The sequence below is a fragment of the Zalophus californianus genome, chromosome 4, assembly GCF_009762305.2.
Source record: "Zalophus californianus isolate mZalCal1 chromosome 4, mZalCal1.pri.v2, whole genome shotgun sequence".
In the NCBI taxonomy this organism is placed as follows: Eukaryota; Metazoa; Chordata; class Mammalia; order Carnivora; family Otariidae; genus Zalophus; species Zalophus californianus.
In genome coordinates this window covers 23,127,542-23,196,378 of record NC_045598.1, presented here as the reverse complement: position 1 = coordinate 23,196,378, position 68,837 = coordinate 23,127,542, and the positions used below count along the sequence as shown (strand labels likewise).

The 68,837-nt window shown below is 55.6% G+C and overlaps 2 protein-coding genes across 4 annotated transcripts; both read left to right on the top strand.

Moving 5' to 3' along the window:
* Positions 1 to 14,178: 14,178 nt before the first annotated feature.
* On the top strand, positions 14,179 to 39,339 carry LAPTM5 (lysosomal protein transmembrane 5). Of its 2 annotated transcripts, none has more exons than XM_027624146.2 (8): positions 14,179 to 14,359; positions 30,192 to 30,285; positions 30,808 to 30,884; positions 32,477 to 32,608; positions 33,295 to 33,417; positions 34,612 to 34,707; positions 36,558 to 36,650; positions 37,931 to 39,339. In XM_027624146.2, exons 1-8 carry the CDS (start codon positions 14,273 to 14,275, stop codon positions 38,018 to 38,020), a joined length of 792 nt encoding a protein of 263 aa, XP_027479947.1. In that variant the 5' UTR covers positions 14,179 to 14,272; the 3' UTR covers positions 38,021 to 39,339. The 2 variants fall into 2 exon arrangements, with proteins under 2 accessions (XP_027479947.1, XP_027479953.1); XM_027624152.2 differs by lacking the exon at positions 14,179 to 14,359 and adding an exon at positions 23,592 to 23,781.
* A 4,696-nt stretch (positions 39,340 to 44,035) lies between these two features.
* MATN1 (matrilin 1) lies at positions 44,036 to 59,817 on the top strand. Of its 2 annotated transcripts, XM_027620562.2 has the most exons (9): positions 44,036 to 44,072; positions 46,187 to 46,371; positions 52,422 to 52,768; positions 55,000 to 55,222; positions 55,930 to 56,055; positions 56,525 to 56,941; positions 57,521 to 57,673; positions 58,512 to 58,592; positions 59,249 to 59,817. In XM_027620562.2, the coding sequence occupies exons 2-9, from the start codon at positions 46,347 to 46,349 to the stop codon at positions 59,296 to 59,298; spliced, it is 1,422 nt and encodes a 473-aa protein (XP_027476363.2). In that variant the 5' UTR covers positions 44,036 to 44,072; positions 46,187 to 46,346; the 3' UTR covers positions 59,299 to 59,817. The 2 variants fall into 2 exon arrangements, with proteins under 2 accessions (XP_027476363.2, XP_027476356.2); XM_027620555.2 differs by lacking the exons at positions 44,036 to 44,072; positions 46,187 to 46,371 and adding an exon at positions 49,767 to 49,872.
* The last annotated feature ends 9,020 nt before the right edge of the window (positions 59,818 to 68,837 follow it).

Sequence of the window (68,837 nt, the reverse complement as noted above, 5' to 3'; positions counted from 1 at the left end):
CATCCCCAGGGTGTGGCAGAGAAGGCTGCGGCGCGCAGTGAAGGCCTCCCCAGCCGTGGGGGCCTGCTCCCGGCGTGCCGCTGCGCTGTTCGCGGGGCTGTTGTGTCTTGCAAACACAGATGTGTGAGGAAGGCAGCTTTCTATTTTCTGAACTGACCCTAATTCCTTTTTGATGTCTTCACCCGCGGAAGTCATGAGAACATCGTCATCTAGTCACTCCTGGTCCCCTGGCCCCTGCCCGAGGGTTGCCTAAGGTCTGGGGGTTTACGTGGTGCTGGGACACTGGTGGGGAGGGACCCATTGGACCCCGACGTTGTCATCTCTCAGCTTCCCCTGTGTGTTGTCCCTGTTCTTGTCTCTTCCTTGCAGGGTGCTGCTGGGTCCTCCCTTGTTCCTGATCCCCATGTCCCGCTCTGAGCCACCGGCTCCCTGGGGCCACATCAGGGGTATGCCTGTGGCACCAAGGGCACAAGGGAGGCATGGCCCTGCACATGCCCCTCTGAGGGGAGAGCTCTCTGGGCACCTGCCATGCGGCGGGGCCCTGCCTGCTGCGTATGCTCCCGCGCAGGGCCGTGTCCCTGGCTCCGGTGCCAGGTGGCACCTCTGCTCTCGCCCCATCCTGGGTCCCTCCTTCTGTCTTGGGTCTCCAGAGCCACGTGGAGAACTCTGATTGCAGCGAGGGCTCACGGGCCCCCAGCCTCCCAGCTCCCTCCACGGCTCCTGGCCTGCTTGGAAGTCCACCCGGGCTCAAGGCTGGGGGACTTCTCTGGCTCGTTGTGTGGGCTTCCATATTTTCTGTACTACAGCAAGGTCTAGATTTCGGAAACTCAGAAGCCAGGGAGTCGGACTCCGGTGTTGTCTGCATTCTTCTGTGTTATTCCTTGGTCAGCAGCATGCCCAGCTGCCCCGTCGTTGTGGGGACTTCCGGGGGGGGGCAGGGCACGGCGGGGGTGGGGTGGGGTGGGGACCCAGGAAATTCCGGGGAGAGAGGCACTGGTGGGTATTTGGACATGTTATCCTACCACGTGCTGACAAGGAAGTAAACAGAGAGGTTAAGTGACCTGGCCCAGGTCGTCCAGCGGGTCAGAGGCCTGAGCAGCCGAACCCAAGTGCCCGACCCCCAGTTGCGTAGAAACCCACTAGCAAGAGCATCAGAGAGACTGAGCTTGTACCTTGGACCAGATGGGGGATGGAGGCCCAGAGACAGGAACAAACTTGCCTAACAGGGTGTGCAAGTCAAGGCGGACCGAAGGGCGGGCTCGGTCTCTGTCTGCTGTCGGCCCCATGGGACCTGCTGCTGCCCACAATCCCCGGGGAGGCCTCAGAAGGCCTGAGTGGGGAGAGAGAAGCGCACAAAGAAGGCAGCCGTTAGCTGCGTGGTCCCAGGCAGGGCTGTGCCCTCTCTGGGCATTTGCTGGACGTGGTTGGAACGCAGAAGGAGATGAGGGGGCAAGAGGCGGCGGCCTCTTTTGAGGCAGCTTGTTTCTCTTACTGGCCTCTTCTGGGTGTTGTGGCTGGAAACAGAGTCATGTCCCGCTCCCTCCACCCCTGCCCACGCTCTTTTTTTCTAACCATCTCGAACATATATAGGAAACTTGCAAGTACAGCACGAAAAGCTTTGTCCCCTTAACCATGGGAGGGTAAGTTGCTCCTGTGGCGACCTAGCCCCTTGAATAGCGTAGTGTCTCTTTCCTGCCCGCAGGGACATTGTCCCCACAAACAATGCTGATGAAGTCCCCCGGATCCGCTGACCGGGGTCGGCTGCACCCCCCTGCACGGTCACGTTCCTCTGTCCCCCCTTTGTAAGGAGAAAGCATTTTCGCGGGGAGGGACTTTGAGATGATGTAAATTGCCCATTCCTCATCAAACTTTTAATTCATTTGCTCATTTATTCATGTCAGTGTGGACTTAACGGTTTCCGGTTGTGTTCAGGGCACGGCAGTGTGTTACTAACATTTTTATTTTGCTGCTCCAAAGGGGCTGGGGAGGCCCTTCATGCTGCCCCCTGTGTCCCTGTCCTTCTTGAATACTTCCTCACTTCCTGGCACCAAAAGACATCCTGTTATCTCGTCCTGTCCCTGGCCCAGCTCTGGAATCAGCCATTTCTTCAAGGAAGGGTTTCAATTTTAAGTTTGCCGTGCGATTCCCACACGAGGTAGAACATACAGTGCGTGCAGGCTCCCATATTAGATGTGTGCTTAGAGAGTTTATTTATGAAACACAACATAAAAAAAAAAATCCCAGATGTTTTATAACTGTGTTTGGGCAACTCTTATTTTTTTAAAAACACACTAGAAGCTTTCAAAGCTGGGTGGGTGGGGGTCATGGGACCGTGCCCTGGGCCTCTCGTGGGCTCTGCTTCGCCTCCCGGCCTATGGGGCCCTTGTCCTCCACCTGGCCCCTCCTGCCCTGGCCAGCACAGCTGAAGCCCAGAGGGGCGCGGGCGAGGCCGGGGGTCCCGCCAGAGCAAACACAATCCCTGCACGCGGCCAAAGGAAACAGCCCTGGGTCAATAGTAGCTCGTGCGGAACAGGCCCGGGGAACGTGCCGTTTGTCCCCTGTGGTCCCCGGGCGGGAGGAGGAGAGGTGGACTCAGGTGCTCCCAGGAGCCCTTGATGTCATTGGGCCAAACTCCTTCTATGTGGCTGGGGCAGCTGAGGCCCAGAGGGGGCCGGGACTTGCCTTGGGTCACAGTGTGAGCTGCAGGACCAGCCATCAGAAGAACATTCATTTCTCCCTGCTTCTCCTTTGGGGGTTTCTGCTTCTCCTCCTGGGGCTTCCGGGAGGCGGCAGAAGGGAGGTTAGCGAGCACGGGAGTGGGAGTTAGGAATCCTGAGTTCTAGGCCATTCCACCGTGGGGCTCCGGGATGTCACGGCCGCCCTCCGGGACTCCTTCCCTTTTCCCCGACACACCCCTCCTCCCCCAGCGCACTGTCCACTCTGAGCTTCAGTGCCTCCAGCCCACGATGTCAGGTCCTCCAACTCAGGTAGCCAGGGGCCAGGTGCAGGTGAGAGCGTGGTTCGGCCTCCGCAAGGCGCAGGGCGCAGGGTGGGGTGAGGGCCGTGAGCTGGGCAGGTGTGTGCCCCGCTCCAAAGCACCCACAGCGAGAGACAGCAGAAAGCGCCGGGTTTGCTGGCCCCCCGATTTTTTTTCCTGAGTAGCTGGCTTGAGGCAGAAGGACGGACCCCTGCTTTCTCTCCCTGTCAAATGACCCCAGTGGAGACGGAGGCCTGGCCAGGGCTGTGGCATCCAGGCCCAGGGAAACCCCACCGTGGGCTCTGCAAGCCTCAGCTGACACGTGGGCCGAGAAGCAGGGAGTGGGCTGGGCCTGGGAGTGACGTGGTCCCTGTTCCAGCCTTTGTGAGGGGCCAGCTGTGGGGCTGTGCACGTGGCCCGCTCACCTCCTGCCTCATCTGTAGGCCCTCGGCCTCCTATGTCCCAGCTCCAGCCACTTCCCCCACCCACCCCCTCCTGCCCCGAAGGAGAGCCACGGACTGCCAACCACTGTCCACACCCTGGCCCAGGCTCCCTGATCCCCCCCCAGCCCTCAAAGAAGCCAAGAACAAGCTTCTCCTCATCCTAAGCCAGCATTTGAGCCCCAGCTCTCCCACGTACTGGCTGTAGGATCCTAGGCAAACTATTCAACCTCTCAAAGCCTCGGTTTTCTCATCTGTAAAATGGGAAACCAGCCTTGCTGGATCACTGGGTGGTCGTGAGGATTGGCCAAGTAAAGTAAGCCTGTGTGCTACAAAGCAGGGGCTCAGTACACACTCTCCCTCTCAAGCTTGGCTCCCAGGCTGCATCCAAGACTCAGGTCTCAGCGCCTCAGAGCCTGGCTGGAGGCCTGCCTCCTCCTGGAGGTCTTCCCTGATTGCCACAGCCCAGGCTGAACTCCAGCCTCCAGACTCAAAGAATAAATAGCTCAGCAGCGGGACAGAGATGAGGGGCAGGAAGGGAGCTTGGTGAGCATCTAAGAAAGGCTTCTCATCCTGACTCAGAGAGGAGGAGGCTGCACGGTGACCAGGAGCAGAGCTGGTTCTGGAGGGTTCCCGACTGTTCCTCCTCATGCAATCTCTCTGCTTAATGTCCTTCCACATGTAGCCACTGAATATCCATGAGGGAAGAATGTCTGATTTCATAGAATGAGGCACGGAAGAGTAAGTCAGGACACAAGGTGAGGAAAACAAAAGTGGCTTCCAGTACAGTGCTGTTCCCCGCACAACATGTGGCCTCCTGTGATCTGTACTCCTTCCCTTCCAGGCACCCAGGCAGCCTGTGGACACACATTATGGATACCCACTCTGGGCCTGGCCTCTCCCTTGCCTGGCTCAGACTCCACTCCAGACCAACACACAAACAGGAAGAAGAGACAGCATAATCAGGGCCTGAAAAATGGTACAAACCAGGACGCACAAGTAATTAAGAAAAGGAAGTGACACGAAAACAACAGCATGAAAGTACTAGAAAAAAAAAACAGGTAGGAATAATTTTATATAATCTGACATTTTAATAGATATGATAACTTAAAATATCAATACATTCAAGGATCCTTTAAAAATGGTGAAAAAACTCATTGGTAAGCCAAAAATGAACTGTGTGAAAGTCCTTGCAACTTACCTTACTGACAAAAGATTAACTTCCTTAATGTGTAAAGAGTACCTTCAAATCAATAAGAAACAGATCACCAACCAACAGAACAAAATGGGCAAAGGATCCAGACAGTTTATAGAAAAAGAAACACAAATGGCTCCTAAACACATGAAGATATTCTTAACTTATAAAATGAATTGACTGCAATGCAAGCCATTTTTTCATCTATCATACTGGTAAAGATTAAAAGTTTGATAACTCACCGTGTTGGTGAGGATGTGGGAAACGGGCACTCTTACATTGCTGGTGGGAGCATATGTTGGTACAACCTCCGTGAAGAGCAATTTGTCCATAATGGACGTTCGTACCCTTTAACTGAGTAATTCAACTTTTAGGGGCTTGTCTTACACATGTCCCCGAACATGTGAAATCGATGCATATACAATGATCTCTATTGTAGTAGGTATGTTACTATTTCTGGTAACGGTGTGCATGTGGATGTGCCTGTATACGCATAGTAATCTCTGGAAAAAAACACCAAAAACCGGGTCATAGTGTTGCCCCAGGGGAGGGTGATGGGGTAGCTGTTGGATGGGAGTGGGGTGGATCCTCATTTCTCACTTTATATTCTTCCATGTTCTTTAAATTTTATATCAAGTGCATTTGTTATCTATTCAAAATCAATGAAAAAAGTGAATGGCGGGGCACCTGGGTGGCTCAGTTGGTTGGGCATCCGACTCTTGGTTTTGGCTCAGGTCATGATCTCAGGGTCGTGAGATCGAGCCCCGCGTCAGGCTCCACACTCAGTGTGGGGAGTCTGCTTGGGGATTCTCTTCCTCTGCCCCTCCCCTGACTCACACAAACAATCTCTCTCTAAAACAAATACATTAAATCTTTAAAAAAAAGTGGGGGTGCTTGGGTGGCTGTTGGTTAAGCATCTGCCTTTGGCTCAGGTCATGATCGCGGGGTCCTGGGATCGAGCCCCGCATCGGGCTCTCTGCTCAGCGGGGAGTCTGCTTCTCCCTCTGCCTGCCACCCTCCCTGCTTGTGCGTGCTCTCTCTCTCTCTGTCAAATAGATAAATAAAATCTTTAAAAAAAATAAAGAAAAATAAAAAAGTGGGGGTGCCTGGGTGGCTCAGTCAGTTAAGTGTCTGCCTTTGGCTCAGGTCGTGATCCCGGGGTCCTGGGATCGAACCCTGCGTCGGGCTCTGTGCTCAGCTGGGAGTCTGCTTGTCCCTTTCTCTGTCCCTCTGCCCCTCCCTTTGCTCATGCTCTCTCCCTCTCAAATAAATAAATGAAATCTTAAAGAAAAAAAAAAGTGAACGGCGAGGGTGTTCTTTTACCCATAGGGAGAAGGGCTAACAGGACAACCTTGGGCATTGTTCAGTGGGAAACGAAGAGGGGGAGAAGATGAAGAAGACCTGTACCCCGCATGTATCTTAACATTTCTTTTGAGTCCTGAGCAGCATCAGGAGGTCTCGTGGTGTGGTGGAAAGTATAAAGCATTTCAAGCCCAAACCTCAATTCTGAATGTACTCCCAGTGAAACAGTTCACAACTGGAATCCTCAGTTTCTTAGTCTGTAAAATGGGGACAAGAACAGCACGTTCACAGGGTTAGATGGGACGAGGCATGTGGAAGGCCAACCCTCCCGAGGTGCTCTGCCGAGTTGCCCGCTGCCATCCCTGGGAACCCCCTCGGGGGCAGAGCTCGGCCCCCTCCCCAACCCTCCCCAGCAGGAGCATACTGCCGAGCTGCTTAGCAAAGCAGGTGAGGGGTGGGGTGGAAAATGTCAACATCAGATTAGCCCCATGGGAAATAGCACACTTGTCCAACCACAAACACCCCCACGTTTCCCTCCAGTGTGGTGGGGTTTTAGGGGAATGGGGTGGAGCCGAGTTCAGTGAAACCAGTGACATCTTCAGTCTTGTATCCTCGAGCCCTCGTGGCCGAGGTATCTTTGGTGGGGGTGGGGACTGCGTGTGCAGGGGCTCTGGGCCTCATAGCTGCCCCACTCTGTAGGATCCGGAAGACCTCAGAGGAGGTCTTGGCTTTACTGCCGTGGGCACAGACAGAGTAACAGCCCCTGATTCGTGGCTGCCAAGGATGGGTCCTGCAGGCTCTGGGGAGCCACTGAAAGTTCTTGAGCCGGAGAGGGCTTGTTCAGAATCAGCCTTTAGGAAGTATGTCTGGCAGTGGGAAAGATGACGGGTTGCAGGAGGGATAGATGCCTCATAGAGGAGGGCGGGGGGGGGGGGGCTGGGGGCGGTGGAGGAACCGAGGGGGAGGGAGAAGGACAAGCAGACTCCATGTTGAGTGTGGAGCCCAATGCAGGGCTTGATCCTACTACCTGAGATCATGACGCGAGTCAAAACCAAGAGTCGGACGCTCATCTGACCAAGCCACCCAGGTGCCCCATTATCTTAATCTTTATAATAATTTTGCAAACCTACTGTACCCATTTTACAGATGAGAAAACCGAGAGAGCTAGTGAGCCTGGCCCCCTAGGCCACACAGCTTACTAGGGGCAAAGGTGAGGAGTGAACCGGGTTTGCCGCCTTCCAGGGTTTGTGGACTTCCCCTACACCTGACACCCCTCTAACTGAGGGGGCAGCTATTTTAAGACCACAGGTGCCATTTCGATTATGTCTTTTACTAAGAAATGGTATTGTTACCCGTCCCTGGGCTGCTCTTACTAATGTTGTGACTATTCCTGGCCTTTGCCTCCCCCAGTTGGGTTTTGGCCGGAGTCATGGGGGCTGCCATCTGTGGCCTGGTCTGGCCCAGGCTTGAGGCAGCCCTGAAGGGGCAGGAGGCCCCCACTCTGACTTTTATGAGTGGGGGCTGAGATCTAGCCGGCACCCTGTTCAAATGGCGGCCCCTGCTCCATCCCCAAGGCCTAGCTCGGTGCTCGGCAGATCGTAGAGGCTCAATGCCTGCTTGTTAAAACGAGTGATGGGGTCACCTGTCAGATTTGTGCACCCGCACTCGGACACCCGAGCAGACCCAGGTTCCCTTGGCCTTCAGGCCCGTGTGGCTGCAGCGACAGGGTCTGAACAGGGGCATCTTATTAGGAGCAGCCTCACAAGCCGGTGGGGGACTTCGGGCACCCGCGCAGAGTCTGTGGGAGGGGGTGCGGCCTTCGTGGCAAGCACGTGTCCTAAGTGGTCTCCTCATTTGTCCAGTGTCTTTAACTGTTGAAGAGTATGTACGTGTTCGTCTAAGAGGGAGTATTGGTCTTGTGAATGAGTGGATGACGGGACAGTTCTAAGAGGTGGTATTGCTAATAACAGGTCCAGCCCCTCAAGCCCCTGGGCCAAAGAAACACGTTCCCTGCGCCCAGAGCCTGCTCAGCCGCGGGACTCCTTCTCTGGCCCCTGGCCTCTCTCCACAGCTGGGTCCAGGGGAGGAGGTGGTGGTTGGGCCCTGGCTGTGGGAACAGGGAAAGGCAGAAGGATCTGGGCGGTGGGAGGGACACTGTATCCGCAGGGCTTGGTGATTGGGAGGAAGGGGAGGCCGGGGTGAGGAGACAGGAATGCTGGGCAGTGGGAGGCTGGAGGGGGCCCACGCTGTGCTTGAGGTATTCCGGAGTGTAAGGTAGACGCAGGGGTGTGTTGGGGTTGGTGGTGGTGAGGTCCGGCGGCTCACCTGGGCCGGCGACTACCCGAGGCTGGGGTCACCAGAGCAGGGTCGGTGACTGCAGAGTCCGGGGGGCCGCCGCATCATGGCCTGGCTTCCCAACTGCCCAGGGCCGGGCCCGGTGCCGACAGCCAGAGGCCCTGGCCACAATCGGCCTCTTCAGCCCGCAGTTGGCCAGGGACCGAGCTTTCAGCAGTTGGTTGAGATTTATCGGTGGTCCTTAAAGGGTGGCAGTCAGGAGTCCTGGGCCGGCCAGCCGGGGCCCCCCAGCTCTTTCCTCAGCGCCAAGGAACCTGAGGCCAGCCACAGCCCAGTCAGGCTCGAGGGCATCCAGGTGCTGGGTGCAGCTGCTGGGAGGAGGTGACCTGTCTGGCCCCGGGGCCTGGCCGAGGGACGCCAGGCCTCAGAGAGTATGGCTCTGGCCCCCAGCTCGATGTTACAGACAGTGAGATGGGTTCGAGTGCGTGGGGACCAGCCCAGGCCCCACAGTAAGTCTGTTCTCCAGGTGAGGCCGGAAGCCGGGCCAGTGCAGGCCGCAAGCCGGGCCAGTGCAGGCCGCAGAGCAAAGTGAGGATTATCCCTCGCTGATGTGGCCTTGTTTCCGTGGGTCCTTGTTACTGTCCCCCCACCAGAGTCTTCACTGCCTGAGAACAGGGACCCCGTCTGTCTCGTCCACTGTTGTGTCCCGAGCACCTAACACAAGCCTCTCGGTGAATGGACATTCACGGGTATTGAATGAGAAAGACCTGGGTAGGTAGGGTTTCCTTTTCTCATATGGCAAGGCGTCCAGAGGAAGAGGGTTCAGGGCTGGTGCAGAGGCTTTGTGATGCTATCAGGGCTCAGGGCTCTGTCTCTCTCCTCCTACATCTTTCGAATATGGCTTTTGTCCTCACGCTTCCAGAATAGCTGCTGCCCCTCTAGACATTGTACCTGCATCCCTGGCAGGAATCGAGGCGTTAAGACAGAGGGTAGAAGGGCAGGTACTTGTGGAATCTGTCCCTTCTTAATCAGGATAACCATAGATTTCCCGGAAGTCCCTCTGTAAGTACATTGGCCAGAACCATAAATAGTAGTTCTCTCTTTGCCTTTCTTTCTCTTTAAACCTCTTCCAGGTCCTCGGCCCTTAGCAGGACATGTCACTTTTGTTGTTTGGTTGTTGTTGTTTTTGTTTGATTAAGTAAAAATCCCCTGTCTGGGGGAAATGCCCCAGTGAGGTCATTCATTACTGGGGTATTAATGGCAGGTGTGAGACTTGAGCACCAACTTTTTAGGGGCCTGGATGAGGTGCTTTCCAAGGGCCTGGTCAACAGCTGGGAGGAGGGAGGTGCTGGGATTCGGCGGGCTGGTGCTGGTATGGCCCTCCGTCCTGCTCACAGCCAGTGCTGTCTCTGAGTGTGGCAACACCCCCCCTCCTCCGTGGAGCCCCCTGCCAGGGGCCTTCTGCCTGCACAGCCCGTGGCCGCTCCCCAGAGCAGTATAGGGTGTGATTAGGCCTCTGGGTGCAGCCTGTGACCTCTCATCTGCTTGGCTGAGAGCAGCCTCCTTGATGGGGTCGTGGCCAGACCCTCTTAGGGGCCCTGCCTGCCCATGGGATGACCTATTTGTCATGGGAGGGCCTGCTCTCCCCGCGCCCAGGCTTGCTGGCTGTCCTTGCCAGGATGACCCTCTGAGGTCCAGGCCTGGCTCCCTTCTGCAGGACAGGGGTGTCGGGGCGGTACCTTGAGGCTACATCTGCAGGCCCCACGGTCCCTGAGGAGCAGGCAGTGTTGTGGGGCCGGAGAGGGGAGAGAGTACTGGGTGGTTTCTCGTGTTTTCCAGGGCACTGACCTTGGCCCTACAGGTCCCAGCTCCAAATCTCAAAAATAGGAGTGAGGTGGTGAGGGCAGCCAGGAAGGAATTACAGGCTGGTGGTCGGGCAGGAAGCTTGACTCTAGGCTGCAGTGATCTGCAGAGGGCACCCGGAGCCCCCGGGGGAAGAGAGCCCCAGAGCGACCCCCTGTGGCTGCACCACACCTGTGCCTCCCCAACTGTCATCCCCAGGCAGGCAGGACCCATGTCCAGGTTTTGCTGCTGGCCATCTGTGTGTCCCGGGGCAGGCCCCTGACCTCTCGGGCCTGCCAGGGGCCAATTGACACCTCTTTGCCACCTTTCTCTCCAGGCTGGGGCTGGGAGAGGCTCAGCTGAGCTACAAGCGGGGCAAGGGGTTCAGCTAATGATGGGCGTAATCCAAGCAACCATCCCATCAACATAGCTCCTGCCGTTGAGTCGTTACTGGGAGCCGGGCCCTCCCAAGCACTTCAGGTTAATGGAAAGGACAAGACTCCCCAACTCTTTGTCTGAATACGAAACCCAGCAGAGTCCTGGCGGGTTTTATTTTTACCTCCAGGGACGTGGGGGAAGAGGGAAGTCCCAGTGATGTTCTTCTGGCTTCACAAAGAAAGCTCACAAGTAGCTCTACCTTTGAGGAAAGTGAGAAGTCCGTGGAAACATTCATAGAGCATGGCAGCAGATGGGAAGCAGGACAAGCAGCCGGAAGCTACAGACGCTTTCGGGACAAAAGGTGACCTCGGAGGAGATGGGAATCCTGGCAGACGCCCTTGTCAGAAGTGACGCTCAGGAGGATGGCTCGGCTGGGAGGTGCATCCCCGCCGGGCGGCCACTGTGGGAATGCGGAGCACGCCCTTCTCCTTATCTGGACTTTTGGAAAGTCTCCAGTTTGCAAGCTTGCCACCGGTTGACGAAGAGGTTAGAAAGAGGTCTGGAGAAGCCCAAAAGGAGTCGTTTGTCACGGAAAAGGGCAAAAGAAGAGTGAGGGGCAGAGGGAGGGTTGCCATCCCCACGGGCACGTCCTCAGGTCATCCTCACAGACAATGAGATGGGTATTATCATGGTCTGATAAGTGTCAGGAGGGAAACTGAGGCTCAGAGAAGTCCACGATGTGCCCAAGGTCTGCATCGAGGGGGGCCGGGGGCTGCACGTGTGAGGATGGGGATTGTGGCTTCCTCGGGGTGTCTGGGAGACCCAGGGTCCGGGGTGGGCCAGTATGCCTTCCTCCAGTATGTCGCTGCCGTAACAAATGACCGTAAGCTCGGTGGCCTGAACAACACAACTTTATCACCTGACTTCTGGAGTACAGAAGTCCGAAATGGCTCTCACTGGGCTAAAACCAGACAGAGGCCAGCATCAGGTGTCCGCAGGGGGCATCCTTTCATACAGGGAAAATCTGCTGCCTTTTCCAGCTTCTAGAAGCTGCCTGCTTTCCTTAGCTGTCTCCATCTTCAGAGCCAGCACGTTGGCATCTTCCAATCTCTATCTGACTCTAGTATTCCTGCCTCCCCCTTTCACTTATGATTACATTTTTGATGATGATTATGATTACATTTTGATGATTCCCTTTTGATTATATCGGGCCCTGAATATTCCTGGATATTCCAAGATCAGCTTCCTATTTCAAGATTCTTTTAATCATACCTGCAAAGTCCCTTCACCATGTCAGGTCACATAGATTCTCAAGTTCCGGGGATGGGGATGTGGTTCTTTTTATTCTGCTGACCTCAGTGGCCTTGGCCAAGGGGTCCGACATTTGGGGTCCAGTGCTCAGAAGGGCTGGAGGGGATACAAATAAAGAAGAATGCGCTTCCATCCCACAGGGAGCGACTGAACCTCCCCCTCCCACCCAGGGCCCCTCATGTGCTGGAGGCCAGCTACTCAGCGTGGAACTAAGGATCAATTAGAACTCCGTTGTTTCTGGGAGGGAGATGGTGGCCAGGACCCATGATCAGATGGATCAGGATTCAATTTCAGACTGTGCCTCTTCCCAACAGCCTGAGGGTGGGGGTGGGGGTGGGGAGCAGGCTGGTCTGGGAAGGGAGGAAACAAACAGACCTCATTTCATCCTCACCAAGGTGGAGCATCTGCCTCTGTTTTGCAGTTGTGGAAACCACAGCTCAGAGAGATCAAGCACCTTGTCTGAGATCACACAGCTCCCGTGAGCTTTCCCACGGACCCGAATTCCCAAACCAGTGGTGCCCACCCTGCTCCTTGGCTGTTTGCCCCATCTGCCTGCCTCCTGGCCTGCAGCTGGCTTGATATTTTTCTTTGAACCAACTTGCTTTTTTATTTAAATGCATCTGTTTTAAAAAAGAGACTTTATATTACTCTCATAAATGGAAAAATCACAAAATTCATGGGCTAGTTATGTATATTTTTATAATGCACATTAAAATGAATTTATCACCATAAAAATGAAAAGTGTTCTTCCATATACCATGTAAAATGGCCTCACATACCAGCAGTGGGTTCCGGCACCTGCTCTGGGAATTGGCTCTACACCTGCTCCAGTTTCACCAAACATAATGTTATGCATGGCTCTAATTTATTATGGTATTAAATCTTCAAGTGGTTTCCCAGCACCATTTCATCCAGACTCTCCAGCATGGCCTCAGGGCCCTTCTGGCTCCTGCATTCCTCATTTCCTGCCACTCTGGTCCTGCTGCTCTTGGGCAAAGCAGGACTTTTGTCACTGTGTTGGCTCCCTGGCCAGCAGGTGCCAAGATTTGAACCCTGACTGTGAGCATTAGAGCCCACCACGGGTGGGGCCAGGACTCTGTACCACCTTTCTGTGATGTCTGATCTCTGCAAGGCCTGTGATACAAATAAAAAGGCTGGAGAGTGAGGTGGGGGAAGGGATGGGCAGGGTCGCCCAGGCACCCAAGCTTGCAGAGCCCCCCTTGGTCTCATAGGCAAACAGAGAAAGGTTTGATCAAGTCCGCCAGCTGAGTGTTGGGGGTCCAATAGCACAATCCCTGCCCAGGGGGAGGAGCATAGAGACCTTTTATAATCTCTCCTGGGGCAGAAATGACGAGCAGCCGTAGTGGCCAATCCTGACATCATGTGGGGGTGGAACTTCAGGTTCCACGGTGTTCTCCCCCAGAAGCGGTACCTTGCAAGTGAGCTTGGCATCTGGACAGGGCCGACTTCTTGTAGGGATTTCCCAAGTGCCTCATATTCCCTTCCTTTACTGCCGTATGGATGATTTATCACCTGAGAAGGGAGCAGAGGTCCCAGTGTAGCTTGATAATAGTCATGCTTTATTAATTCCAACTTTTCCCAAGAGTGAGGGGGGAAAATCCCTGATTGCATGTGAGTCTCAGGGGGCCTGGAGGCCCCCATAAAGAGACACTTGACTGAGGGTTTCCCAGATTGCTGTGAGGCATTAAGGAGCCAGGTGTGGGGAGAGCCTAGCCAGGGGCCTGACACATGACTGATGGATTTTCTCAGTAATTATTTTTTCTTTGTCCTGCTTCGGACAGAGCTCAGGAAGAACATGCTTCTCTCTGAGGCTGGGGGTAGAGTGAAGAGAACACCTGCTCCGAGGGGGCCACCTCTCAAACCAGTCAGCCTCCATTCAAATCCCAGTTCCTCCACAAGCTAGCTATGTGACCTTGGACAAATCACTTCCTCTCTCTGGGCCCTGGTCTGTTCATCTGGAAAACAGGGCTAATCATAGTACCTCCCTCAAAGGACTGAGGTGAGGATTACAACAGTCAATCCAGGATCATGCTAAGAACATGTAGGAAATCCTACACGAGAGCTATGTGGGCAGCCAGCCAGACCTGGGTTTGAATCCTGCCACTGGCACTAACTACAGTGTGACTTGGGGTGATTGCCTTGACTTCTCTGGACCTCCGTTTCTCTGTCTGGAAATGGGCTTGGTAACGCTGTTTCCAGGAGTGACGGGGAGCAGCTCGTAAGCAGGGTGTGTGTCTGCTCACCCACCAAACTGCTGGGTCCCGAGGTCCCGGCACCTGCCCTCCCCAGGGAAGCCCCCCCCCGGGGGGGTGGCAGAGGGCCAGCTGCAGTGCTCTCGAGGCAGGCTGTGGCCCGTCCCCGCTTCCCCGCCCCCGTGGTGATGAGCTGGCCCCTGCCTGTCTGAGGGGCAGGAAGGAAGTGAGGAGGGCAGCCAGCAGCTTCCCCTTTTCTGCCCTGCTCCGGGCGCTGGGCTCCCCACCTCAGTGCCTAGGAGCAGGGGACGGCGGCACCATGGCCCCCCACGCGCTTGCCACCCGCCAGACCTGCTGCTGCTTTAACGTCCGCATCGCCACCACTGCCCTGGCCATCTACCATGTGGTGAGTGTGCGGGCAGGCGCGGGGAGGCTGTGTGTGCCTGCGTGTGCGTGTGTGTGTAAGAGAGAGGGCCCTGACCTACGGACGCCTCCCCCCCGCCCCCGACCGTGGGAGTACCGCCACCCAGCACCTCTCTCTGGGACCCTGGACAGATCCCGTCCCCGCCCTGGGCCTCAGTCTCCCCCTCTGTCAAACGGCAGGGGGCCTTGCAGCCGCCTCCGGAGGGTAGCAGGGGTGGGAGAAGGGGCCTCGTTCCAAGCGAATGGAACTCACCGTCTCCCCGAGGCTCAGTTTCTGCCTCTGTGAAATGGGACAACATAGCAGTCGCAAGGTTCAAATGGAACGCAGCTGGGAAAGGCTGTGGAAGGCAGGAATGTGTGCAGAACTGTGGACTGGGACTGTTGCCCGGGTATGGGGTCGGACCTGCTTCTTCCTGTGGGGGGCCTGGGCCGCTGGTGGGGAGGAAGGTGGGGATCTCTCCCCTGTGCTCCTAGCAGGGAGGGAGGGGGCTGGATCCTCTGTGGATAGCTCGGCACGCCACCGCCTTCTCTCCACCAAAGAAAACTCGAGGTCTTGTGCTAATGGGTAGGATGGCTTGCCTGGCCCACGCTCTGGAGAAGGAGTGGCCCCGCGGTTCCCCTTTGGAAGCTGGTGTGCACAGCCCCGATGTGGAGCCTCTCTGTCTTCTCTGAATGCAGAGTGACTCTGGGTGAGCCACAGCCCCTTGGGGCTGGAGGCTCCCCTCTCCGTCTCGGTGGGTGAAAGTTGGGGTCTCTGTTCAGTCCTGCCCAGATCATCCCGCCACCACCCAGCTCCGAGCCACACCCAGCTCCCCCAGACCCAGGCACCTTCCTCCTAGGGTGACTCAGGGCCTGTGGTTAACAGTTCTCTCATGAGCCTAGAAGGGCTTCCTCAAAATTAGCCTAAATCTGGCATTCTGTGGTGGGCTGCTGTAAGCTGCTTAAGCCTGGCTGCATCAGCTTCCTGTTGCGGGCAGGGCTGCAGCCAGAGCCTGGACGTCCGAGGGGTGGTGCAACTCAGCCGTCAGCGCACAGCCTCTGGATCCACGCCTGTGTGCAAATCCTGGCCTCGCCGCTTCCTAGCTGTGCAGCCTCGGGCCGCTTACCTAACCTCTCTGAAGCCCAGTTCCCCCACCGAAAATAGTACCACCTCTCTGATAGGGTGGCTGAGAGGATCAAGGGAGTTCCCATCTACAAGGCGTATCAGCAGCACCGGACGCAGAGGACGTGTTGTTATCAGCGTGCCTCAGATGCAGCGCCCGCGGCCGTGTAGCCGGACTCAAGCTGTCAGACCCCAGAATGCGGGTTTGGGGCGTTGCTCCTGCCAGCGTGAGAGTGACCCTGAGAGATGTGAAGGGCACCTTGGCTGTCCCCACACCAAATCCTTAGGGCCTCTTCAAGCTCTGAGATTGTGGAATGTTCTCCGAAGGACAGTGATGGACGCGGAGGTGTCCCTTTGGGAAGTGGGCCCCTGGGCCCTGACCCCAGCTCTGCTACTAACTGCCTGTGTGACCTGGGACAATTTTCTCTTGGGCCTCAGTTTTCCCTTTAGAAAGATGTCGGGTGGGGAGGGGGACTGGTTCAGAGGGTTCAAACTCCCCCCTGTTTGCGGGCCAGAAAGGTCACGGAAGTGAGTGGGGTGGGGCAGACGGTCGGCGCTGACCTGGGGGCCCCGTCCTGGGTCTGTTCTGGAAGCTGGTCTCTGCTTCTGCTGATTGTTTCTACCAAGGAATGTGGGCCCGGGAGCTGCTCTTCTGACATCTAGGGAAGCAGGAAACACAGGCTTTTATGCCACATTTTCTGATTTATTTCCGTATCGGTGACGGATTCAAGGTGAAAAAGAAATCCCTGTGCTGGCCAGACCGGGTCCATATGCAGGCTGCGTGGGCCTGGCCACTGTCCCGCACACCCCAGACTTTGCGACTCTTGAGGTTTCTTTTTTCTTTTTTAAGATTTTATTTATTTATTTGACAGACAGAGACGTAACGAGAGAGGGAACACAAGCAGGAGGAGTGGGAGAGGGAGAAGCAGGCTTCCCGTGGAGCAGGGAGCCAGACGCGGGGCTGGATCCTAGGACCCTGAGATCATGACCTGAGCCGAAGGCAGATGCTTAACAACTGAGCCACCCAGGCGCCCCGGGGTTTCTTCTTGATCCCACGGTCTGAGGTCCTCACCTGTAGGTGGTGAAGTGATATCAGTGCCTGCCCACAGGGCTGGAGAAAGTGTGGGCAAGTGATCAGGGAAGCCTTCTTGGAGGTGGTGCCCATTGGTGGAGGTGTAGAGTTTGCTTGTGGGGAGTATGGACGGGGAGGAACAGGTGTGCAAAGGGTAGAGGCTGAGGGACGGTGGCTTGTGTCGGGGACAATACCCAGACCAACCTGGAGGCTTCAGCTTGGGGTGCGGGAGGTGGTAGGTGCTCAGAGAGACAAGCTGAAGAGAGTGGACCTTTGTTGTAGCACACAATTGATATTTGGGGCTGGAGAATTCTTTGTCGTGGGGACTGAACTTCACATTGTAGGATGGTTAGTAACATCGTTGGCCTCTATCCACAAGACGCCGGAGCACCCCCGGGTTGTGATAACCCAAAATATCTCCAGATGTTGCCGAATGTCCCCTGGGGACAAAGTCACTCCCAGTTGAGAACCACTGTCTGCAATGTGAACCATGGGGATCCATGGGGTGTTCTAGAGCAGAAGGCATGAGAATGGAGGAGAAGCCTGGAGGATGTATGCCCGGCCCAGGCACCTCTCTGGGGTCCTTGGGTGGTTGCAATGGGGGGTCATTGTCTGGAGAAGCCTCTGTTCCTTCCCACAAAGGGCAGGCGCTGGGTGGCAGGTGTGCTGGCTGGGTCTCTAGCATCTGGTTGGAAAAAGAGAAGCTGCTGTCCAGATGTGTCGATGGCCCAGATTGTCATCATCTGGAGCCAGTCATGGATGACAACTGCACACTGAGAGCTATTCCTGGACTTGGCCTCGGCCTCTCTGGGGAGGGCTAAATTGGGTCTTTGGTGTCCTAAGACAGCGTTACACTTTATTGGTCATCAGGGACCTTCTTATGGGAGGACCCTTCTGTGTCCAAGGGCTGGAGGGCCTCCCTCAAGGTCCTGCTAGGTTTGTAGAGGGTTTCCTCGGTCATGGGTGATTTCTGACTCAAACTTGCATGTGTAGGGGAGTCAGAGAACTTTCTTTCTTTCTCTCTTTTTAAAAGATTTTATTTAGTTATTTGAGAGAGAGAGCATTCGATTCGGGGAAGAGGCAGAAGGAAGGAGAAGCAGACTCCCAGCTGAGTAGGGAGCCCGACTTGGGGCTGTATCTCAGGACCCCGGGATCATGACCTGAGCTGAAGACAGACGTTTAACTGAGCCACCCAAGTGCCCCCAGAGAACTTTCTTTAAATTGGCCTCTTTGGCCCTGGCTTGTCTGGCAACCCAAAGTACATCCTAAGTCAACTGTGGGGGCGGAATCCCCAGAAGACCTTTTTGCCCAGAAATATCTCCCTCCCTGACTACTCCCCTACTGCCTAGAATTCCATTAGAAATGCATTGCCTAGATGAAAAGCTTACACCTGCTTTAGGCCAAGGAGAGAAGGAGACTGATGCTGGCTGTCTCTGGTTATAGGGTTGTGAAAGCTCTAATTTTTTCTACACTCCTGTATTCTATTTGGTACAATAAGCATGTATGTATGTATGTATGTATGTATGTATGTATGTATTTACAGTATGAGCAGGGGGGAGGGCAGAGGGAGAGGGAGAGAGAATCTCAAGCTGGCTCTGCACTGAGCAGGGAACCCTACTTGGGGGTCGTCGGCCCCAGGACCCTGAGATCATGACCTGAGCCAAAATCAAGAGCAGTCAGTCAACCGACTGAGCCACCCAGGCGCCCTGAGCATGTACTGCTTTTTAAAGTAGCCTTAATTTTAGAACGGTTTTGGATTCACAGAACTATTGTGAACACAGTACAGAGTTCCTGTACGATCCTCACCTGGTTTCCCCTGGGGTTAGCATCTTACATTAATACGGCACATTTGTCACATTGATGAGTCTACATCAATACCCTAACTCAAGCCCATGCTTTATTCAGATCTTCTCAGCTTTTCCTCCCATCTTTTTTCTGTCTCAAGATCCCATCCAGGATTCCATCCAGGATACCATGTCACATTTATTCCTCATGCTTCCTTACATTCCTCTTGGCTGGGACAGTTTCTCAGATTTTCCCTGTTTTGGGTGACCTTGACAGTTTTGAGGAGTACCGGTCATACATTTGGTCAAATATTCATCGAATGGGACTTGTCTGATGGTTTTCTCTTGGTTGGACTTGGGTAAAGTATTATTGGGAGGCAGACGGCAGAGTTGAAGGGCCATTCTCAGCACATCCTATCAAAGGTGTGGACTCCCGACATGTCTTATCACTGTTGATGGTGACCTTGAAGATCGTGTTTGTCAGGTTTCTCGCCACTGCCCCCCTCCCCCCTCCCCCGCCTCCATACTGTCCTTTCTGGAAGAAGGTCACTTAAGGAGTGGAGAGTTATTTCTTGAGGGCAGACAAGCTACCTAATATTTGAGATATTTGGAATTTCTCATGGGAGATTGGTCTGTCCTCCTTATTTGTTCTAAAACTAGACGATTTATTTATTTACATCAGTAGAAACACATGGATATTTATTTTACGCTTTGGGTTATAATCCAGTGCTACTTTATTTATTTGGTTGCTCTAATATACTACTTTTTAGATTGGCAAAACAAAAAAAGTAAAGCAACCTCTCTTATTTAAAGGAGTCTGTCCTTAATGCAGATAAATTCTCCAGCCTGCCTTCATTTTTCTGTGCTGAGCCCTGGGCCAGGGTCCGGGCCTGACACGTCCATGGCCTATGCCTCCGGGGGCTCCAGGCCCGAGGGGAGCCATGATAGTGGCTTTGCTGGACGATGCCGACACACAGATGAGGGGCCTCAGTCCAGTCCTGGAGTGGAGGCTGGGGATTCAGGAATGGCTCCTTGGAGGAGGCCTGCGTGCTAAGGATGAGCCGGCGTGTGCTTGGGGCTGCTGGGGAGGTGAGCAAAGCCTGGGGGAGGGAAAGGCCCTGTGTTGGTAGGAACACTGGGACGTTCATAGAGCTGGGGGTTAGGGAGGGATGGGCGTGAGGTGTGGTCGGGGAGGCTGGACCGAGTTTCTCATTTCTTTCAGGCTCCATAACCCAAGCGATGGATCTCTCCTTGGTCCAATGCTCTCCTTTTAGAGATGAGAAAGCAGGGGGCCAGGAAGGTTCCTGGTTTGCTCCAGATCACCTGGAGGTAGGGCTTGTCCTGGGTCGCCCCTTCCAGCACACAGGTATGGGGAATGAGCCAGTGAACAAACAAATGAATTCATTACCTGGCCCATGGGCTGGGGGTGGCCCGCCTGTCTGGGAGGCCCTTCCCTCACCCAGTCTTCATTTCTTCTTTATGGTCCAGCTCACAGGAAGCCTCCTCCTCCAGGAAGCCCTCCTGATTTGTCCTTCTTGGACTCTTTTCTCTTTCTGTTGCATTTTGGGATTGAAAATCAGCACTGTCTCCATCACTAACTTGCGATGTAACCTGGAGGAGGCAGGCACCTTTGCCTTCTGGGCCTCAGTTTCCTCATCTGCTCCCTGGGGCCAGGAGTCCCTGCCTCAAGGGTGACTGCTTTGAGGTATTGAGCTGATGTGGCCCCATTGGAGTGAGGGGCTACCGGCTGGGGCCCAGAGTGGGCTGGGGGAGCAGACCACACCTTTGAAAGCTCATCTGTTTAGGGCCTAAAAATAGGCCCCAACTGCCAGGTGGGGAAAGCCCCAGATGAAAGTCTGTTAGAGCCTCTGCCTTCATGCCTGATGCCTCCATGTGGTCTGTGCCCTTTCTGAAGGTGTGAAGAGGCCGGCGGTGGGGGTTGAGGGGGCCCAGGGGCCCTAATTGGAACTGAGTTACACTCCTCATCCCTTCTAACTTATTTATTTATTTATTTATTTATTTATTTATTTATTTATTTATTTATAAAAAAGATTTTATTTATTTATTTGACAGAGAGAGACACAGTGAGAGAGGGAACACAAGCAGGGGGAGTGGAAGAGGGAGAAGCAGGCTTCCCGCGGAGTAGGGAGCCCAACACGGGGCTCGATCCCAGGACCCTGGGATCATGACCTGAGCCAAAGGCAGACGCTTAATGACTGAGCCACCCAGGCGCCCCCACCTTCTAACTTATAAAATGTTGGAGGCCCACACAGCTACTTGAGGAGGCCGTTGGACCCACTGGACCAATTGGGGCCTGCACACAAGGTCCCCTGGGGGCAAAGTAAAACATTTCCTGTGGCACCAGGCCTGGAGGGCTGAGTGATGGAGGTCTTTGCCCTGTGAGGTGGGTGAGGATAGGTCAGACCCCAGGCTGGGCCTCACCTCTCCCCACTTCCTTGTTCTCAGGCCCAGGGGAAGGGAAGGAAAGGGCTTCTGGGAATGGGATGTGGGTGGTGGTCTCAGCCTTCAGGAATCACCTGGGTTGAGAGGACCCATTGCTGTCAGAGCGCCATGGCTAGGGGAGGCACAAGCTCAGAGGACGGGGTCCTCCCATTCAGACTGGGCCCCACCACTGGAGGGTGGAGTCTGGGGGAGCTGATGGTTCTCAGTCACCACCCTGACCCTGAGCCCCCTAGGAAGTGAGGCTTTTATTTTGAGCCCAGGGCAGTGGACCCAGAACCCAGACTTCACTCTGTGCTCCCTGTGGGGCCTGTGCTGGTTTCTTATGGGGAAAGGGGCCACAGAAGCCAGAAACCCTGACGAGGCAGGAAGCTGAGCAAGAGGCTGCGCGGGGAAGGGTGCTGGCTCCCTGCGCTTCCAGCCCGCAGCCCTGCTGTGAGCCAAGGGCGCCCTTCCCCAGCCCCCAGTCTCAATCTCCTCTCCTGGCAAATGGGGGCCAGTGACGCCAAAGTGCAGGGTCATTCTGAGACTCACAGGAAACCAGGTGGAGGCACACCCAGCACCTCATGAGTACCCCACAAATGGCAGCGAACACTGGAGCCTCCATTCGGCAGAAGAGGAAAGAGGCTTGGAGAGGCCAGTCAGCTTGGCAGCCTGTGGTGGATAAAGAACGAGAGCCTGGTGGCCTTGCTCGTGGCCCAGACCGTGGTGGGGAGGGCACGCTTCTTGGCAGTGACGGGGTAGGGGTCACCTGTAAGAACCAAGGGGCCTGGCTCGTCGAAACGTGGAGCCTACATGCAAAGACGCAGTCTCAGTTTCACTTGCAAAATGGGGAGAAAGTGGGAATAGCAGAACTTGCCTCACGAGGCTGAGGTGAGGATGAAGGGCCGCGGGCATCCCGAGGAGGCCCTGGCCTCTGCTGAGTGCCCCGTGGTTATAGCAGGAGCCCTCATGGGGGGCCTTTGCTCTGAAGGTAAAGAGGGAATTGATGGTTTATGGGAATGGTTTGGTTGCAGGGTGTTTCCCCAGATGCTCAGGGAGTGGAGGATGATGGGGGTTTGGGCCAAGCCTGGAGAATGACTCTGAGCCCCACCAAAGGGGCACCCCCCCCTCCCACCAACCATGGAATGGCAGAGGCCCCTGGGATTCACTGGGCCAGGAATTTCACGGAAAGGCCTGCCATCCTGTCTTCTTTCTTAGGGGCCGGTCTGAAAGGGCAGAGGGCAGAGGGCGGGCCTTGGTGGGCTGTCACGCGCCGGGGTGTGTGTTTGTTGCGGGGGTCGCTGAGGATGGTACACTGGCTTGCCCAGGCAGCCCGGGCCAGAGCGAGCTACTCCCCATGTGGTGCTCCTGCCATGGCACTTCTTCTTCTTCTTCTTTTTTAAGATTTTATTTATTTATTTGAGAGAGAGAGAGAGAGATTGAGCGAGAAAGAGAGAGCACAAGCTGTGGGGCAGGGGCAGAAGGAGCGGTAGAAGCAGGCTCTTAGGAACCCCGGATCATGACCCGAGCTGAAGGCAGACGTTTAAGTGACTGAACCACCCAGGTGCCGTCCACCCCTTTTTAAAGATTTCATTTACGTCATGGCACTTGGTATGCTACAGGGCGATAAACCGAGGCACACGCCATCTGAATTGTGTTCTCTGGGAGCTCCCCGCCTTTGGACAAGCTGTTCTTTCTGCCTGGAGAGCTTTCTCCTGGCTCTGCCGCTCCCGAAGCCACACCCCGGTGAAACCACCGGCTCCCCCATGTCTTCTAGATCCTTCCACCAGCCCAGCCACACAGCAGCTACCATTTCCTGGGGGCCCACTGGGTGCCTGGCACATGGATGACCCCCAAGTCACAGTCCCCAAGAGAAACTTCTTGCAGTTTCCTGAATGGGGCTCGCCCACTTTTTTTTTTTTAATAATAAAGATTTTTATTTATTCACTTGACAGACAGCGAGAGAGGGAACACAAGCAGGGGGAGTGGGGGAGGGAGAAGCAGGCTTCCCACCGATCAGGGAGCCCGACGTGGGGCTCGATCCCAGGACCCTGGGACCATGACCTGAGCCGAAGGCAGACGCTTAGCGACTGAGCCACCCAGGCGCCCCAAGGGGCTCGCCCACTTTTGCTTTCGCTCCTGCCCTTCCCTCTGCCTGACACACCCATCCCACTGCCCCTTGGGAGAAAACTTTAAGACCAACTCTTCTCAGAAGCCTTCCTGAAGCTTCTAGTCCTGGACCCCGAACTCTCAAAATTCACCCCCATCCCAGGGCAGCTCCCCACTCCCAACTCCTGGGGCCCCGTGGACCCTGCCTTCTGGCCTGGAGGCCTGGAAGCCTGATTTATCTTTGTGATCTCCTGACACGTAGTAGGTGCCTGCTAATCTCTATCTTATTTTACTTTTGCAAACCTTTTCTTGATGCGCAATTTACATATCACAAGCGTACATCTTGATGAACTGTTTACAAAGTGAACACACCCATGTAACCTCCACCCAGATTGAGAAATAGGACGAGACCAGACCCAGAGGCCCTGGGTGCCCCCTCCTCATCACCACCCTCGCCCCACTGGCCTCTTTCAACGTAGGTTCTAGAACTAGGCAGGAATGAGATTACACAGCAGGTGCTCCTTTGTGTCTGGTTTCCTTTTCTCAACACTGTATTGGTGAGCTTCCTCTGGGTTGCCGTGTGTGGCCAGCTCACCCCCCGCCCCTACCGCCCACCATTGTATTTCATTGGGCGAATATATCACCATGCATTTGCCTGTCCTTCTGCGGGAGGGTTGCTTCTAGTTTGGGGCTGTTACAAATAGAGAGGCCATGGCCGTGGGGGGCTTGTGGTTTGGTGTCCACACAGAAGCACTTCTGCTGGTCAGTGGGTCTCTCTTGAGTGGGTCCGTCTTCGGTAGCAGACACATGTCACCTCATCGGCTCCTCGAGGCAGCCTCGAGAGGGGGTGAATCCCTCTCTCCGCTCTGCAGATGAGGGAACTGAGGCACAGAGAGGTAAAGTGGCCAGGTGGAGGGCTCAGTGAATAGTGGAGGGGGCAGGGGTGGGAGGGAGGAGCAGCCTCCGTGTGGGTCGGGGTCGGGGGCGTGGGTCTGGGGCAGGGCAGCCCGGCAGGGGCTGCAGCTGAGCCTGGGCTCCTCCAGGAGGGCCCGGCAGATGATATCCGGGGTTGGCTGGGGAAATGATGCTGTGGGGGAATGGTCCCCACCCAGTTGCCTTGATAAGCCTCCACAGGAAGTATGGGGTGGCAGAGGAGGGGGTGGGGGAGGACAGCTTCCTCTTGACGCTGATGCATCTTGTTCTCTTCTCCCATCCTCCTCCCAGACAAGCCAGGGGCCCCCAGGGAAAACAGAGTGGGCGGCTGAGCTTCAGGGAGGGTGTGATGATGAGACGATGATGATGATAATGGTTTAAATGTGCAGCAGCCCTTGGGTCGCTAGGCCACCAGGGCCGGAGGACACAGGGTCAGGGTGGAGCAGTCCTGGAAAGGGGGGGGGTCAGGAAGGGGTGCGCACTTGGGACCCACTTCCCATTTTGCAAACTGAATTATCTGTTGGGAAAGGGTTGAGGACATGCCCGGGCCTGGCTCCTTGTGCAACCTCTGCCAAGTCACACCCAGGCCCCTGCTCTCCTCCGATGTAAGTGGGGGGAACGGTCTGACCTCATAGATTTGCCAGGAGCACATGAAGTGGAGGGCTAGCAGAGGGCCCTGCACTGGCTGGCACCTAGTAGGTGCTCACCACGGAGTGGGTCTCAGTAAAGGGTGCCCCCTGGCATCTCAGAGGATGGGGCTTTGCCCGCCTGCTTCTGAGAGGGTGGGTCCTGAGCCCCTGGGGCTCCGAGAGGGTGGCCCACCTTCCCGGACTGGAGAGTGGTGTTTGAGCCCCAGAATCGGGGCGTTCTTGTCTTCACCACTGTCAACCACGATTGTCGTCACCGCCATCCTATCAAGATGTCACTGTCAGCAGCAACGTCATGGCCATTTTACCACTGCAGTCGATTACCGCTTCCCAGCATGCCCACTGGGCTTTCGTTCATCACCATCCATCACCTCGCCTCAGCCACAGTCACCTCTATTACTGCTGCCCACGTCATCGTTACAGTCGCCAGCACGCCAAACCCTGCCGCATGACAGCCAGCCCCCATCTCCCAGCATGGCAGCCACTGTCAGCCCCAGCCGGCCAGCACCTTGCCCACGATGTTCAGCCAGGGCACTGCCGCCGTTCTGGCCCAGCCGTATTCACTAGCGCCCCCGTTCCTCCCACCGTCCCTGATTCTGCTGCCTCTAGTTCGGCTCAAGCTGTTGGTCGCTCCTCAGAACCACCAGGCAACCCAAAGAAATTCTCCCGGCTTTCTGGCCACTTCCCCCATTGCTGAGCTTTGGGAGGTTGTGTTTGTTACTGAGAAAGAAGGGACAGGCTGGGGATGGGAATGGGAACTGAAAGCAGGAGGAAGCAGAAGGAAGAGGTATAAAAGGGGAATGGAGAGCGGGGTGACGGCAGGGTGGGCTGAGCGTGGTCAGCACCAGTGTGGTCTTGTCGCGTCAGCCCCGGCTCCGTGTCAGGACCGAAGCTGACTCTGGTTCTGCAGCAGACTTCCTGTGTGAACTTGGGCTGGTCACTGCATCTCCCTGGGTCTCACTTGGGCCCTGGTAACATCCCCTCCCTCAGGGCGAGGCATTCCCACCCATGGGTTTCCCTGGATTTGCCCTGCCAGCCTCTGGGCCTCCGCGTACGGTGTTCCTTCTTCCCGGAATGCCTTTTTTCTCTTCTCTGTTGGGAAACTCTTACTTATCCTTCAAAACCCTGTTCAAACTTTTCCTATTTGTGAAACCCTCCCCGAGTCTTCCAGATGGTGGTGATCACTCCCTCATCAGGGACCTGTAGCCCTCTGCATGTCCCTTGTTGTGACTCTGAACACACCGGTCACTGGTGGTTTCCCCTGGGGACCGTGACACCTTCAGGCCAGGCCAGGGTCAGTGGCTTCGCTGGACAGGGCCTGGAGCCACTATGTGCTCCGAGGGTATTTACTGGGTGAACAAACAGAAGGAGTGACTGAATACCTACACAGATTAATGAACGCTGCCTACCGTGTTCGTTTATGGAGCACTTGCTGTATGCCTGGCTCTGTGCTACCGTGTCATTTGACCCAACAGCAGCCCTACGAGGCAGGTCTGGTTATGGTCCCCATTTCCCAGATGAGGAGACAGGCTCGGAGAGGTCAGTGGCTTGCTCAGGGGCACAGAGCTTTGGTTGGGCCCAGGACTACCCGAGCCACACACCCTAGCTCTACTCTGCACGACCCCACTGCTGAAGAGGGAAGGCAGTGAGAGACACTGTGCTGGTGGGGGTAGGGGGGTAGTGGCTGTTGTCTCCCGGGCTCGTGGGAGGAGAAGAGCCCTGTCCTGTCCCGGGAGGTCGTGGGTCACAGGAGAAAGCAGCTCTCTGTCCCAGTGGGTACCGGCAGGGATGGGGGTGAGGTGAGGGGCAGGTGAGGGCCAGGGACCTGGGACATCTGGAACCTAGGGGCCTCCGGGCCTCTCCCAGCATGCACTGCAGGTAAGCCAGGTACTTTCCCAGAACTACAAAGGCTCTTGGTTAGGGACGTGGGTGGACCGGTGAGGGCCTTCTGATGAGCAGGGCCCAGCTCTGGGTGGGTCACCCTGGGAGGCCTCGGTATGAGATGCCATAGTTTGCAGGAGTTCAATCATCCCCGTGGCCCTGGGTGCAAAGGGGGGTGCCTCTCCTCATTGACCAGAGCAGGTAAACTGAGGGCAGGGTGGAGCCACGAACTGGCTAGGGTTACACAGCCGAGAGGCAGGGTGGGTGGCCTCGTGCCCCAGTTGCTGGGTCCCTGAGCAGGGCGTGTCCAGAACTGCCTGGGGAGGGTGGGCAGATGGTTGGCAAGACCAGGGGCTGGGTCTACTCAGCCCTGGGTGGAGCCCCAGACCCTCGGGGCATGGGCACCCCGGTTCAGATCCCTGCCGGGCCACGTGAGTTCTCCTCTCTGAGTCTCTGTTTTCTCATCTGTAAAATGGGGGAAGTGTTGCTTCTCTTGCAGGGTTTTGGGAGACTGTGATGTAAGCCTGTGTGTGCAGGTCTGAGCACACAGTAGGTACTCAATAAATGTCAGTTCCTCTCCATCCCATCTTCTAGGGAGCTGAGACTCCTGTCTTTCTCCCGGATTGAGGCTGGTGTCTTCTGCCGAAGGTTAGGGCCCAGCAGAGGGTCTGAGGCCGATTCTAAGGTTGCCTGGCTCTGAGACTCGGGGCTGGTGCCTGCCATCTACGGGCCTCAGGGTTCTCATCTGGCAAATGGGGGCAGAGTTCTCTCCCTCCCCTTCCCGGACTGTTGAGAAGGTAGAAATGGAGGAAAGGCTGAGCCTGGTTTTAAACCCAGGTGGTTTTTACAAAAGGAGGACTACTTCTGGCACCTGCTGTTCCGGGAACAAGCTGTGGGGAGGGAAGAGATGGCACTGCTCTGAATCGGCTGGGGCAGCGGCATGGGGGTGGGGAAGGCGGGCAGGCTTCAGGCAGAGGCCGGAGCTTGGGAGGTGCAGGAAGGACAGTGGAGGGCATCCAATCTAGGGCCCATTGGCCTGGGCTTGAATCCTGGCCCTACCCATTACCGGCTGGAGGCCACAGACAAGTTACTGGACCTCTCTGAGCCTTGCTTCACTCGTGTGTGCAGCAGGGGTGGGAGTATTCAGAACAGTCCTTTCGTTGGGTTTGGGAAGATTGTTGGGATGGTGAGGGGAGTGCACCTTGGTCAGGGGGTACGAAGTCCTCTCCCTTTCTCTCCCCTGCTCAGGATCAGAGGCTATGGTGGGAGAGGGAGGGGGAGGGTAGCTGGGGTGCTAGTGGCAGGATCGTGGGCATAGCGGTGGGGCTGTGAGAGGTGTTCAGGGCCTGAACTGAGGGGCTGGGGACAGCGGTGGGTCAGCACTGGTCTCCAAAGAGGGGTGATGCCTGAGATGACTGCTGGGGCCTTAGGAGGACAGTATTATTAGCATTTCCAAATTTTTCAACTATATTCTTTATTAACTTCTGCATTTGTGTTTGTGTTATGATGTTCATGATAACCAGAACAGTAACACATACATATAATTTTGAAAGAAGGAAATATAGAGGATGTGTTCAAAAGGTTTTACTGACATAGGTGCATGATCAAAATACCTACAGCCTCTGGGGTACGGGCCAGCGGGGACTCTGAGATGTTTTGGGGAGTGGGGTGTGTGCAAAGGCGCCAGGAGACCACTGGAGGATTTGGACTCCAGTCTCCACTTTGTCCCCAACTTGCTGTATGTCCTTGCACCTAACCTCTCTGAGCTTATCAAACAAGCAGAGGCTCTTTCAAGCAACTGGAGCTTGGGGTTGTCTGATTCTGAGCTTCGTTCCAGATCTCAGACAATTCTGGATTCTTGGGACTGCTGAAGTCTTCTCTTGCCACACCTGGTAGATACTCATGTGCCCTTCTAAGCGCAGCTACGTCTTATCTGTGCTCTTCTTGCATACCCCCCCCCCCCCAGGTGGGGAGATCACCCTCTCTCAGGGTGCCCTGTCCTGTCCTGGATGAACCTGTCATCTGCCTCCCTTCCCCCTTCCCTCATTAAAGGTGAAATTGGGGAGGGCAGGGGCTGGAGCCCCCAGGCTTCAGGGGCTGAGGAAGCGGCTTTTCTCTCTTGGGGCTCTTTCCCGTGGGCGCCAGCCACAGCCCCCACAGCATCTGCCTTCCCTTCGGGGCTGCTCTCAACCTTTTTGGTGAAACAAAGCCTTTTTTGGTTCACCCTGCCACAGGAGGGGGCAGCTTGAGCGAGCTTGCTGTCCACTCCCCAGCACCTGCTCCTGGTACATTCCATCACCCCATGTAAGCTCACAGCAGCCAAAAGCAGATTATGTTTGCTGAGCACCCACTGTAGGCCCCTAGCTCAGGGCTTTGCAAATACAGTGCAGTTTATTCCTTACTAAATCCAGTGGTTGCCAGTTTCCAGATGACAAAACTCAGAGGTGAAATGACTTGCCCAAGGTCACATACTGACCTGGATTCAAATCCATCTCTGTCTGACTCTGGAGCTCAGCTCTTCATCACTCTTCTGTGCTGCCCCCTGAACAGACTGTAATGTGGCAGGAAGACAAATTGAGACCTGTGTCTGAGCTAAAAAAACCCCACACAGTCAGCAAGGGGAAAACAGATGGTAGGTATTTGGTTGCCTGTCAGCTAAGCATGAGTTACTAGTGCAGGACCACCCAGAAAGCCAATGTAAACTTCAGCCATATTAAAAGAGGTAGGGCATCCATTACAAGGGAGGAGATAGTCTTGTGATTCTCAGTGTGGGCAGATGGTTCCTGGAGAATTGTGTGCAGTGGTGGGGGAAGGGCAGAAGGCTTGCTGCAAGGACATGGACACACAGAAGACTGTAAGTTCCCCTGGCTGGAAATATTTAAACAGAGGCTGCATGGCACAGGAGTTTTGTGTTGGATGGCGGAGGGCACAGGCAAGGTGAACTCCAAGGTCCTTTCACATTTCAGTTTTGTGGCTAGACTCCAGTTGTCACCAGGGCCACAACACTCAGGCCCATCAGATTTGGATGGGGTCCATTCATTTGTCCATCCATCCATCCATCCATCCATCCATCCATCCATCCATCCATCCAGTACAGTAGCTAGAGCAGTGAACAAGAGAGACATAAGCCTTCCCTGCCTGGAACCTACAGTCCAGTGGGGATAATAGCAATCATAATAGTGAGCATAGGTACTTTAAATGAATTATTCCACGTGGCCCCACTACAGGTATTATTATCTGCATTTTGCAGATGGAGAAATTGTGGCGTCATGGGGGATAGGATTGGCAGGGCTCCCCGGGGAGTCACGGATCAGGTGCTGGCAGGCCTATGTGGATAATTCCAGGAACCTGAGGCTCTGTGATGCTCAGATGCTGTGACTGAGATCCTATAGTGCCCAAAGCCTGTTGGTGAAAAAGGGGGTGCAGAAGAGGGATCCAGTTACTGATGGGAGCCCTCAGGTCCCCCAACCTTGACCTTCAGTAGCCACAGTTGTTGTTTTATTGAGACCCAGCTCTCCTGGGATGTCCTCACTTACTCCTCATAATAACCTTCTTAGGTAGCTACAGGCACTATCATTTTACAGATGGGAAAACTGAGGCATAGAGAGGCTGAGTAACTTGCCCAAGCTCACACAGCTGGGAAAAGGGAGAAGGAGCTTGAGCCGTCTATCTGTACAGGCCACACTTTATCCAGGATGCTCCATGGACCCAGCCTTCCGGCTGTCTCCTCCAGGAGCCTCCTTACAGAGGCCCCCCACCCCCCCGGACTGCCCCGTCACCAGGGTGGGAGGGGGCAAGGGTGGAGCTGTGCAGACCCCACTGATGGATGTTCTGTGTGCCCCCAGATCATGAGTGTATTGCTGTTCATCGAGCACTCCGTGGAGGTGGTCCATGGCAAGGCGTCCTGCAAGGTGTGGCAGACGGGCTACCTCAGGCTCGGTAGGTCCTGGGGGGACTCGGGAGCGGGAGGGGCAGGTGTGGGGAGGGGCCCTGGATCTGGGCAGACTGGCTGGGGTTTGACGCCCTGCCTCTTAAGCCCTTCTGAGCCACAGGTCTTTCCTCTGCAAATGGAGACCTGTCCCCATCCAAGTCTCTAGGTGTGAGAGCAGAGAGAAAGATGCTTTGCAAACCTAACCAGCTTAGGAAGGTGACAGCAGGCTGCCCACCACCCTGGAGTAAGACAGAAACTCCCCATGGTGGGATCCCACCCCTCTGGCCTCTCTGACTCCGTCTCGAAGCACCCCCTCGCTCCCTGCTCCTCTGCATCCCGTGTTACCCGAAATGTTCTGTTTGCTCTCTTTGTAGTCCCCCAAGACTGAGAACAGCAGGAGGGCAGGGCCTGGGCTTGCTCCTCACTGTCATAGCCCCCACACCAGTGGTTCCCAAAATGTGGTCCTTGGAACCTGCGTGGGGGTCCTGGGGGCACCTCCGGGCCCTTCACTGCTCTCCCTTGCCTTTCAGCCAACCTGATCTCCAGCTTCCTGCTCATCACCATGCTCTTCGTCATCAGCTTGAGCCTGCTGATCGGAGTGGTCAAGGTGAGGGCTTGGTCGGGGTAGGGGAATGGGAGTCAGGACCTGGGAGCTGGCCAGGAGCCCCAGCTACCCTCCTGCCCCACCTCCTATTCACACCCACTGGGTGGGCAGCCTTGGCTGCCAAGAGGGTGGGAGGTGGGTAATGTGGGAGACTCCGCCCCCTGCACCCTAGAGATCTTCATGCTTGCTTACAGTTTGGAAAGGCTCGTTTCCATACCAGGCTTCTCCAGCTGGAGGCCTTGGTTCCCTACTAACGCATAGCCTCCATGGGTGGGGGTGTGCACACGGGTACTTTGGTTGTACTAGCCGGTGACCCACATGCTTGGAAGCTGCAAATGCAAGCAGGGAATGTTGATAGAGAAAAGAGGAAGGGTCATTTCGAGGCGTGGGGAGAGGGGAGAAAGCAGTGGGTTTCGTAATCAGTGAGAGGAACCAGAGCTAGGCGAGCATCTGGCTCAGTTCCACCCAGCTAGCTGGTGAGAGAGAAAGAGAGAGAGAGAGACAGGCTGTGGCTCAGCCGTCTGTGAAGAAGAACCAGTCTGTCCCTTGGCCCCGGGGGGGCAGGAAGCCAGGGCCTCACCACACAGCCCCTGGAGCAGGACCCAGCAAGAGCATCCTCCCCGGGGAGCCAGTGGCCTGGCACTCGCAGGCCAGCAGAGTGGGGCAAGGAAGGATGGGGGGCCGCTTTGGAATGTGCCCACCTTGCCTGCACTGCCCCCACCACCCCCTCCGCTAACAGCACCCTTCGGAAGCTCTGTGCCTCAGGGAGCGATTGTACCTTGTGCAGGGCGGGTCCCGGGTGCTCGTGCAGAGACGGGCATGGTCCAGCTGGAAAAGTGGACCAGGGCGTCCCAGAAGACCCTGAGATTGAGTCTCAACTATTCTGGCTGCCTCCCGAGTGATTTGAGACAGCCACGTGAGAAACCACAAAACCACCTCTTCCGTGATTTTGTCCCCAACGGCGGGTTCATGTGCACTCACACTGGTCACAGTAGTCACTTGCTTGAAGTTGAAGGAGAGGGACTTCAGCCTCGGCCTCCCAGGGCCTCTGACCATGACCGAACACCCCAAGAGTGGTCCAGACAGAGGAGGGTCCCACCTGAAGCTGTGCGAGCTTCCCCCCTCCCCCCACCCACTGGACCTTTGCTCATGCTGGCCCTTCTGTCTCCAGTACCCTGCCCATTTCCCTGGCGGCTCTTTCCAGATCTGGCCTCGGCGTCCCCACCTCTAGGAAGTCCTCTTTGATGCCTTCTCATCTGTAAAATGGACACAAAGCCCTTCCTGGTTGGGTTCTTGAAACTCTGCTTCTGGAGGCCTGGGAGCACTTATCTCTGCAGATGGGGACACTTCTCCCTGTCTCCTGGGACACCAAGATGCCTGGCACTTGGGGCCTGAGTCTTACCTTCTCCCCATCCCAGAACCTCCCTCAGGGGAAGGCATGTGGGTCCATGTGGAACGACCTTGGCCCAGCCAAGAGGGCATGATTTGGGGAAGGGCCATATTACCTAGGGAGGGAAGGGAGCTGCCGGGGAGGGGGGCGCGTGGGGGCCTCAGGCTGCGGGGGACTCCCTGACAGTGCTGGTCCTGTCTTCTAGAACCGGGAGAAGTACCTGCTGCCCTTCCTGTCCCTGCAAATCATGGACTTCCTGTTGTGTCTGCTCACCCTGCTGGGCTCCTACATCGAGCTGCCTGCCTACCTCAAGTTTGCCTCCCGTAGCAGCCGGGTTGTGAGTACCCAGCCCTGCCCCATGTCCTGCAGCCAGCCAGCCTGGGGAGGTGGCAGGGGCTCTGTCCCCTGGGCCCCTCCCTCGTTGATGAGCCCGAGCCCCATCAAATCACGCCAACTTTCTTGCTCTGTAAAATGTGCCTGCAACGGCTCACCATCCCCATGTGTTACGGTTATGAAGTAAGGACAGTGTATACAGGGTGGTCGACACGTTGTGGGCACTCGGCAAATACCAGCCACGTGTGAGTTTACACTACAGGGAAGGGCGTGTGCCCATTTCCGTGCCCAGCCCCTGCTTTGTCCCTCCTTTGTAACCAAGTAAAGAAGGAAGATAAAGTTGATTAAAGCCAAAGATGAACATCCACAGGGCAGATGCCCGTGACGGAGGTGCCAATCCCTGACTCGGCTCCCCAAAAGTTACTTTTCAGACTTTCCTTAACTGTTGTCCTAGAAGAGACTGAGTTGCTGGCCCCGGGCTGGGCATGAGGAGACCCTGGTCAGAGGCCAGGTCCTGCTACCAGCCCTCAGCGGGAATGTCTAAAAATTGGGTATCCATTTCTTTCTGGGTCCTGTGGGTTGGAAAGTCCCCAGTGTCTCTGGCTGACTGTCTCTTGAACAGCCTGGGGATCTCTGGCTTGGGGTTTCATTGCTGGTTTGTCTCCCTCCTCCTGCCTTTGCCCTCCCAAGAGCCCCTCCAAGGTCCCACTGATGACCCTGCAGCTGCTTGACTTCTGCCTGAGCATCTTGACCCTCTGCAGCTCCTACATGGAAGTACCCACTTATCTCAACTTCAAGGCCATGAACCACATGGTGAGTATGGGCCAGGCACCCGCCCCCATCACGGGCTGTGTGGCCCTGAGCGAGCTGCTTCCCCTCTCTGTGCCTCTGTGCTTAGGCTGGGTGCCCTAGAGGTGGAGGAGGATTCTTGTGTAAATGATTGATTGAGGGAGCACTCTCAGGAAGACACTTGAAAAAGAGAGGGAGGAGCATGTGAGGCAAAAGGAAGAAGCCAGACAGACGTGTGACTTTGGGGACGGCCTTGCCCGATCCCAGAGGGAGCCCTAGTCTGTGAATTGCCTTGCAGAAATAATGTCCATTTTTTTATGAATGGAGAAAGGGGCACTCAACACATCTCAGGATGGCCCCGAGGCTTCTCTGCACAATTTTAGTGCACTACACCATAAAACTAAAGAGGACTGTCTGACTTCTCCAGGTCCTCCATCTACATCCCTTGATCAATGATAAAATAGCCTGGCCTTTTGCATTGTCTTCTATATAATCCCATGTTTTGGTTTAATGTTGGATTTAGTATTTCACTCCAAAGTGTGCATAAGCACAACAGAAACTAAACACAACCCACAATCTCATTCTCAACACTAGAAATTATTGTGGCCATATAGTAAATGATTTTGTGAAGTTCATGTTTCAATTCTATATACACTCTTAAGGCATGATGAGATTCTTGAATCAATGAAAATCAGAGTTATCCCCAAACGTAGTGACTTGAAACAATACACAGTTGCTATCTCACACTGTTTCTGAGGACCAGGAATTTGGGAGTGGCTCAGCTGGGTCATTCACACTCAGCGTCTCTCATGAGGTGCCCCCAGAGATGGGGCTGGGGCTGTGGATGCCAAGGGCTTGACTTGGTCTGGAGGGCCCACTCCCAAGATGGCTTGCTGGCATGGCTGGGGTGTGCCTCCCACGTGTGTCAGGACTGGGTGTTTCTGTCAGTGAGCCTAGCCTCTAGAGAAGGGCCCACTGCAGCTGGGGGCTGGGGGCCAGGGGCTCCAGCCAGGTAAGAGCCAACTGGGTGGTTATCCGCTGCACCTGCTTCCCTTGGTTTGCTCGCATGTCACAGGGGGCTGATGGTAGGTAGTGCCGGCCTCCTAGGGCCCTGGCAGGGGTCAGCCAGGACAGTGGCTGTGTCATCCTTCCACGTGTGGAGGCTGGAAGAGTTTCTTGTGGACAGAGGCACTGATGCAGCCTCCAAATCTGTTGCAGAATTACCTCCCCAGCCAGGAGGGTGTGGCTCACAGCCAGTTCATCAAGATGATGATCATTTTCTCCATCGCCTTCATCACTGTCCTCATCCTGAAGGTGAGAGGCCCCCTAGCATGGCTCCGGGAAGGGTGGGGAGCCCACGCTAGCTAGGCCCTTCCATATCAGACTGTTAGGAGGCAGGGAAGTCTTCCACTGTCTTCTTCTGCTGCCCTCCCTGCTCTTGGCTCCTTCCTCCAGCCCTCCCACACCAGCTCCTTGGACCCCACTTGAGATCCTTGGGGACACCCCATTGAGAGGGAGGGGATCTGTGAAGACCACTTGCGTTCAGGTGTCAGGGACTTAATGTGCAACTCAGAGACACCCTGATCCAGGGAAGGAGGAGCTGTTTTGTCTCAAATCGGACCAGAAAGTCTTGGATATGAGTCCCAACTCTCCCCTTGCTAGCTTTGTGTGGTTGCCTTTCGAGTCATTTCTTTCTGGGCCTTGGGTCTCATCTGTGAAAGGGACAGAATTAATATTGCTTTGCCCCTGTCACAGCTTTATATGATTCAGGCACCAAAATGTAGATGGGTCCTGAGGTCATATTACTAGAGGTATGGTGATGTGAACGAGGGAGGGGAATGGTTTTATTCTTCTCTGAGGTGGTCAGGCCCAGAAGATAGAGTCCCATGTCAGGTCTCCACTCTTAGAGAGCTATGATAGACTGGGGAGTGTTAACCCTCTGCCATCTGAGGGAGTCAAGGAAACCAGGGCAATTCAGCTTGGAAAGAGGTGACTCAAGGGGTCTCCAAATACCCAAAGGATGCTCATGGGGATTCTAGAGGCCAGCACTGGAGCCTGTATCCCAAAGCCCCGGGGAGGCTGATGTCGACTCAGCAGAAAGAAGGGCTTTCAAGAGTGTTCTTTTCTGATTGTGAAAGTAACATAGGATCATTGTAGAAATTTGGAAACTACATATGAGCAGAAAGAAGGCAATCAGCTCACCACCCACCACCACTCGGAGACCGGTGCTCCTGATACCTGGGCCCATTTCCTTCCAGTCTTTCTGTGTGTGGGTGTAGCCGGACGTCACTGCCTCCTTTTGCTGGCGGCCCTGGGCAGCCTCATGCCATCACCTAATGTCAGCCTGCAAACGGAACTTCCCTCCTCTGAGCCTTCCCTCAAAGGAGGGGCCTAGCACAAGGGCTTCCGTGAAGTGCAGTGAGAACTTTCCTGGAGGCTTAGGGGAGCCCGTGCGGGGGGGCGGGGAGGGGTTGACGTCATACACCCTCCTGGAGAGCGACTCCCCACGGCCCACCGCGTAGCTGTCTCCCCCACCCCTCCCGTTCTTTATCCCCCTTGCGGGGAGTTCTCTCTCTGTTCCTCACTCTGCCTCATTGGCCACCCTCCTCCACCTGCCTCCTACTTCATTCTTTTATAATTCATTTTATTTATTCCTGCCACCTGCGTCCCCATCATGGGGGTTCCATAAAACAAGAGAACTGCTGGGAGACAGGACCCACTCTCCTTACTTAGGAGGCAGTTTGGGGGCAGAGAGAGACCTATTGGCTATTGTTCCTTGAACAGGTCCCTGGGGGCTTCACTCCCCACCCTGAAAACCCCCCCAGGGCTTATATCCACCGTTAAGAGAAACATCACCGGCCATCTCAGGAGGTAGTGAGCTTCCAGCCCCAAGGGGGTGGAGAAGGACGATTTGCAGGACCATTGCCAGGGAGGCTGGTGGGAGGGCAGAAGCTCCCCAGAGCCCCCTTCTGCGCAAGTTAGTGGAAAGAGCAATCCTCAGAACACCTGGGACCAGCAGGTGAGGTGCCCCTCCACCAGGACCAGCCAGATGCTGCCTTCTGGGCTGATCTGGGGCTGCCCAGGAAGTGCCCAGCATCTGTCCCAGGCCTGCTGGGGCAGTGAGAACGGTCAGCAAAGCATGGTCTGATCTGGCTGTTTCTCAGGTCTACATGTTCAAGTGCGTGTGGAGATGCTACAAATTCATGAAGTACATGAACTCAGCTGAGGAGAGGAGCTGCTCCAAGATGCTGCAGAAGGTGAGCCCCGTGGGGGGTCAAGTCCCAGCCCTGCCACTCCCTGGGTCAGCGGGAGAAGGTCTCTCTCCCTCCCTGGGTTGCGGTTTTTCCCCTTGTTGAGATGATTGGACCGGAAGAAATGTGAAGATCTCTTTCGGCTCTGATAGTCTAGGATTCTATTCCTTCATGCACTCACCATTTTCTGCCTCTTACTCTTTGTTGGCTTTGTATCCAACTCTGGGGGTGCAAAGAAAACTGAGATGCCACCCCTTCCTAGGGGAGTGTAGAGCCCACAGAGAATCCAGACACAGAGATCTGATTGCAATGAAGCATGAAGCATGGGGGAAATGGGAGCATGGAGTTGGTACCTGGCCTCATCTGGGGTATCAGGGAAGGCTTCCTGGAACGGGTGACACTTGATCAAGTCTTAGACTGCAAGTTGATACAAGTTAGCTGGGAAAGGGGAAGGGGCCTTCTAGGCAGAGAGATGAGGTGCACTTAGAAGCAGCTCATTAGACACATGATGGGAAAAGTGCAGCTGGTTTAAATTTCTGGTGTCACTTTCCTCATCTGTAAAATGGGGATTGTATTAGTCAAGACACTTTTAGTTGCAAGTGGCAGAAACCCAGCTCAATCTGACTTATGTGAAAAAAGGGAATTTATTAACTCCCAGAACCTGAAGGTCCATTGTAGGTCTGGCTCACGGAGGCTGGCTGAGTTGTGACACCTGGATGTGATCTCATCCTCTCCATCTCTTGACTCTGCTTTCCTCAGTGTGGGCTCCATTTTCAGGCCATCCTTTCCTCAGGGTGGCAAAATGGCTGCCAAAACCCCTAGATTGACATCCCACCCTCTCAGCAACCCCAGCAGAAAGGCCCAGGAGCATGTCTGAGGGACCAGCTTGGGTCACAAGCCTGTCCCCAGACCAATGATATTAGCCAGGGAGGATGAAGTTCTACTTCAAGTGGTCACACTCAGATCGCATGTCCCACTCCGGATATGAGGGGTGGGACCAATTCTTCTGAAAGCATGTGGATGGAGAATGTTTTCCCAGGGAAAATGGTGCATCATTAACACCATAAGGGGGCTTGAAACTGGACAGGCAGAGGCAAGTCTGTCCCCTAAAGCAATAGACACTGCATCTGTCTCCGGCATGCAATGTCTAGCGGAGGAAGTACCCAAGGTGTGCTGGTCATCACCATCATCCATTTTGCCAGAGATGGGGGCTGGAGCTCCTTGACTCCAGGTTGGGATCTGGTTCCTTCTGGCTGGTCCTCAGTCCCCATCTCTCTTGTTCCCAGGTGGTCCTGCCATCCTACGAGGAAGCCCTTTCTCTACCGTACAAGAGTCCAGATGGGGGCCCAGCACCACCTCCCTACTCAGAGGTGTGACACCTGCCAGGCCCCAGCCCCATGCTGGGAGGGGCGGAGCTGTCTCGCAATCCGCTTCTCTGCTTTGGTGGCCCCTGCAGCCGGGGTGAACCACCCGGCTGACCTCAGGACAACCTGCTTGTGTCCCCCTCGCTGGCCTGCTTTTCCCATGGGGCCTGGGAGATGCTCACAACTGGGTCAACTTCAGGTCAAAAGACTTCTTGAGTCTCTTGGACATTCGGTCCAACAGCCCTCGGCTTATTGTGATCAGCCCCAACATTTGTTTAAACCGTTCGTCATTCCCAATTCAGTGGGTTTGGTTAAACAACTTGCAACTTGACCTGTGTGACCATGTGGCCAGAAATGAAAAGCACACTTCTCCGTGCAGGGAACCAGTTTAGTCAGACCGCCACAGTCCGTTGCATTGGTTTTAGATGGTTGTCCCTTCCCAGGACAATGCGGCCAAGTCATCGTCCCTGGGTCCTTCCCACTAAATACATACGTCTGATTTCTTCAAATTGCTGGGTTCAGCAATTATGGACAGCCAACCACCAGTCGATTCAAAGCAGGGATAAAATTTAATAATAACAATAAAAATCAAATTAGCCCCAAACCATTCCCTTTATTTGAATCCAATACCTGGTTGCCCACTCCGGTCAATCTGGTACTTCCAAGGGGCTGAGTGATTGTTAGTTCAAACGAAAATTCGGGCAGTTGCCGAACGTCATCCAGCAGCTACTTCCAGGAAATAACAGTAGTCCCCATCATCCAACTGTACTGACAAACGCACAGTTGTTTTTGCTGAAGACAGACAATCATCAGCAACAGTCGGCCACACATGGTCAGCGTAGTTGCACAGCGGTGGGGTCCGCGACAAGGGCGGCCTCCAGCGCGGTCGTGTCCGGCAGCGAGCTGCCACCGTCCTGCAGCGGTGGCCCCATCTGTCGCCAATTCGGGCAGAGGCATCTGTGTCCTGCTCAATGCTTGTGCTTAAGCAGCAATTTAGCCCTGACATCAGGCAGGTCTGCTGGCGGGACTAAATCCACGTGTTAGTTCAATCAAAGCAGGCAAACTCTTTGTGGGCGCTCATGGCGGTGGTGGCAGAAGGGAAGGTTCGGGTCTCAACACCCCCTCTTTTGCCTGTTTCCCTGTGGGCTGGGGTTCCTGAGGGAGCTGATCCCGAGGCAGAGATAATAGGGCTATGGAGGCAGGTTCTCTGGGGTCTGAGAGGGGGGTTCAGAGGCAGAGGGCTGTGTAAGAGGCTCCCCGCCAGCACTCCCTTGTTTAATTGCTTTGTGTGTGACGGGGAAGAAGTTTCAATAAAGCAGCACCACGCTTCACTTTGGCTGATGTGGTTCTTAAAATGTGTAGGCAGGGCTGGGAGCTCTGCATCCATTTCCGGAAAAACGTGAACACACACCCACACCCACACCCACACACAGCATTGATTCAGTCCAGAAACTCATGGGGGGTGACCCAGCACTGTTTCTGATCCCAAGTCATGGACCACATAAGTACCCGGATGTTTCCCCTGAGAAGGTGTGAAGCCTACTCACCTGGAGAGTGCCTACCTGGAGCCAGGTCCTGTGCTGGATATGGGGGGTGACTGTAATGGGTCAGACTTGCCTCCAGTTACCCGCAGTCTGGAGAGGGGGAAGACAGATCCATAAGTGATTATGATAGCCCGTGGCCAACACCACGATAAGGAAAGTCCCAGAGACCCCTACAGTCAGCAAAGGCTTCTTGGAGGACCCTTCACCAAGCTGAGTTGGAAGGATGAGCGGGCAGCGGTAAGCAAAGGGGGGAAGTATGCAGAGGGCCCCTGCAGAGATGGGGAGAGGAGCTGGGGTAGGTAGGTCAGTGTGGCTGCACGTGGGGATGGGGAGCCTGGCGAGGTGGTGGGGCCTGGATCGTGGAGCACCTTTGCATTCATTACTGTCCTTTGGCCGCAAGCCCACCCTGGCTCACTTCAGCCAAGAAGGGCATTTGCAGGAAGGAGATGGTTGCAAGTAACAGAAACCTTCGTGAGCCAAATTAATTAAAAAAAAAAAAAAAGGTGGTTGTGATATTTCTTGGCTCACATAAATGACAAGTCCAGAGATTTCTGGCTTTAGGCATGGTTGGACCTAAGAATCAAATTCTTCAATAATGTCTTTCTCTCTGGGGTCTCCACCTCTGGCCTTTGTCCTCCAAGGCTGAGCTGCTAAGGACCTGCCTGAGTGAAGTCAGCAGAGAGCCCGGGCAAGTGTGAGCTGGGCTTGGTCACCAGTATTAATGGGGCCTTGAATGTTGCACCCAGGAGCAGGGACTTATCCTGAGATGGGGGAGTCCCTGAAGGGTTTGGGCAGGGGAGTACAGGGTCAGTCTCTAGAAAGGATGAGAGCAGAGGCAGGGAGCTACAGGAGGGCTGAGGAAGGAGTTACCAACCTTCTGGGGTTGTCAGTGTTTCTCGGGAGAGCAGATTTCTTTATGGCTCTTATCATTCTTTGTCAGATCCCCAAGGAACTGATCAAGTGAGGCTCTGATAGAGATGGACGGTATTGGCTGTGTGTCCTGAGGACCAGTTGAAGTGACACCCTCCCCCCACCCCATCCCTCCTGGCCGGAAGCCAAGGCACAGGCAGAGATGTATAGCGGGATTGTGCCCTGTGGCCAGGCGGCCCGGAGGGGCTGGCCCGAGAAACAGGAAATAGCTGGGTTTGGGGAAGTTGTGTGGCCTGGCCAAGCCAAGCCAGCCTGCCGTCGGCTGGGCAACCCTCACTACGGCCCTATCAATGCCTCATTTGAGGCTCACACAGGGGTCCTTTGACAGGGCTGAGTTGGGACCCACTGAGAGGGCCTGTCTGAGCTGGAGGGCCCGGAAAGGAGCCAGCTCCAGGAAGGAGCGGGCTGCATGCAGGCTGGGCAGGTGAGGGCCGCCCGTGCACGGATGTCTCTCCCAGGGCAGGAGGGTCAGCAAAATCAAATCCGGGTCCCAGAGCAGGAGCGTCGGTTTCTCAGGACTGTGATGGTAGCTGGAACATTCCCCTGTTACTGAGTAGACTTCAGTGTCATCTCTGGGACTCTCCCCCTGGGGCCCCATGTGGCAGGTGCTGTGTGATGATTAGTCCTGAGGCTCAGAGCTGGCAAATCACTTGCCCAAAGTCATGATCAATTGGAGGGCAAAGCTGAATTTGACTCCAACAGGCCTGACCGGAGTCTGAGCTTGTCCCCCTGGTCCTTTCCAGCCTACTGCATCCACCTGACGAGGGCATGATTTTAGAAGCTTGGAAAGCCCCTTGAAGAAAGGGACTGACGTATAACCATCGTTGTGCACTTGATGCTGAGCACAGGCCTGGCTCAAGAGCCCTGGTGCTGCTTGTGGTGGAGGACAGGGGTGCATGGAGGGTGCAGGACCCAGACAGAAGGCGGATGGGGGCGTGGTCCAGGGGATGTAGGCTGGGGGCATGAACTCAGGCAGTGGCCATAGGGCTGGGTAGATTCAAGAGGCATTTGGGAAGCAGGATCCAAAGGGCCTGGACATAGAAGTGAGGAAAAGGGAGGGTCAAGGCTGGTGCTTATGTTTGGAGAGCATTTGAGAAGGTGGTGCCCAGCTTTGAGCTGAGGACACAGGACAGGGAGCAAAAGGGGATGCCTTGAGTTTTGTTTGCGTTTGTGCTACTCCGGGGGACACATGAGGCAGGAGCTCAGGGGTCAGCTATGTCTATAGGTCTGGAGGTCAGGAGATAGAGGAAGCAGGGGGATTGGGATGTGAGTGTCATCTGTGGACGTGTTGGGGGGATGTCATGCGGGTGGGGTGTCACCAAGGTTCATGGAGGTGTTAACCCATCGTGGGACGTAACGCTGACCTGTGACCACCCTAGATGTACCCTCGGATGAACGCCCTTGCCTCCTTGCCCGGTTTAGCCTCTGGCTTCCCACCTGGTCTGACTGCTTGTAGGGCCCATGACCAAGGCAGCATGTGCAAGGTCTGATGGACACATGAGGGGCCTCACACGCAGTGGTGTGTCTCGAAGGCATCACGGACAGGATGGGCACGCAGCTACCCCTCAGCAGCCGGGGGCGTGGGAGATGAATATGCCCACTTTGCTGATGAAGAACCATTGCCCTGTGCTTACAGCAAGGTTCTCCACTTTGCGGGGTCCCTTCAGACTTTTGGGGAGACCGGATTCATGTTCACTTAGGCACCCTGAGAATGTCCCCAGTTTGCAATGAAAAGTGTCGAGGAAAGCGGTTCCCAGGTTAAAGAGGGGACGATCCGCCCTTGGGTCCACCTTGGGTTTTTCTGGGTGGTGCTGGAGCCTCTGCTCTGGGTAGAAGCAGCAGCTGCTGTGGGTCTCTGTCCACTACCTGCCTGGATGGGCGCTCTGGGAGCCCGTGCTCACATTCCAGTTTCCTGGCGCTCCAGGAGAAAGCCTGCCTAATTAGCCACCAAGAGCGCCCTGATAGGCAGTGGGCTCGGCAGAGAGTGGCCAGCACAGGGGAACCAGGGCCCTAAATAGAGTCCATCTGGTCAACCTCAGTGGCCCAGCTGGTCAGGCAGGACACTGGCTTGCAACTTCCTCTGTTCCACGTGCAGGGAAAACAACCCAGGCAGAGAGACAGCCTGGGCGAAGACCTGGAGATGGGACTGCATGTCAGGGGGTGACTCCAGCCCGTAGTCTCACCCGTGATGACCATTCTGAGCTTACAACACCATGAATACGGTCAGCCTTGACCTTGACCAACTTGCTGAAATTTTATAGTCGGTGGAACTGAATTCCTACTGAGGGCTTTGGGAAAAGCCAAGGTATTCTCAAGCACTTTGGGTGGGCCATCGGAAGAAAAAAGAACATGCCAGGCATCTTACTGCTCACCTTCCTGGTCCCTTTTCCCGGGGAGGTGACATCGGGTATCTCCGGGGGTGGTGGGGGAAGGAAAGGTTTAAATGTCTCTGGCATTGGACATCCTTAGGAAGACTGTAGGGGGAGCAGCTTCGACACTAAAATACTCAGTGCCTGTAGTCACTGCGCGAGCAAGAACAGGGCCAGACCTTGCTCCCCGGTCATCAAACTCCATGGGGCACTTTTCCCACCCTCCTTCATCACCGAAGGCACCATGGAGGGAAGGGCCTGGAGACCAAATTATGAGACTAACCACTAGGCTGTCGTTTGGGTAAGTTAGCACCTAGTCCTTCCCGTACTGACCCCGAAGCAACTTTCCTCAAACTGAAGAATGCCTTATTTCCCTCTCAGTCTCCTGCCCTCCTCCCTCCTTCCCGCCCTCCCTCATTCTACACCGGTCTAGACCACCTGAGCCAGGCAGAACTCTAGGATGGTGTCCAATGACCTTGTGTCTCTTTTTCCCCTTGAGTGTGGGTGGAGCCCATGAAATTGATGAGAGAGTCACTCCTGCGATTAGATTATGTTTCGGGGCACAGTAGACTTTAAGAAAGGGAGATTACCTTGGGTGAGCCTGGCCTAATCAGGTGATCCCTAAAGGGGACTGGGCTCCTCCTGAAGACAGTGCTCTGCATGGGGGAGATTTGAAGCTGGAGTGGGCCTGGGAGGAGACCACATGACAAGCTGCTGAGAGTGGACCCTGGTTAACAGCCAGCAGAGGATGGGGGTGGAGGAGGGGGTCCAGTCCGACCACTGCAAGGAACTGAATTCTGCCAACCACTGTGTGAGCTGGAAAGAAGACCCCAAGTTCCCGAAAAATGAGGCCCAGCCAACATCTTGACTTCAGCCTCGTGAAGCACTAAGCAGAGAACCCACTTTAGTGGTGCCCAGATTTCTGACCTACAGGAATTCTGAGGTCATACATTTGTGCTAACTTGTTACATAGCAATAGAAAAATGAAGGTACCACTCTTGCCCAACTTGGAGGAAGTTTATTTTTCCTTCCTTAAACTGCTAAATGGCCACAGAGCCAACAGTCTTGAAGGTCTGAGGTCACAGTCATCGTAGATCCAGAGTTTTGACGCAGAAGGATGAAACAGGTGAGCCGACCACTGGTCGCACATCTTCGATCTCCAGTGGCTCCGTTTTGAAGTCGTGGGGAAAACAGCAGGGACTTCAGGCAGCATGAAGAGAGGTGAGGTAGCCTGGAAAATGGAGGAGAATATATATTCTATTCTGTGAGCTGGAGGATTATGTTAAATTCAGAGCTCAAATCTTTAGGAGGGAGGGAGACAAATCAAAATGCCCTGGGAGCTGGCAACAGGTGGGTTAAGGAACCAAAATCCATGTGCTGTTAAAGATGGTGGTAGGAAATGAGGATGTTTTCCTCGGGGAAGAATCAACTCAGTGGGGCCCCGACCATGATCTTTCAGGTTAGCGAACTTGGGACACAAGAGATCTGCTTGCTCTCTGAGCTGGATGGAACGCCCTGGGGGATAGCAAGCTCCCGTCCAACAGGTGTCCTTCTGTAGGCTGGACAACAGCTTTCCGAGCCAGAGAGAGAGTTTAGGTTTATGTTATGAGACTGTGGTTTAGTTACATCAGGACTACCTAGAGAACTCCGAAATGCAGATTCACTGGGTCTGGGATGGACCCTGGGAATCTATTTTTCTTTGGAAAAATCTTAACTGATCTCTACCGATAGTTTGGGGGTAACTGAAGGAAGGATAAAACAGAGAAAAGCCCATAAATGCAGGTAGGTGAGGATTCTGCTCAGAGCCTGCAGATCCTGGCTGGCCTCAGGGTCCGGGACGGGCATCTGTCTTCCCTCCCCTCGCTTGCCCTGCCTGTCAGAGGCCTGTTCTCCCCCCTCCCCAGAAGGGCCCAAACACGTCCTCGTCTTGGTCTCCCACACCCGGGAAAGCTTTGCCTTAGCTTCGTTTAAAATAGTCCCCAAAGCAGCTCCTGAGACAAGAACTTGGAAGCGAGTAGTTTATTTGGGCGGTGGCCCCAGGAAGTATAATGAGAGGGGAAGCGAGACCGGGAGGGGATACAAGCCAGTGAGAGAGGCATTGATAAACGGGTTGCTTCCTGCTGGGGACCCTCCGAGGAACCACATGGAGCCCATGCCAGAATTGTCCATCGGGGAACGGGGAAGCTATGTGTCCCCGGCTCCTCTCCCTCACTGGCTGAGGGCTGCCCCGGGCATATGCACTTCCCAGGTTGTCCGCAGCAGCTGGAGGTGCACACGCAGCGGGGCTGAGGAGTGTGGGACAGGTACCAACTGGCTCTGCCATGGTTCCCAGTGCTAAACCTAAGCCTCCCCTCCAAGCGCTCATTCCTTCTGCCAGCGTGCTGGACAGTGGGAGCCATTCCCCATGGAATGCTCCACAGCTGCCCCTAGGGGTGGGGGCGGACCCTCTGGCCCCAAGAAGGCACCAACATGGGGGGGACTCTATTTTTGACAGGCGTCTCCTAGTGAGTCTGGCAGTGGCCAGGCTGGATCCACTGCTCTAGATGACCTCTGGGTTTCCTTCAGAGCCCGAGAGTCAAGGTTTTAGGTTTCCCCCATAGCAAAACGAGTTGCCATTTATTGAGCACAGACTGGGATAATGTGCTAGTGCAAAAGGCAGAGGCTCCACCTGGGAGGCCCCCATGAGCTCATGGGGCAAGAGCCATGAACACCAGTCAGTAGAACCTGAAGTGGAATTTGCTGCAGTGAAGGAAAAATTATGCTTTCCTCAGTGCCACAGAAAAGAGGGGTCAGAGTTGGGGAGACAGAGAGGGGATGGGAGGGAGACTGGAATGGCCTGGAAAAGGTGGCAAGAAACGGATTGTGAGAAGGCTTGAATGCCCAGTTGAATCTGAATTTTCATCTAGAAGTGAGGTAGGGCCAACAGAAGCTTTTTTTTTTTCCCCCCACTTGGGAAGGGTGACACTAAATACCCATGTCCAACCCCTGGGCTTCTAGGCAGAGCCAGGTGATGTGTACTCCTTATCGGAGGGCATGAAGAGGGACGCTTGCTGTCTCTGTCATGTTCATGTGGCCAGAGACAAAGGACTTGGAAATGGTGGGCTAGTCAGACGGAGGTGGCTTTGGGAAGAGCCTGCGCAGGGGGCCCCATGTCTAGCACTGGGCTGTGTCATGAGAGAGAAACATACCCTTGTGCTAAGCCACTGCCATCCAAGGGCTTACTTGTTACCGCAGCTTAGCCTGTTCTCTTCCGACCGATACAAGAAGGCAAGGCGGAAACAAGAAACGTGGATGCGGCGTTCATCCACGTCATTCTCAACCATCCTGTGATGTAGGCGCTGAGGTCCCAACTTTGCAGACCTGAAGCAGAAGAGAGAACGGTGAGGGGGTTCACCTGAAGTTACGTGCAGCTGGCGGGTGAAGCAACAGGGACTCACACCCGGGCTGTGTCTGATTCCGGAGCTTTGTGCTTCACAGGATTCCTCAAAGTCTGGCATGCATGCCACTGGCAGAACACGAGGTAATTTTCAGTGATGTGCGGATGCAGAAGTCAAATTTAATTAGTTTCGAATGTATCTGAAGGCACATAAGAATACCTTTATAAATGGTACTGCAACCCAGAGATTTCATGGCTGTTACTTCTTAGGAGGAGGAGGAGAGTGTTTTTCACCAAGTGAGTTGGTTGGTTTAGAGTTAATTAAAGAGACAGAGTAAATAAATAAGAGTAAAGGTATGTGTGGATCCAGCCAAACTGCGAGGTTGGTGGGGGAAGGAGGGAGGAGGAGTGCGCAATAACCAGGTTTGCTCTTCAGGAAAAGAGTGGAGTCCTGGGGGCACGGGAGGGGAGTCCTGTGCCCTTGCCATGGAGGCACGCCTGCCCGGGGCCCCTTGCTTTAGCGCCAAGGCGCTCTCTCGGACAAAACACTAAAGGCTTTAAGTTTCTGGAAACCCAAGGTGTGTGAAAACAAGGAGAGGGAACAGCAGGAGCCCTTCACGGCTGCCCGTCTGACTTGCAAGCCTTTTTTTTCTCTGGTTCATACCGGACACAGTGTTCCTGATTTTCATTCCTGGGGGGAAAAATGCTTCACATTTTGAAAACACAAATATTTATTTTCTTGCCTCAATGTATAGGCTGAACTTCCTCCCCCTAAAACCTTGCTCCGCTGTGGAATGTGAAAGCTGCCCCTTTTTGCGGGGGGAACCTATCTCTGCTCCTGAAAACTTACCTGTGGCCCATTTCTGCGGCCCTGCTAATGAGCGGACGGGTGACACAGAAAAGGCGCCTGTGTTCCTTGGAGGAGCCCATAGAACGGCCATTCAGACTCGGGGCTGAAAGAGCTATTTCATGGGCCCAGCTGCCGGCCCGGCCAAGAGAGCCGTGTACCCCGAGCTCCGGCCACGGCCCCGTGCATCGGGGAGAGGACTCGGGGCCAGGAGGCTGCGGATCACGTTCTCCTCGTGCAGCTCCAGCGGGCTGCGACCACCGCTGCAGACCCCAGCCTGACCCTGGTCGGTTCCCAAGGAAATGGAACCCGTTTGTCACCTGTTGCTTCTTTTAATGTATTTCTTCATTTGCTGACCAGATACCCTGTTCCCGTGTCATGCCGGGTCCTGAGGGTCAGTGGCGGCTGAGTCGGGCCAGACCGCCCCCCTTACCCCCACTCGGAGGGAGCTGATGGCCAGTGGGGGGCAGCTAACACATTTATGATCCAATTTTGGGAAGTGAGAGGCACTGCAGTCATTATGCCCTACAGTGTCTTTGGAGAAAAGAATTATACTTAAAAGTTGTAGAGGGATAAGGGCCCGGCAGCCTTGACTAGCGTTTGGAGCTGGGGACGGCTGTGAATGATATGAATAAATAAAATCTATGTGGGAAATGTCAGAGGGAAATGCTCTTTGCTTCCCCGTTCTCTAAACCGGGGGCAAAGAAGGATGAGACCTGAGTTCCAGGCTGGGCTCCGCCCCTAACTGGCTGGTGGCTTCAGGCAAGTCATGGACTTCTCTGGGCCTCAGTTGTCTCATCTGACAAATGGGCTGAAGCCCTTAGCGCTGCTGACCTCACAGGTTTGTTTGGAGAACAAGGAGACACAGTAATAGAGCGTGGTTGCCATTGTCACTAAAGATTGTGAGACTATTGGTTGGGTCACTTAAAAAAAAAGTCTGTACATTTCTTTTTGAGGCATAACTCATACAGGGTGAGGCACACAGGTCTTAAATGTTAACGATCCTGTCCCTGGAAAGATGATAATCCTTTGACCCTCATCTCCCCTTCTGTCTTCTCACTGCCTCTTCACATGGTCCCAGTGAGGCAGGCAAAGAAAGAACTACCATTCCCACTGCATGATAACAAGCTGAGGCTCAGAGAGGTTAAGTTAGCAGCTCTAGGTCACACAGCTGTTCAGCCACAGATGGAGATCTGAACCTGGGTCTCTCAGTTGGCCAAGCCCATGCTCTTTCCATATTACTGGACTTCCTTGCAGCAGCAGGGGCCATTCCTGGTGATGTTCCTTTATTTATAAGGCTTTATTTTTGCCTTCCAGTGCAGACCCTGGGCTGGGCCCAGATGCAGGGATGAATCAGTCAGACTCTTACCAGCTCCTGGGTGAGACACACAGTGATGGAAGCACGGGAAGGGGGTCCTAATCCTGGAGGAGTAGGGGAGAGGTGGGCGTGGAGAAGGCAGCTCCACCAAGCTCCACCCAAGCAAGCAGGGTGGCTGACAGCACTGACCTGGGGCCCTGTTCTGGCAACGATACTTTAAAAAAAAAAAGATTTATTTATTTATTTTAGAGAGAGAAATAGCATACGTGCACACGTGTGAGGGGGCATGGGGAGGAAGGTCAGGGTGAGAGCAACAGAGAGAATCTCAAGCAGACCCCCCACTGAGCACGGACCCCCCCCCCGCCCCCCATCTCAGGACTCGATCCCACAACCCTGAGATCATGACCTGAGCCGAAACCGAGTGTCGGACACTTAACGGACTGAGCCAACCAGGCGACCCTGGCAATGGGACTTCTTAGCAGTGTGACTTCAGACAAGTTACTTCATCTCTCTGTTTTTCAGTTCTTCTTCTGGAAAGTGGGGGTAGTAATAGTACCTGCATCACGGGGTTGTCAAGGGAATTAAATGAGAAGATTCGTAGAACCCTGCTCCTCTCATCCACCTCAGAAGGTAGGCTCAGAGAGGTGAATCGACTGGCCCATGGTCACACAGGTAGCATCTAGTAAACCCAGGTAATCTGGCTTCAAGTCTTTGCTCCGGACTGTCCTCTCTACCGCCCTGAGCCCACGGGTCATTTCCAACGATGATCTTGAAAGATTCTGTTAGGCAGAGAGTGAATGGGAGGGAAGGCACCGGGGGCGGGTGACCCGGCCTGTACAAAGGTCCGGAGGGCACCTCGGAGACCCCAGGTGAAGGTGACCGGCAGGGAGAAGGTGGAGAGGTAGGGGACAGCCGAGGTGGCGCAGGGTCAGGGTTGGATGAGGAAATGGATGCAGGTGAGCGAAGCGGTGGGGTGTGGGGCGAGGGTGCAGGACAGGACCGGGGCTTGAGGCCCCTGGGCTGGACTTTCCCTGGGCTTGGCGTGGCAGCTTTGGGTCAGAGCCCGCTCCAACCCCTGGAGGAGCCACCCTCCACCCACCTGAGATTTCCTGAGTTCCGGCTGCAGCCCAGGCTGCTTCTGCAGGCAAAGGAGCCCTTGTGGTCGGAGGGGCCTCTTGAGCCCAGGCCAGGCGGCTCCCTCCCTCTCTGGGCACACACACCTCCATTCAGCCTGGGCCACGCCCCCCCAAGGGGGCTAGGGGCCCGGGCAGCCGCCCCCACGTCAGTGGGGGCCGCCTGGCTGGGAGGCTGGGCAGCGAGGTTGATAAGCCCGGGACCCCACTGGCCCCCAGCACTGTGCCGGCTCCTGCCCGTGCTGCCGGAACCATGAGGCTCCTCTCCGGTGCCAGCCTTGTGCCATGTGGCCTATTGCTGCAGCTCCAGGCCCTGTGCACACTGGGCCTCGCCCCCCACGCCAGAGGTGAGGTGGTCCACAGGAGGTGGGGGATGGGGGGCTGGGCCCCAAGATAAGTAGAGGTAAAGTGGCATCCTGGGGTGGGCTGGGGCCGGGGGGTAGGGGAGGCAGGGGCGGCAGCAGGCTGGCACGGGGGCCGACAGCAATAGTGACGTGCATAAGGGCCAGAGCAGGGGTGGCGCTCAGTCTCTTCCATTGAGGGACAGGAGTGGGCCTGTCTCTGCAGTCTCAGAACCTTCCCTGGGGCTCCCCAGCTCCCAAGCCACCCTTGGGGACCACGCATGCTGCCAGGGCCAGTCTGGTGGGTTGCTGAGGACAGAAGCTGGAGCTGCACCAAGCCCAGGGCCGAGCCCACGCTCCGCTGAGTGCAGCTCTGGGGTGGCCAGGACTCCATCCCCCTTTCCCCAGCCCTTCCAGCATACCTGTGTGTAAGCTCCAACCTGCTGTACCACTCCCAGAGCTTCAGCCTTGGGCACTGAATCCCAGAATGGCCAGCTCATCCTGGACAGATAGGGAAACTGAGGCTGGAGAAGGGCGTTCTCTTGGTTCCCGATCCACTACTCCATGGTGTGGCTAATTCCCTCACCCTCTGTGGACCTCAGTTTACCCATTTGTAGCTTAACTAGTAGGGACCAGGGTGCGGCTGCAAGGTCATTTCTCAGGTCCCTTGAGGAACTCTGGTACCTAGGGCGCTGTGGCTCGGGGGCTGGGACGGCCTAGGACCCCTTCCCTTTCCTGAGCCTTCCTGCATTCTCATTTAGGAGCAGCTCTGCTCAGTTCTGGGACGCAGAGGGAAGGGCCTTTGTACTGAGCCCCGCCCGGCTGCAGGGCCAGGCCAGTGACAGTACCAAGCAGTGAGCTTTATTCTCCCCACAGGACAGATGAGAAATTGAGGCTCCTAAAGGTGCAGTGAGCTGCCCAGGGCCACAGCGGGGCTGAGCCGGGATTCAAACACCACTCTGCTTCATTCCAGCTCCATGTGCTTTCCAGCACAAGGTGCTGCTTGCCCGGGGTGTCTGGAAAGACATGCCTCTGTAGGGATGTGTCTTAGGAACCCACCGGGTCGGGCTGCCCCGGTGGCCGTGAGGAATCGCTGCCCCTCTCCCCTGCCCATGGACACTAACCAGCAGGCTTCCCCATGGCTGAGGGAAACTGGGTCCACTTTGGTGACTGGGGCTGTACCCTCTGCCCCCCCAGGAGAAATGTTGCCGTAGGAACTCTGGGCCAAAGCCTGAGAAATGTGTTGTAAAGGCTGCCGTCTCCTTTGCCATCCCCTGGACACCGGCTGGTGCCCAGCCCTGTCCTGGCACGCTGCACGCACTCCTGCTTGGCCCCAGTGGATCCTGTAAAGAGGGGATTGTCAGTTCCCTGTACACAGGAGGAAACTAAGCTCAGAGAGGTGCAGTGAGTTGCCTGAGGCTGAGATTTTTTTTTATTATGTTATGTTAATCACCATACATTACATCATTAGTTTTTGATGTAGTGTTCCACAATTCATTGTTTGCATGTAACACCCAGTGCTCCATGCAGAACGTGCCCTCTTTAATACCCATCACCAGGCTAACCCATCCCCCCATCCCCCTCCCCTCTAGAACCCTCAGTTCGTTTTTCAGAGTCCATCGTCTCTCATGGTTCGTCTCCCCCTCCAATTTCCCCCCCTTCATTCTTCCCCTCCTGCTATCTTCTTCTACTTCTTCTTCTTTTTAACATATATTGCATTATTTGCTTCAGAGGTACAGATCTGTGATTCAACAGTCTTGTACACTTCATAGCACTCACCATAGCACATACCCTCCCCAATGTCTATCACCCAGCCACCCCATCCCTCCCACCCCCCACCACTCCAGCAACCCTCAGTTTGTTTCCTGAGATTAAGAATTCTTCATATCAGTGAGGTCATATGATACACGTCTTTCTCTGATTGGCTTATTTCGCTCAGCATAACACCCTCCAGTTCCGTCCACGTCGTTGCAAATGCCAAGATCTCATTCCTTTTGATGGCTGCATAATATTCCATTGTGTATATATACCACATCTTCTTTATCCATTCATCCGTCGATGCACATCTTGGCTCTTTCCACAGTTTCGCTATTGCGGGCATTGCTGCTATAAACATTGGGGTGCACGTACCCCTTCGGATCCCTACATTTGTATCTTTGGGGTAAATACCCAGTAGTGCAATTGCTGGGTCACAGGGTAGCTCTATTTTCAACTTTTTGAGGAACCTCCATACTGTTTTCCAGAGTGGCTGCAGCAGCTTGCATTCCCACCAACAGTGTAGGAGGGTTCCCCTTTCTCCGCAGCCCCGCCAACATCTGTCATTTCCTGACTTGTTAATTTTAGCCGAGGCTGAGATTTGATCCTCTATCTTTCCCACGGGGCTGAGCTGTGGGGGCCTTTGGCAAGTGGGTTGCCCAGGTGTCCACATGCTGACAGAAGGACCTACCCGGCCTGGCTCAGCTTCAGTCTACACTGCCGGAGGCCTCCAGTCTCGGTCGAAGTAGCCCCTGACCTTTGCCCTTGCTCTTGGCCCTCCCCCTCCTGTCCCCTTGCAGGGCAGCTCTGCCGGACCCGGCCCACGGACCTGGTGTTTGTGGTGGACAGCTCGCGCAGCGTGCGGCCTGTGGAGTTCGAGAAGGTGAAGGTGTTCTTGTCCCAGGTCATTGAGTCGCTGGATGTGGGGCCCAATGCCACCCGAGTGGGCGTGGTCAACTATGCCAGCGCCGTGAAGCAGGAGTTCCCACTGCGGGCCCACGGCTCCAAGGCCTCGCTGCTCCGGGCCGTGCGCCGCATCCAGCCGCTGTCCACGGGGACCATGACCGGCCTGGCCATCCAGTTCGCCATCACCAAAGCCTTCAGCGACACCGAGGGGAGTCGTGCCAGGTCCCCCGACATCAGCAAGGTACGTGTCCCACCCTTCCCCGCTGGCGTCCTGCAGTGAACCACCTGCGGGATTCTCTAAACCGGCTCACAGTTGTGTCTTAGACCCAACGAAGCCAAGTGGCAGAGCTGGGAGCTGGGATGTGAACCCATCTTTATCCACCCTCTGATCGCGGGACCTCAGTCTGGTGAGAGCTCGATTATTTCAGTTTGGTGGACCTTGGCTTCCCGAGGCCAAGTGAGGCAGTCCAGACGCCCCCCACTCCCCCGACTGGCTGTGTAACCCTGAGCAGCGCGTGCAGCTCCTTGTCTCAGTCCCTTCACCCATAAAACCACAGTAACCTAACTTTCTCAAGGGGCTGTTGGGAGGACTCTGTGAGTCCATAGCATAGAGTGCTCAGAACAGTGCCTGGCACCACCAAGCCCCACGGAAGGGTTAGCTCAGATTTTATTTAATCAGCCTCTGAGGGGAGGGGTTCAGAAAAATGAGATGATGCATCACAAGCCAACGTCAGTACGGGCTCCAGGCCGGGTGCTGAGGACTTCACAGACCTGGTTGCCACAGCTGGATTTCCCAGGACTCAGCCCAGGGCCTGCGAGGCCGGTCAGGTGTTCTCTTCTGCGGTGGTCTGCCCACAGACACCCACACTTCCCCTTCATAGCCCTCAACGGCCCGAAGGAGTCACTCTTTACCTGCCCAGGGCCTTGGCCCCGGGGACATATTTTCTTACCCCCATGCAGGACATGCCTGACACATGAGTGCCGAATGAATGCAATCTTGCTCGGAGGTGGTATCCTCATTTTACAGATGAGGAAACTGAGGCACGGGAGGCTTAAGTGTCTTGCCCAGTTAGTAAGTGGTAGGGACATCTAGAGATAATAGCACATAATCCCGGCCATTACAGCCCCTCAAAGAAATGGCCTGTTAGGCAGCCTGTTGGTTGTCCTTTGTGGGGGCCCTTTACAAGTTCTGACATGAGGTCGTTGAGAGGCTGTGGTGACCTGGGGTGATCCTAATAGAGAGAAGTGGTGAAGGGGATGGTGGTGACGTCCGTAGCTGTCACACCTCCAGTTACCTGTGTCAGTCCACATCAGGCCAGTGGCTTGGGGTGGGCACATGAGGACAGAGAGTGCCAACTCCCCCAGACCTCGGGCATCCAGCCTGGAATCCACCTGTGGGAGGCCCCTTCAAGGTGGGTTCAAAGTCCCAAGGCTGGATTGAAGGGGGACAGTCGGGGCTGCAGAAGGCAGTGGGTCTTGGGGGAATGTGGCAGCCTGTGGCAGTGGACAGTCTCAGCTAGGTGAACCTCGGCCTCTGGTGGGGAAGGGATGGTGCAAAATCACTCCCCAGGGGGTCCCCAGCAGTGATATGAAAAATAATCTTTCCCCTTCCTGGCCTCGGACCATGAATCATCTCATTAGATGACTCAGGACGGTTAGCCGCATTTCCAACCACCATACTACAGGTCACTAATACAGGGGTTTGGGGACCGGGGTCCGAAGGTGGGGACCCAGGAATCAGAAGCAGACCCAGGTCAGAAGCAGAGAAGCGTGAGGACCCCGGCTTCAGGGCAGGCTCAGCTCAGGTTGGGGTGGTGAGGGATAGGCCCAGCACCAGGGTCCCCTCTGTCTCCCTTCCCAGTGCACAAACAGGGGAGCCTTGTGGGAGGGGAGCAGACAGTGTTCTCCCCTACGGGAAGGGCATGTAGCATCCTGGGGAACGGAGGGAGAAGAGGAAGCTATCTAAGTGGGAAGCCCCCCGCCCCCCGCCCCCCGAGCCTGGAGGGGAAGAATGGCCAGACTGGAGGCAGAACCGCCGTTCTTTAGCCTCGCCCGCCCTCTGCTGGCCAAAGGGCAGAACTGCATGATGTCGGGCACACTTGCTGGGACCTGTCCTCAGAGGCCCCAGTCTGAGGAGGGAGACATGGTCCTGCCCTCAGATCATCACAGAGCTGCCTGCCCGAGTGGGGTGACACCCACAGGCGCTAGTCAGGAGAGCACCTCATACATGTCTTTCAGTCAGAGGAAACCTGTCTCCTCTTCTGCTAGTCAGGTTCTGTCCCTGGGGCAAAACCCTGCGGGGAATCAGATCCACCTGCCGTGGACTGGCTGTGTGACCTGCGCAAGCCACTGTGCCTCTCGGGCCTCAGGGTCCTCTTCTGCCAGGGGCCCCGGGGGCTTACTGGAGGGCTGAGCGGCCCAGCCCAGCGCGGGAGGGAGACTTGGTCCTCACACGCGCCCCGCGTGTCTCAGGTGGCCATCGTGGTGACGGACGGGAGGCCCCAGGACAGCGTGCGGGACGTGTCTGCACAGGCCCAGGCCAGAGGCATCGAGCTGTTCGCCATCGGCGTGGGCCGCGTGGACAAGGCCACGCTGCGGCAGATCGCCAGTGAGCCGCAGGAAGAGCACGTCGACTACGTGGAGAGCTACAGCGTCATCGAGAAGCTGTCCAGGAAGTTCCAGGAGGCCTTCTGCGGTGCGCCGGGAGGGGCATGGGGTGGACAAGGCTGGGGCGCTTCGGGGGAGCGTGGGGGTTGCTGGTGTCCGCGGGGCCGCAGCGGGGGGCGTGGCTGGACGGGGCGTGGCGTGACTGAGAGCGTCTGGACGGGTCTGAGTCCGCATCGGGGGTGGGACCGGGGCGGGGCGGACAGGGATGGCTAGGGCCGAGGCTGAGCGACGGGATGGGGCCAGGGCAGGGGGCAGGGAGGGGATGGGGGCGTGGCTAGAGAGTCTATCGGGGCGGGGCTGGACAGGAGGGCTGGACAGGGTGGGACTGAGTCTGCATGGAGGGCGGACCAGGGCGGGGCCGGACGGAGATGGACAGGGTTGACTGAGCGCCCCAAGGGCAGGGAGGGGGGGTGAGGGCGTGGCTAGAGTCGATCAGGGCGGGGCTGGACAGGGCGGGACTGAGTCTGCATGGAGGGCGGGTCAGGGGGGGGCCGGACGGGGATGGACAGGCCCGGGGCTGAGTCAGCGACGGGGCGGGGCTGAATAGGGCGGGAGGCGGGGCTGAGAGAGTCAGCATGGGGCGGGCCAGTGATTCCGGCCCTGGGCTGAGGGTCTGGGGCTCAGAACTCACCCAGTTGGCGGCCTCAGTCTCCCTGAGTGTTTGAAGGGCCACCCTGGCTGAGATATCCAAGGCCCTGTGACAGTGAGATTCTGAGTGTCTTCTTGTCCCCACAGTGGTGTCAGACCTGTGTGCCACAGGAGACCATGACTGTGAGCAGGTGTGCCTCAGCTCCCCGGGCTCCTACACCTGCGCCTGTCGGGAGGGCTTCACCTTGAACAGTGATGGCAAGACCTGCAATGGTCAGTGGGCTGCACACAGGCAAGCCCTGGGGAGGGTGGGGAGGGGGGCGGCTTGGCCACTCTCTAGGAAGCCCATTCGAGCCTCTCTGCACTTTGCTTCTGGACCAATCTGCAAAGGTGATAGATGCCTCCTAGAACTTGGTGTCTGCAGAAAGTTACCTTCTGACTTCTGTCCCTCTTTATCACGGTGGGTGGTGGGTTTAGTATGGTGGAAGGAGTTACACAGTCTTGAGTTCAACTCTTGGTGCCACTCCTTCTGAGTTGTATGATCTAATGGCTTTGGAGCTTCAGTTTCCAATGCTACAGAACAAGGCCAGGAACCATGGCTTTCTAGAGGGAGTTTTGAGGACAAAATAGGCTGGGATAATCCTCAGTACAGAGCTTGGTGTGTGATGGGTTCCTGACTATAGTGGTCAGGGTGAACGACTGGTCCCTAAGCTTTACCTCCTCGCCTTGCTACCCTTCCTAGCCTGCAGCAGCAGCAGTGGCAGTTCGGCCACTGACTTGGTCTTCCTCATTGATGGATCCAAAAGTGTGCGGCCGGAGAACTTTGAGCTGGTGAAGAAGTTCATCAATCAGATCGTGGACACGCTGGACGTGTCCGACAAGCTGGCGCAGGTGGGGCTAGTGCAGTACTCGAGCTCTGTGCGCCAGGAGTTCCCGTTGGGCCGCTTCCACACGAAGAAGGACATTAAGGCGGCTGTGCGGAACATGTCATATATGGAGAAGGGCACCATGACCGGGGCTGCCCTCAAGTACCTCGTTGACAATTCCTTCACTGTGTCCAGTGGGGCTAGGCCTGGGGCCCAGAAGGTGGGCATTGTCTTCACTGATGGCCGGAGCCAAGACTACATTAACGATGCCGCCAAGAAAGCCAAGGAACTTGGTAGGTGATGCCTGGATCCTGAATGCCACTGATGGCCAGGAGTACCTAGGGAACAGCTCGACTATAGGTTGTCTGTTACTAGGGCCTAAACCCAAGTTCAATGTGAATAAGGAGGGATGGGTTTGTCCAACTCTTTCTTATCTGGGATGAGAAAACGGAGGCCCCAGAAAAGTAGGCAGCTTGTTTCAATGGTCCTTTTGTAGGTGGGGCTTGGAGATTTTCCAGTTGAATTTTCCCCAGAACACACCAACTGTTGGAAGGCAGCCCCATTTTGGGACAAGCTGGAGTCTCTGTTTTAACACCTATTTAATGAGGATAATAATAGCCACCAGATGGATGATCATGGGGTATATGAGGTTACGAAGCTCCCGGTCCAGAGAATCGGTACAGGTCTGACATAGGGTAGAACCTCAGTGAATGTTGGTTTCCTCAATGTCTTTGTCCCAGGCACTGTGCCTGTAATTCCAGAAGCTGCCACCAGGAGGTGTCTGGTGTTGATCGCCTGGGCATTGCCCAGGAAGCTCAGCTGTGGCTGCCTGTCCCCATGGCCGCTGTCACTCATCTTGTTCCTCTTGGCAGGCTTTAAGATGTTTGCTGTGGGTGTGGGCAATGCCGTGGAGGATGAGCTGAGGGAAATCGCCTCAGAGCCCGTGGCAGAGCATTACTTCTACACGGCTGACTTCAAGACCATCAACCAGATTGGCAAGAGGTTGCAGAAGAAGATCTGTGTGGGTTAGTGAGGCCAGGGGTGGCATCGATGGGAAGGGCGGGTGGGGCTCTGGGGGAGACTGGGGAGCCATTCTGGAACTGGTTGTGGGTGAGGAGAAGCAGGAGCTGGGGTGGCAACAAGAGTTGGCAGAAGCAGGAGGAGGGCTGGCCAGTCTCACTTTTGCAACGAGCAAACATAGGCTGAATGCTTATTACAAGAATGGCACTGTTGTTAGTACTCTCCAAATATTAAATCATTCAATCCTAATTGGTAGAAATATTATTATTCCCATTTTACAGACAGGAAAACCAAGCCCAGAGGGGTGGAACAATCGTTAATAACCGGAGGCGCCAGGATTTGAACCTTGCTGCCTCCCCCGATCCTCCCAGTGGTAGAGAGTATGGATTCCGGAGTCAGACATGCCTGCGTTTGTGCGTTTGCTCTGGCAGTAACTGGCTGTGGGCGAGGATCCGATTGTTTCACTGCTCGGGTTCTTTATTTGTAAAATGGGATGATTAATGACTTCCAACCCAGAGTGTTGGATGAAGCCGCCAAGATGACCTCGAGGCCCCTAGCAGCAGTTCCCTGCGTGCAGTAGGGGACCAGCATGGAGATGCTGGTATTGGAGGTTTTATCAGGGCTCTGTGGGGTTGGGAAGACATTCAGAGTCTCCCCGTCTGTCATTCCTGGGAGTTCTGCCTCAGAACCCTACACGTGTCTCTGTCTTCTCAGCTCTCCCAGGCCCCCTGTACTCCCCCAAGACTCCCTAGTCCTGGCCCCGGGTTGTGACCGCTCCTCACTCCCCCTGCCACACCACCACTCACCTTCCCTTTCTCTTTCCCTACTTCCTGCCCACTCCAGAGGAAGACCCGTGTGCCTGCGAGTCCATTGTGAAATTCCAGACCAAAGTAGAGAGGCTGCTGCAGGCCTTGACCAGGAAGCATATCCTTTCCCAGAGGCCATTGAGGGGCGGGGAGTGGGGGGGGGCAGGACACTGCAGGGCGGGGAGAGGGAGCCACGCCCCTTGTGTGCGGGGTCCCAGGTAGGGACTCTGCCTCCTGCTGGAGACGGGCGGACAGATGGGCTGGCACTGGCTTTGGTACTGATCCTGTCAAAAGCAGAGGCTCCTAGAGGGTAAACAGAGAAACTGAGGCAGAAGCGAAGATCTAGAGACTGGACACACATCCAGAGTCCTAGCCGTGCTCAGGAAAACATGGAGCCTGTGGCCTCCCCGTTTCTCAGGCTCTCAGTGACACGAAGAATACCAGCCTCTTCTCAGATGAGGCTGGGCCTGGAACAGCTCCCCTGGCTCTGTCAGGATGGGGTGGGGGTCCAGGTTGGGGACCCAGCAGGTCTGAAGCTGCCACTGGGCAGGGCTGGGCCTTCAGGGCACACTGTAACTAGCGCGTTTTGGGGAAGGCACCATTCTGAGGGCAGTGACACGGGAGGACGCATGCTGTAGACGGGGTGAGAGAACCCCCTGGAAGAGAGGCTCTTGGGAGGTGGGGGACACAGGAAGTGGGGTCCCAAGTGCAGGCGGGACAGCCATCACTGCCCTGCTCTGGTCAGCCTGTGCCTGTCCTTAACCCCGAGTCCACTGGAAGCTGTGAGTAAGCGGCTGGCCGTCCTGGAGAACAGAGTCGTCTGAGGCTGCCTGTCCCCGCCACGGCCTCTCTGTCTCCCCACCGCAAGCACAGCCCTCCAAGTCCTGCGTGTGTCCCCTAGAGCCCCAAGTGTAGTCTGGCTTTGCCATTTCAGTGGGGGGGGGAGGGGCAGGCCCTGAGGGCACCAGGTCTCCCCCACCATCCTGCCAGCCCTACTGGGTGCGTGTGTGAGTGTGCTAGGCGCTTTGCAGTGTCTGGGAGCGCGAGTGTGTGTGCGGCGCGTTCATGGGCATGTGCACGTGTGTTAGGAGCGTGGCAGTGTTTGGGAGCATGCATGTGCGTGTGTGCATGCCTGAGGGCGGGCGTGTATCTGGAGCAGGGATGCGTGTGTGTGAGTGAGAACACAGGGGTGAGTGTGAGAGGGACTGCGTTTGCATTTTTTCAACTGAAAGCTTAATATATTCCTATTTTTTTTTAGTTAACCCTTTCTTGACTGCGAGTGCTGTGAATCTCTTTCCTGATTTTTCTATTACCTTCTGAAAAACAATTAAATATGATTTAACTTAAGCCTTGAATGGGGCCAGAGGCAGTGTGGTCATTCGGGGAGCCGGATGAAGGCCTGGTGAGGGCGGAGGGTGCAGGGAGCCCCTGCAGGGTAGCAACAGTGGTGGGAACAGTGGTGAAGGCCGCTACCCCAAAGCCAGCATGCAGTTGTCGTGCCCTTACAGGCTCTCCCTTCTCCAGCAGCCCTGCCCACAGTGGACTTGAGTCGTCCCCATTATACACACGGGAAAGCTGTGTCTGGGTGTTCAGATGGCTTGCTCAGCAGAGCATCAGCTGGAGAGATAGGACTTGTATCTAGGACTGCAAGACTTCAAAGAAAAAGAAGAGCCATGACAGCAGATCGGCCGATTCATGCATTCATTCCTTCATGCATGCATGCATGCAGATGACAAACACAGAGCACAGGCCCATGGCAGGCAGTGAGAAGATGGTCGCCTACGAGACAGACACAGTCCCTGCCCTTAAGCGACTTACAGTCGAGTAGAGAGCACTGTCACCCTCACCCTCGCTGGGGAAAAAGAGTGGGTTTAGGTAACAGGAGCCTATGGGCTGAGTATATGTGCGTGAGTTAGAGATGTTAGGAGGGTCCCAGCTGCACCGGCCCTGGCCCCGGGCGCCCCCCGCCCCAGCCCCACACCCATGTTGGAGTCCTCTCTGTTCCCTCCTTGGGCGTCAGCAGCTTCGCCTCCATTCCAGCACAGACGGCGGCAGCCCCCCACCTCAGGGATGGCACATGAGAAAGTGTCCTGACCCCCAGGTTTTCCCAGCCCTACCTGGGGTCTGCTGGCTTCACCCAGGCCCCTCTGGAGCAGTGCCCCCCGCAATCTCAATCCCTCGTCCCCCAGAGTGGGAACTTGGGTGGTTTGCTGAATTCATTCCTGTGTCATGGGGCATTTTTAGTGTTACTACTAAATTCACACTTGAGAGCCCATAAAAGGCTTTTATGAGAGACTCAGACCATCCTGAGAGGTCTTCCTTAGAGGCAGTTTAAGCAGGCGGAATCACACCCCCGCACACACCAAAACTCAGTGGCTCAAAACAACCACCTGTTACTGGCATGATTCTGTGCATTGGCTGGGTTCTGTGGGGTGGTTCTTCTGCTCCATGTGGAGTCGGCGGGGGTCACACCAGTGTGGATCTCGACTAGGCTGGAGCCTCCAGCACGGCCCGCTCACCTGCGCCAGAACCCCCTGATGTGACCGTTGCCGGGGGAGACGGGGCTGCAAGGCTGGGCCTCTCTTTACTTCTCTATCCGCATATGTCCCCAGGGGCTCTCCGGTGGGGGAACCAAACTTCTTCCCTGGCAGCCCAGGGCTTCTGAAAGCTTTTTAGGTCTGGGGCCCCACATTGGCATGGTGTGACTTTTGCTGCATTTTCTTGATGAAAGCAGTTTCAGGCCAACCCAAACGCAACCGGTGGGGAGGTACACTCCACTTCTCCACGGGGAGAGAGCAATGAAGAATTGGCGGCCACTTTTCATCCGCCACAGGGGGTCACTCTCTGGCGTCCCTCTCTGGCTACACTCCCTGCCTTGGCCATTTGTGATACCCAGGAAACCCTCATGCCGAAGTGAGACATACGTGGCTGAGCCCATTTCTGTTCCATGCAATGTGAGAGCCCTGACTCAATCGATCTTTCACCTCTGTCTCTGACCCACATGGTGGCCTTGGTGTCCTTGTTCTTGCTCCTCAGTTCTGGGGCCATCCTGGGTTCCAGCACTGTGCCTCAGCTGCCTGGTAACTTGGTGGGGGCCCTTCACCCTCCGGGTCTCCCACCTACATCCAAGGCAAAGGATTCTGGCGCCACCTCTCAGGCACTGCGGGGTGTCAATGAGGTGGGTGGGGGGCACCCAGCATGGGGCCTGCTCACACTTGGCACCCAGAGTGGGGTTGGCATCATTGCTGCCTTCTAGGGGGTGGTTTCCCAGACTCAGGGACACATCCAAACCTGTCAGTGACTGAGCACCTCCCTTGTTCCCATCTGGGGCCAGTGTCCCTCAGGACACTGTGGCCACCTGGTCTCCAGTGGCTGTGCCACCTGGGGCACCTGTTACCCGCTGGGAGACCAGATTGTGCGCCGTGGCTCTGGCCCACCTGCGTCACGTTGGCAGGTACCGACCACCCAGCTCCACCAGGAGGCAAGACAAGGACAGCCCTGCCTCTGCTTGGAGCGATGCCAGCACATGGGTGTGCCACAGCGCAGGGAGGTGAGGCGCGGAGGGTAGCCTGAGCCTGCCAGCTTCCGGGGACAGCCAGCCACCTCCACCACTTTGTCCTGTGGCCAGGGATTGTCCAGCACCCACGCCAGGCCCTCGTCCAGACACCAGGAGTAGAATGAGCCCAGAAATGGCACAAGCCCCCGTGCTCCGGGGCTGACGTCCCAGCCTCGGTGTGTTTCTTGCTGTGTGAGCCTGGACAAGCCATCCCTTCTCCCTGTGGGCCTTAGTTCCTCATCTGTTGAATGGAGAGATGATCCAGAAACGAGTAGTCAACAAGGAGAATCTCCCAAGGGACGCACGGTGTCACTCAGGGCCCGAGAGCTGTCACTACTTCTTTGATGAAGTCAGACGAGAGAGAGGCGTGCCCGGGGGGCGCCTGTCTGGCCTGGCAGAGACCAAGCATCAGGCTCCGAGCTCCCAGGAACTATCCCATGGGGAGGTGACAGCGAAGGGGTTAGCAATTTGGGGGCCAACAGTCCTGGTGTGAGACGGTCCCGGCCCCCTTGCCTTGGACAGACTCCTTTGCCCTCCGACCTCAGCTTCCTCAATAGTAAACAGGGCAACAGCACCCTCCTCACAGGTGTTGGTGCTGAGGGCACCAAGACCAGGGTGGGGGGGGGCTTGGCATGGTTGTGGCCAGCCCTGGAGTGCTCCCTGGAGGAGATGGCAGAGGTGACTTAGCAGGGGGCCTGAGGGCTGCCCCTGCAGGGGAAGTCTGGAAGGTGAGGGGTGTGTGGAGGCAGGCGGCGGCTGAAAAGGGGCACATGACTGGGGCGGGGGCAGGGGACAGTGAAGTCACCCTCCCCTTGTTCTTTCCTCCCTTCCCCATTTACTGAGCATCGCCAGAGGCCAAAGCACACATGAGGCATTCAGGATGAAATAGAAAACGCCCAGTGGCTTCTGGCATCGTGGTGCTCCCAGCCTAGAGGGGCAGACAGACATTGGACAGAAAGCCTCACAGGGAGCCCAGCTGTGGTAGCGGGCTTAGGACTTGGGGTGTACCACCGGGGCATACAACAGAGGGTCTTCCCCAGCTGTGGGGAGGTGGAAGAGGCTTCCTGGAGCCCGAATCTGAAGGCACTTTGGGAGTTAGGGAGGTAAAGGGCGGCTGGGGAAGAGTGTGTCAAGTGGAGGGAACGGTGTGTGCGAGGGCCCTGAGGAGGAAAGTGTGCAGCCCTCCTAGAGCCTGGACACAGCTGCTTGTGGCGGGGTCCAGGGCGCAGGCCCAGGACCAGAGGAGGCGGGGACTGCACTTGCAGGGTGGTGTGAAGGCACGGGAGGGTTTTAGGAAACGAGGTGATATGATTAGAAGGTAGGATGGAACTCTGATTAGAAATGGGGCTCATATTTTTCCCCACAAAAACTCGATGGTGTGTGAGGCGGGCTGTGAAGGGACCTCAGCTGGGATGTGCAGGGACCGAAACCTCCCTCTCACACACCCACGGAGGTGCAGTGACCTGGAGGCTGGCCCGGCTGGGTCCCATGCAAGGCGGCTGACCTCCCTGTTGCTGTGAGGCAGTGACATCCTTACTTGCAGGGAGAGGGGAGAAACTCCTCGGGACGGTGGCCCTGAGGACCCCGGCAAATCCTTCTGGTGACCCTGTGTGATAATATTAGTGTGACCCATTTTACAGGTGATGAGATTGTTTGAGTCAGCGCGGGCACCGATTCCTAGGTTGACCCAAAGCTCAGGCCTTCCTTAAGAGCAGCACAAACTTAGCTTTGTTGCCTATGACGAGTGTTAAGCCGTGGGCACATAGCAGGCCCTCGGCAAATCCCGGCGGCCAGTCTCTTCCTCTGTCCTCCTCCCAAGAGGCCGGCAGGCTCAGAGTTTGGCAGAGGGCGGACCTGGTCCTAGAGGAGCCTGGAGCTGGACCCAGGAGCCCCAGGCAGAGGGGCAGGGTTGGACCACCACGGAGGGGCTGGGAGTGAGTGCCTTGCCAAGGAGGCTGGGGGTTGGAGAAGGTGCTGGATGGGGAGACCGATCAGCACCCAGGGGCTTAGAACTGGCAGGCCTGAGGCTGTGGTTGGCCTGGCTCAGGCCCTGGTCGAGGCTGAGCTGGGGTGGGTTGGGAATCTGGGGCCTCTGGGGCTGAGCCTCAGGATTTTCCAAGAAAGGAACAAATGGAAGGGGGTATGTGCCCAGAACTCTCCCATTTTTGAGTGGGAGAAGGTTGCTTCCCGTTTCCAACAGTGCCACCCAAGCCATCCCACGGCAGGAGGGGGGAGTCCCAGGGAGGCTGGCAGGAGAAGCCGGGCAGGTCAACCACCTGGAGACTGGATGGCAGGCACTGAGGCTCAGAACAGGCTGAGTTAGGGCTCTAGGGCTCTGAGTGGCAAGTGACAGAAATACCACACCAACCACTGTCAGCACGAGAAGGGAATTGATGGGGTCCCCGTGATGGAGGGTGCTGGTGGAGGCGCTGGGCTCAGGGGCATCTTTAGGCCTCTGGCTCTCTCCCCTCTTTTTTTTTTAATTTTAAAGATTTTTATTTATTTATTTGAGAGAGAGAGAGAGAGAGAGAGCACAAGTAGGGGGAGAGGGAGAAGTAGACTCCCTGCTGGGCAGCGAGCCCGATGTGGGACTCGATCCCAGGACTCTGGGATCGTGACCTGAGCTGAAGGCAGACGCCCAACCAACTGAGCCACCCAGGCGCCACCGGCTCTCTCCACTCTTGACTCTGGTCTCTACCCTGGTGACCTCAGGTCTAGCCAGACCCTCGTCTCAAGATGGCCCCATGCGCCCCAGCTCTGAGTTCACAGCCGTCAGCTTCCTTGGCTCAGTTTGGATCCAGTGCCCACCCTTGAAAATCACTGTGGCCAGGGTGATGCAAGGCTCGGACTGGCCAGGCTGGGCTCTGCCTGACCCTGGATGATGGATGGATCAGGCACACAGGACACCCCAGGACTAAGAAGACTGAGTGGTTCCTCCAGGAGAAGGAGGGATGTGTAATCAGATCCAGGGTCTGGGTGCAGGCTGAGCAGAACCACCCCATATCCCCAACAGGTAGGCCGAGCCGGGGTTTATTTAGATCCCAGCTGGAATAGACCCTGTGGATCCCATTCTTCCCTGTATGGGGAAGGGAGGACCATGTTGCCGGGCTCTGAGGAGGGTGAGGGTCGGCATCTTGGGGTCTTCCAAACCCCAACTCCTGCCAAACTTATCTCGATTCTCCCCACGTCGGTTGCAGGTCCCCAGGCAACCCACCCTCTCCATGTAATTCCCGCATCTTTCCCTGCTCTCCGTTTGATTAACAGAAGGTTATAAACAAGTCCCACGAAGAAGGAAAACCAGCTTCTCCCCAGGGCACCCATAGTCTATTGGTAGATGGCAATTTACTTTGTAACCGATATTTTTGTTGTTTTGATTTGTGTATAGATAAAAAGGACTAAACTCATTAGGATTTTCTTTTCCCCTGTCTTTCCCCAGGTCTTGGATTACAATGGGAGTCCCTTGGCCCCACAGTGAATTGGTTACCAGGTTTCAATAACGGGTTTGTCTTTGCAATTACAGTTCATTAATGGATTTACAAGGGAGGGAAGACGGCACAGTCCGCTAAGGGAATTGTTTTGCATTTCTCCTCTTTTAATTACACGATTTTCTCCTGGATCAATGCTCTGTGAAAAATGGTGGTGGTGGTGGGGGTGTAGTCCCAACACCCCATCTGTTCCAGATGCAAATGCAGTTAATATGAGAGGAGACAGTAGCTGCTCGGAGGCTTCCTGCTGCCCGGGCATGGGCCTGCCTCCTCTGGAGCTGCTGCGCGGCTGGGCAGCTCAGTCACGGTCAGGGGAGCTCGGGAGCTCGGGGCACACGAGGCTTGGTTGACGTGCGGAGGGTCCGTCTCTGCTCTTGGGTTCAGAATCTGTTTTAGGTCCCCCACTGAGTTACCTTTTTTTTTGATCATCCACTAGATGTGAGCTGTTACACACACAATTTTGAATTCAAACTTCTCAGTGATGTTGTGAATAAATTTTTGCAAACGGAGAAACCAAGGCTGCCAGATATAAAGTGCCACAACAGCCAGTAAGTGGCAGGGCTGGGGTTTGAACCCTGGAATCTCTGACTGCAAAGTCAGGACTCTTTCCAGAATATTGTCTCTCTGAGGTTCACACTCACTATGATGAAGGGGGGTTCTAGTCTTTTCTCTACAGGTTGGGACCATAGCAGGTTAACTGGCCTTCCTGCCTTGTTCTTAGTCCATTCTGCATACTGATATCAGAGTGATGGTCCTACAGTGCACATCTGATCAGGTCACACCCTTGCTCAAGATCCTTCTCTGGCTTCCTTTTTTCTCCAAGATAAAATTCAGACTTACTTGGACACCCTAGGACCCATATAGTTTGGCTGTTGCCCAGGGCTGTTGAACTCCAAATTTCCTACTATTTTCACTCACCCTTTGCTGCTACCTGGGTGACCCAGTTTCCCCATCTGTGAAGTGGACCCCCTGACACTGGGCAAGATGATCTCAAGGACTGCCTTGGATCTTGAGGTTAAGATATCAGATAGTGGCCTGAGGCTGCTAGGGAGGAATCTGGCCACAGGATGGCGGCATCGGCCCAGGAATGAGATGGGCAGCCAGGCTGGGGGATGGGGTTCTGCAACAGTCACTGTGAGCTGGGCTAGTTCCTGTCACTTGTGGCACTCAGTAGCCCACGATCTAATCCTTTCAAACTGCCCCCTCCCTGCCACATACAAAGGCTCCCAAGGAGACAGCAACCCGCCTCCAGGGGCAGAGTGTGGGTGGGGGTCTCCCCCGAGATGATTGCTCTCTCCCCGCTCCAGCCAGCTACGTTCTCATATCCCTCACCCTGACATGTTCAGTGAGGGGTCTGGGCTGGATGCAGCTCTGGTCTCCCAGGGCCTGTCCCGGGCTCTGCTGGGCTAGGGGTGGCAGCTCAGACCTCGATGTTGGGGACTGGGCGGGGGGCTAGGTAGAAACACCCTGAGGGGCATCTTTCTGCTGCCCTCCCCTCTCTTGTTCCTATGGGCAATGCCAGGTGTTTTGTCCTTATGTCAGGATAGAAGAGTCTTCAAGCCGGAGTAGGGGGAGGGGGATATTAGAGACCCCCAAATAGACATGACCGAGGGGTCCCCAAAAGGCTCCTCTGGTACCCTGGACAATCCAAAGATCTGGGGTGAGGCCCGGGCTGTCGCAGACATGCTGTGTGACTTGGGGCACGTGACTGCCCCTCTGGTCTCAGTTTGCTCACCGAGGAAATGGGGAGAACAATTCCCACCTGGGGCAGACTGGAATGAGACACCGGGCACGGGGTGAAGGGTGGTTGGGGCTCTGGACGGAAACCCCATCTGTGCCGGGGTTTGGGCCCAGGTGCCCGCTCAGCCGCAGATTTCCCACCAGGGCTTCAAGGAGGAGACAGCACCCCCTCCCTCATGGAAAACCTCCCCACGGGTCAAAATGTGTCCACTCCCATTGCCCCTCAGGTTCACGGGGCCTAAAGTGGCTCCTTCCTGTCTGCCCCCCACAAAGTGCAAGTGGCTGTCCTACCCAGTAGTGGTGACCGGGAGTGTGGGGTCTGCAGGGGGACTGCCTGCATCCACACCTGGGTGTGAAGTGGGGCTCTGCACTCAGGCCTGTGTGACCTTGGCAAGTCCTTCACTCCCTGTGCTTCTGCACCGCTGGGGGCCCGGGCTGGGCGGGCATGCAGTGGGCACCTGGTCCACGTGAACGAACTTGCCACTCCAGCAGCCTACCAGCTTCCCCAGTGCTGTCCTTTCTAAGGTGCCTGCTTGAGAAGGCACCTGTGCTCAAGGAAGCCCCGGAAGGAGCTCACCTGGGCTTCCCAGGGCCTTGGTAAATAGATATAGTGAATGAAAGTGTGATATGCGGACCACACAGAACATATCTGCTCCCTCTGTGTCCCATAGCCTTCCAGTGGTGATAGTAATAAATAATTTACAAATGGTTATTTATAGTATATTACAGCACAGATAGTGTATTATATATACTTATATATAACGCATACAGATATGAAATATGTAAATATGTAATATGACCATGTGAATAATAAATATAATATAATATATAAAATATATAATAAAATTTAAATTATAATATAATATAATAAAATTATTATATAATAATATAGTATATTATATACCTATAAATAGTAACTTAGAAATATAAATCCACGGATAGCTAACATGTATCAGTGCTCACTATGAGCTAAGCATTGTCCCAATAGCACTAACCTCTTTGATTCCTTGTAGCTACTTTGGATGACAGGACTATCCCCATTTGACAGGTTGGGTAAAGTGAGGCTCAGAGAGCAGAAGGAGCTTGCAGAAGGCAAGTAGTTCTGGGTCTTGAACCCAGGCCTGTCTGTGCCACATGGCCCCTGAGTCTTCCTTCCTCCAGGGGGAATCTTCTTGTTGCCCTAAGTGCTCTTTGAAGTTCATAGGTTGGGGTCTGGCTCCGCTGGTTCTGCCTCTGGACACCCTCCAGCTTGGCCACACCCCCTTACAGGGAGGTCCAAACTCCTTCTGGGACCCTGCAGCCTCCACCGGCACCTGGAGGCCTCTCTGCCTGCCGCCCCCTCCCCCCATGGCTGGCTGTTTGCGCACGTGGCCACAACTTGGGGAAAAACTTCCCCTCTTCTTGGTATCAGATTTTCCCTTGCAGTTTCCTGCCTTCATTCCTGGCAGGAGCCCTTGGCCCACGGACGGCCATTACCTCCCAGCCCCTCTCCTGTGGGTGGTTCAGAGCCAAGGATTCTGTCCCAAGAGGTTCACGGGGCTTCCTCCAGGAGCCAGGACTGGTGGGGTGCACAGGTGGTGAG

Bases quoted from the DNA above. Each gene is read 5' to 3' on its own strand.
- LAPTM5 (XM_027624146.2), top strand. From the start codon at position 14,273: ATGGCCCCCCACGCGCTTGCCACCCGCCAGACCTGCTGCTGCTTTAAC. The intron at 14,360-30,191 runs GTGAGTGTGCGG...GTGTGCCCCCAG, and splicing joins CCCTGGCCATCTACCATGTG to ATCATGAGTGTATTGCTGTT. The intron at 34,708-36,557 runs GTGAGAGGCCCC...GCTGTTTCTCAG, and splicing joins TCACTGTCCTCATCCTGAAG to GTCTACATGTTCAAGTGCGT.
- MATN1 (XM_027620555.2), top strand. From the start codon at position 49,779: ATGAGGCTCCTCTCCGGTGCCAGCCTTGTGCCATGTGGCCTATTGCTG. The intron at 52,769-54,999 runs GTACGTGTCCCA...CGCGTGTCTCAG, and splicing joins GGTCCCCCGACATCAGCAAG to GTGGCCATCGTGGTGACGGA. The intron at 57,674-58,511 runs GTTAGTGAGGCC...TGCCCACTCCAG, and splicing joins GCAGAAGAAGATCTGTGTGG to AGGAAGACCCGTGTGCCTGC.